We start from the raw sequence: 71,434 nt of genomic DNA, 5'->3' as shown, positions 1-71,434 counted from the left end.
GGTGGGATCATACTGTATACAATGATCTGCAATTGGCAATCCCTGCACAAATCAGTTTTGTACATATATCCTTAGATACTTTAATCCTTTAATCCCTATAGGATAGATTCCCAAAGTGGGGTTGCTGACCGCAGTGGTATGTACGTGCTTTAAAAAGAGTAAATAAATGGCGCCAGATTATTTTCCAGAAACAGTTGTTAACAATTCATACTCCTGCCAACTGTGTCTGAGAATGCCTGTTTCCCCCCCACCCTTACTAGTACCAGATGTTATCAGTCTTTTTCATTTTTGCCCATCTGATTGGGGGAAAACGGTATCTTGTGTTGATTTCCATTTCCTTTATCACTTGTAAAGTTGAACATCTTTTCATATGTATAGTATTCGTTTGTATGTCCTCTTCTGTGATTGCCTTTACTTGTCCAGTCGTCTTTTGAGTTATGTATTTTTCTTATCAATTTATCGGTTGGGGATATGGACAGTGACTGCTAATAGGTATAAGTTTCTCTTTGGGGCGATGAAAATGTTCTAAAACTGGGTTACAGTGATAGTTCCACAACTCTGTAAATACACTAAAAAGCTTTGAATTTACACTTTAAACCAGTGAATTTTATGGTATATAAAGTATATCTCAGTAAAGCTGTTAAAAATGACAAAAATATTTGACAAGGTGACTTTAATAGCTGCATAAAATTCCCCTTTGTGGAATTATCATATTTTATTTAATCACTTCCAATTGCTTCTAATTATTTCCAAGATTTTACTCATAAAAAATTCTGATGAATATTTTTGTACATAAATATCTGCTTTTTCTTAGGATACATTCTTAGACAGGAATTACTGGGGAAAATATACGATTTTTAATACAAAAATAATTGACAGCGATTCCATGTCAATCTGAACACTTTAGAGTTTTCTTAGGTTCAGAACGCCATATACAGTACCTCAAAACTGTTGTTGGCAAGGTCCTTCCTGCTATGGTGACACCAAGTGCCACTATAATTGATGCTAGAAAACAATTTCAGGTTCAGTCACACAAAAATATACAGTGTACTTCTTGCTTTATCGCCAGTTGTTTACTTGTTACAAACTGATTGCTAGAAAAACAAAATGAGAAGCGAAATTGCTTTCCCTGGCCCAAATCCATGGGGAACAGAGGCTAATTCTAGCGTAATTTTTGGCAAAAGCAGGAAGCAGTGCCTATGTTGGTTTCATTTGATCTTGTTAACATATGCTGGAGAAAATGCAATAATAATAAGAGTAATAATAATAATAATAATTGATACTCTTGACTGATAACTCTAAGGTCCTTCTCTGGGCAGAAAAGAGCCTATCTTCTTGGTTAATTGTGCTACATAATAAGAAAGAAATTCACCCAGAAGGATCATGAAGGAAAGAGCTTATATTTCCTACCTGTTCTCTACACCCACCTCAACCCAAGCACTTCCTCCATCATCATATCTTTAGATTTAGCTGGACAAATTTATTGATGGTGGTTGATGTATTGATTTCCAGGACATTAGCAATACTTAAGAGAAGAGGCTCTGTGCTGTAATGGGAAGTTTATTGGGCTAGGAGCAAGAATCCTGGATTTTAGTCCTGACTCTGCCATTTACCTGTTATATGACTTTAGGCAAATCATGTGCCCTATGTGGATCTTAGTTTCCCATCTCTAGTTGATTTCTAAGGGCCCTTCCAATTCTGACATGCTATGGTTTTAAGGAACAATAGAATTAGATCTCTTCCTTTAAGGAGTAGGGCAGGGAACAAATTTGGGAGTTGAGGCCAGAAGAAATAAATTGAGTCATGTCAGAAACCTAATATGATCTAGGATATTTTACGTTAGGTTCTTAAGATCATCATCAAAAAAATACATAAAAAATATATCATTAAAAAATACAACTCTATACATTTACTAGAAATCACAGAGCCATAAGCATACAATGCTGGATTTTGTAATATGTAAACTATACCTAGATAAAGTCTTAAAGATATACATTTGATAGTAATTTTATCTCCAGATAATCATGGGTAGGGTGTATCAAATCATGTGACTTGAGATTCTGCTCATTTACTTGCATGCATGAAAATGAGTGAGAGTCGAGGGACATGTTAATAATCTTGGGAGTTTTGTTGGCCCGGAGAAGCTGCTGGGCTCTGGGGAGATTGATGGAGCTAAAATGTCATTGTCGCAAGGGAGGCAACTATTGATTTCACTGACAAACCATGTAATTATGGAACACAATGCCTAGTTACATTAATTAGAAGGGAGTGAGAGAGTGGAGCTGGAGGCCCTGCTGGCAGGAGAGAGGAAGAGTGTAGATCAGTCTTCTCTAAGGTGTGGCTGGAGTGAGCAGGGGCTGGAGAGGGGGAAGCTGGAAAGTAGGTTGAAGGCAGACACCAGTTTGAAGGTCTCTATGAAAAAGGTGTAAGATTTACTACCTTGAATTCCATGTATTTTAAATAAAATCATATATTTAAAAATACTCTAAAAATTGTAAAGCACGATATAACTAAAAATATTTTTAACAGGTAATACAGGCATATGGTAAAATTCAGATGGTATAAAGAAATGGAATAAAGAGATAGTGAAAAGTAAGTCTCCATCTACCCTTGTCGCCCATTTGTCCTTCCCAGGAACATTCAGTATTTCAATTTTTTTGTGTATCCTTCTGGAGTTATTCTATTCTATATATATATATATATATATATATTTGTTTTCACTTAACAGTATAGTTTGGAAATCACACCTTTATATTGATTTGCCTTATTCTTTTTTAACATCTATACACTGCAATTCATTTAACCAGTCCCCTTTGAAGGACATTTAATTTGTTTCAATGGCATCTGGTTTATTTTCTTAAATTAAAGTTCACCACTGAACAGCAAAACCAGTCCCCAACATGGTGTTATTGATGAACATTTTGAGGTTTTTTTTGTTTTTCTTTTTGGTTAATATACCAATTTCTTTTTTTAATTTTTAAAACATTATTATTGGAGTATAGTTGATTTACAGTATTGTGTTGGTTTCTGGTATACAGCAAAGTGAATCAGTTATACATATACATATATCCACTCTTTTTTAGGTTCTTTTCTCATATAGGTCATTACAGAGTATTGAGTAGAACCAATTTCTTTTTATTTGTATTTTTTCAATGAGTAATAATCTTAGTATCCCCCAGACATTTTTTAAAAGCTGTATTTTAATGATGCAATAAAGAGCTGCAGGTAAATCCTAGGACAAATCACTTCTAAAGAACTGATTTAGCCTGGCCAAATTGAGTCTGCCAGGCTGGGCAGAGGTTCCTACAGATTCAGGCTCCACTTTGGAAGGGGAGCTCAAGTCTTCAAGAACACTTCTTTGAAGGAGAAGAACCCAGAGAGGTAGCCCAATGTAGTAGAAAGATCTCAGGGTTTGGAGTCAGAAGACTTGAGTTCCAGCCCCAGTTTTGTCACTAACTAGCTGTGTGACCTTGGGTAAGTCACACCCTGAGAGTTTCAGTTTTTCCCCATGTGTTAAAGAGAGGCAGAAATTTCAAACCCATAGTGCTGTTGTAAGGATGTGATGAATTAACTGCATTTCATAAAGTGCTTTATAAATATTAATTATATGTATTACCTTAAGGGACAGAGGCATAAAACCAGAATAGCTAGAGCTCCAGTTAGAGAAAATGCACATACGTGCACAAATTGCAACCTGAAAGCTAAAAGATGCGCTGAGAAAGAAATAGCTCCTTCGTGGCTTGATATGTACTAATTCAGAACTTAACAAAGGGCAAGGTAACTCTTTTTGAAAAAGTTCCTGTAGGTCTACAATTTGAATGTGCATCCTTGTCACAAACTGTTGGAAAGCATACCGCTCTTCTTTATAAACAAATACTTTCTTCTTCCTCCTTTATATTTCTCTGCATTACAACCCACTGACCAAGGATGGAAGCCCATAACTGTCAGTGAGCGTGAAAGAGGATTTGCAGGAAAATGCTCTCTATTTAGACATGCCAGTACAGAGAAGCCTAGCAGGTGGTTTTAAGAAGAATTGAACCACTTGACATTTCATTGGGATGAGACCTAGAAACAGAACTAGGAAGGAAAAACCAACCAGCATCCTGTGAGACGAGAAAAGGACAGGGTGAGGGAGAGAGACTAGAGTGTAAATTTATTTATTTACTTATTTGGTTGCACTGGGTCTTGTTTGCAGTGGGTGAGCTCCTTAGTTGTGGCATGTGAACTCTTAGTTGCAGCATGCATGTGGGATCTAGTTCTCTGACCGAGGATCAAACCCTGGCCCCCTGCACTGGGAGCATGGAGTTTTAACCACTGCACCACCAGGGAAGTCCCTTTTTTTTAGAGTGTAAATTGATGTAAGATTTTTGGAGGATAACTTGACAGTATATATATTAAAAATCAAAATGCACATACACTATCCTTTTGACTCATCTTCCTGAAAAATCCAGTCCTAAAGCCATTGGGTGAGGCAGAGCAAGGTAGGCATCCATGGTGGGGAGTATGGGGGTGCATACTGTGGTGTCAGAGACCCAGCAGGGTGAGGAGGTGTCCCTGTGGAGGGCAGATCAGAGTCCAAACAGGTGGATGGATGTGTCGTCATGGAAGAGAGGCCTTGTGTGGGGAGTCAGAGCCTGCGAAGGATGAGGAGGAAATCTATGTAGGGGAGCAGCTGGTGATGGAGAATGAGAGGCCCCAAGCAAGAGCAGACATAGTGTCAGGGAGGGTGACAATGGAAATGGGAGAGTGGTTACTGTACTAGTTATCTATTTCTGTGTAACGGTTTACCTGAAACTCAGTGGCTTAGAACAACAAACATTTAGTTTTTATTTTTATTAAAAAAATGTTTTTATTTAGTTCTTGGCTGCATGCGGGGGATCTTAGTTCCCTGACCAGGGTTCAAACCCGTGCCCTCTGCAGTGGAAGCACAGGACCTTAACCACTGGACCACTAGGGAATTCCCAACAAACATTTATTATTTCAGTTTTTTGTGTTAGGAATCTGGGCACAGCCTAGCTCGGTACCCCTGGTTCAGAGTCTCTCACAAAGCTACCACCTGAAGGGTCAACTGAGGGAGGATTTGCTTCCAAGCACATTCATGTGGTTGTTAGCAGGATTTAGTTCTTCACAGGCTGTTGACTGAGGGCCTCAGTTCCTCCATGGCTCTTGGCCAGAAACCTCCCTCAGTTCCTTGCCATGTGGGCCTCTCCATGGGGCAGCTAGCTTCCCTGAGAGGAAGAGAGAGAGAGAGAGAGGAAGCACATGAGGGATGGAGGGAGAAAGAGAGAGAGAGAGAGAAAGAGAGAGAGAGAATTAGACAGAAGTCTAACCTAATCTTGGAAGTGACATCCCATAATTTTTGCCATAGTCTATCATTAGAAGTGATTAACTAGATCCAGCTCACACTCAAGGGGAGGTGATTACACAAGTGGATGAATACTACCAGGCAGGGATTGTTGAGGGCCATCTTAGAGAAAAATATCCATACTACCCAAAGTGATCTATAGATTCAACGCAGTCCCTATGAACATCCCAATGGCATTTTGTACAGAAATAGAAAAACAATCCTGAAATTCATATGGAACCACAAAGGACCGTGAATAGCCAAGCAATCTTGAGAAAGAAGGAAAAAGCTGGAGGCATCACATATCCTGATTTCAAAACACATTACAAGGCAACAGTAATTAAAACAGTATGGTTGGGCTTCCCTGGTGGCGCAGTGGTTGAGAAGTCCGCCTGCCAACGCAGAGGACACGGGTTCGTGCCCCAGTCGGGGAGGATCCCACATGCCGTGGAGCGGCTGGGCCCGTGAGCCATGGCCGCTGAGCCTGCACGTCCGGAGCCTATGCTCCGCAATGGGAGAGGCCACAATAGTGAGAGGCCCGCATACCACAAAGAAAAACACAAACAAACAAAATAACAGTATGGTACTGGCATAAAAATAGACATATAGACCTGTGGAACAGAATTGAGAGCCCAGAAACAAACCCACACATGTATAGTCAACAAGAGTGCTAAGAGTACACAGTGAGGAAAGGATAGCTTCTTCAACAAATGGTGGGGCTTCCCTGGTGGTGCAGTGGTTGAGAGTCCGCCTGCCGATGCAGGGGACATGGGTTTGTGCCCTGGTCCAGGAGGATCCCACGTGCCGCGGAGCAGCTGGGCCCGTGGGCCGTGGCCGCTGGGCCTGCGCGTCCGGAGCCTGTGCTCCACAGCGGGAGAGGCCACAAGAATGAGAGGCCCGCATACCGCAAAACAACAACAACAACAAAAACAAATGGTGTCGGGACACAGGGAATATAGCCAATATTTTGTAATAACTTAAGGGAAAAAAGAAAAACCTTTATAAACATCAAAAAATAAAATAAAGCAGTAAAAAATAAAAAATTTAAAACAACAACAACAAACCCAAATGGTGTTGGGAAAACTAGACATACACATACAAAAGAATGAAATTGGACTCTTATCTTACAACACACACAGAATCAACTGAAAATGGATTAAAGATTTAAATGTAAAACCAGATACAGTAACTCTTAAAAGAAAACATAGGGGAAAAGCTTCATGACATGGGTCTTGGCAATCATTTCATGGCTATGACACCAAAAGCACAAGCACGAAAAGCAAAAATAGACAAATGAGACTACATCAAACTAAAAAGATTCACCACAGCAAAGGAAACAATTAGCAGAGTGAAAAGGCAACGAATGGAATGGGAGAAAATATTTGCAAACCATATATCTGATAAGGGGTTAATATCCAAAAAATATAAGAAACTCCTACAACTTAACAGCAAAAAAAATCAAATAATCAGATTATAAAGTGGGCAAAGGACTTAAGTCGACATTTCTTCAAAGAAGATATACAATGGCCAGCAAGTGTATAAAAAACTGTCAACATAACTAATCATGATGGAAACGCAAATCAAGATCACCTCACATCTGTTAGGATGGTTATTATCAAAAAAGACAACAGATAAGAAGCGTTGGCCAGGATGTGGAGAAATTGGAACCCTTGTGCACTGTTGATGGGAACGTAAAATGGTGCAGTCACTATGGAAAACAGTATGAAGTTCCCTCAAAAAATTAAAAATAGAAGTTCCGTATGATCCTGCAATGCCACTTCTGGGTATGTATCCCAAAGAATTGAAATCGGGATCTCAAAGAGAGATATGTATTCCCATGTTCATTGCAGCATTATTTATAATAGCCAAGATATAGAAACAACGTAAGTGCCCATTGACAAATGAAGGGATAAAGAAAATCTGGCATATATCTGTATATACATACACGTACAATGGAATATTATTCAGCCTTAAAAAATAATGAAATCTGCCATATGCAATAGCATGGATAAACCTTGAGGACGTTATGCTAAGTGAAATAAGCCAGTCACAGAAGGACAAATACTGCATGTGTCCGCTTAGATGAGGTGTCTCAAGTAGTCAGCTTTGTGGAAAAATAGAGTAGAATGGTGGTTGCCAGGGGTTTGGGGGAACAGGGCATATGGAGTTGCTGTTTAAGGGTATATAGTTTCCAGTATGTAAGATGACTAAGTTCTAGCGATCTGCTGTACAACATTGTGCTTACAGATTACTGTAACCGTAAAAACGTGTTAAGAGGGTAGATCTCATGTGAGGTGTTTTTACCACAATAAAAAAAAGGAGAGAAAAAGAATAGTATGGTGCTTAGGAGGTAATCTACATCTTTGTTTGAACCAGGCTTCATTTTAACTAGCTATCCTACCTTGAGCAAATTACCCTTGCTATGCCTAAGTTTCCTTTCTAAAATGGGGATAATCATGCTTGTCTCGCAAGGTATACTGAGAATTAAATAAAATTTTGTCTGTAAAGCAGGTAGAACAGTGCTTGGCACATGATAGGCAGTCAATAAATAGTAGTTATTATTAAAAATGAAAAAGAAACCTCCCAGCACAATTACCTAAGGGGGATTGATAAAATGAGAAAATATGTTAAGAATATGGAAAGGGAGAAAACTAGAATGAACCCTGTGGTGTTGGCTGGGATATAGCAGAGTGAACTCATGGCCAAATAGATAGATAGATAGATAATTAGATAGATAGATAGATAGATAGATATGGATATAGACATAGATATATTATGTGTGAGTGTTGTGTGTGTATAAGCATGTGAGTAAAAGAGTATAAAAGAAGCCTCTAGAGGGCCAGGGAGCAGCAACACACCGATAGCAATATCCACACCTAGCGCCCAGATTTGGCTTCTAAATACTATTATCCATGAAAGAGAACCAAGGCTTCTCAGGAAAATGGCTGATTTCAGGACTGGATAACTGAAAGTCTGAGATGAACCTGGACCATCTTGTGTCAGAAAGTAAGGAAGTGCACAAAAAATGATGGGGACACATTAAAGGGATACAGAAGCCAGGTTGAAGGAGTCCCCACTGGTCAGATCTAGGACAACTTGAGCATCAAAGTAAACAATGATAGTAATGGATTATAACCCATTGAATAAAAGAGGAAGCCATAAGTCTATACTGATATAAATAAACAGGTGAACAAATTGAAAGTTTGATGGGAAATGGAAGCTTTACATAGTCTCAAAGGACTTCCCCACAAAATATTTATTAATTACGAAGAATAATTTCACAGTGGAGAAGCCTGGCACATACCACTTTAGTCAAGTGATCAGAGTGAACTCATCAGTAATAGGACACACTGAAATCGAGCTCCACCTGACAGAATGAAGAGTACAGTGTCACTTCTGTCATAGGCCTGCCAAAGGTATGTAACCTGAATCTAATCATGAGCAAACATCAGGCAAACCCAAGTTGAGGGACATTCTCCAAAATAACTGGCTCATAGTCTTCAAAAGTGTTGAGGTCTTGAAAGTCAACAAAAGACCAAGGAACTCTTCCAGACTGAAGGAGATGGAGGAGACGTGACAACTAAAAGCACCATATGGGTCTGAACTAGATCCTTTTGCCATAATAGAGCCTTTGAGGACAACTGGTAAAACTTGAATGGGACCTGAGGATTCGATGTTAGTAATCTATTAATGTGAATTTCCTGATGTTGATGGTGGTGTCATAGCTAGATAGGAAAATATCCTTGTTGGGCAAAAAAATACACACGAAATCATTCAGAGATGATGGGGCATCAGGTTGGTGACTTACTCTCAAATGGTTCAGGAAGAAAAATCCAGGACATTCTGTATTGTACTTCCAACTTTTCTGTAAGTTTGTGATTGCTTCCAAAAAATAATAATAAATAATGAAAAGAATGTCATGGTCATGAAAGGCAAGGACAGCCTCAGGAACTGTTTCAGATTAAAGGAGGCCAGATAGAAATGACAAATGCAATGTCTGATCCTGAATTACATCCTGGAACCACCCCCCCGCAACCAGTTCTTTTTGCTACAAAAAATATTTTTTGTACAAGAGGAGAACTATGAATATTTTCTGTAGGTTAGATAATAGTATTTTATCAATATTAATTTCCTGATTTTATTAGTTGCACTGTGCTTATGTAAGAGAAACATTTTGTTCTGAGAGATACATGCTCAAGTATTTAGGGTTAAAGGAACATCATGGGTAAAATTCACTCTCAAGTGGTTCAGAAAAAAAAGAGAAATATGCATATATATTGAAAGGAAATGATAAAGCAAATTAATAAACTATTAACAATTGGGGAAGCTGAGTGAAAGGAACATGGATGTTCCTGCAACTTTTCTGTTAAGTCTGAACTTATTTTATCATCAAAAAAGCACATACACTTTATCCTGGCAATTCCTTTGCTAAAAAAGTACCCCACATGTATATAAAGATACATGGGTATTCATTACAGTATTATTTGAAATAGCTGAAGACCAGGCTCAAACAAACTGTCCATTGATAGAGGTTTTCCCACATCACAAAACACTGTGTAGCTGTTAGAAATAAGGAGAAAATCCCCTCACACTCATTAGAAGAGCTACTATTTAATTAAAAAAAAAACCCAGAAAATAACAACTGTTGGCCAGGACGTGGAGAAACTGGGAACCCCTGTACAGTGTTGGTGGGAATGTAAAGTGGCCCAGCTGCTATGGGAAACAGTATAGATGTTCCTCAAGAAAATTAAAAATAGAATTACTATATGCTCCAGCAATCCCACTGCTGGGTATTTATCCAGAAGAATTGAAAGCAGGGTCTTGAAGAGTTATTTGTACACACATGTTCATAGCAGCACTATTCACAATAGCCAGGAGGTGGAAGCAACCCAAATGCCCACTGACAGATGAATGGATAAACTAAAATGTGGTATATACACACAGTGGAGTATTATTCAGCCTTAAAAAGGAAGGAAATCCTGTCACATGCTACAACATGGATGAAGCTTGAGGGCATTATGCTAAGGGAAATAAGCCATTCACAAAAAGACAAGTACTGTATGATTCTACTTCTATGAGGTATCTAACTTCATAAAAACAGAAAGTAGAATGGTTGTTACCAGGGTCTGGGGGAGAGGGGAAAAGAAGAGTTGTTGTTTAGTGGTTATAAAGTTTCAGATTTGCAAGTTGAAAAAGTTCTAGAGATCTGTTTCACAAACAATGTCAATATACTTAAACACTATTGAACTGTACACTGAAAAATGGTTAAGACGGTAAATTTTATGTGTCTTTTATCACAATAAAAAAGGAGTAAATCTAGATGTTCTGCTATGGAAAGATCTCCAAAAGAGATAATTAAGTGAAAAACCAAGGTGAGAAATAGCATGTATGCTATGATTCTGCGTGTGCCTGCCTGTGTGTGTGAAAAAGAGGATATATGTTTGCCTTTGCCCTTAAAAATTCTGGATGGATACATAAGAAGCTGTAAACAGTGGTTACTTCTAGGAGTGAGGCTGGGGGTTAAAGAAGGGAAAAGTATTTCTACTTTTTCATTTTACTTTTTATTTTAAAGTCTTCTGCACTTTTTTTTTTACCATATGCACATATTATATTTCCAGTAAATGTTTAACATTTTAAATAATGGCTAATAATGGTGCCAGGCATCGCTCTAAGAATGTGCATGGAGTAGCTTATTTAATCTGGAAAGTAACTCTATGAAGCAGGTCCTTTATTAGTATTATTGCCATTTTATAGAAGGGAAACGGAGTCTCACAGGGGTTGAAGAACTTAGACTCTAAATCCCACCATTTTAACCACTACTATATGTCTCTATGCTTCTTATATAAAGGAGTCACTCTTCTTCCTTTTGTCAAAGACAAACTATACATATATACATACATATATGTAATATATATTATATAATCTTTAAGCACAATACATGCTCATTAAATGTAAAAAAAAAAATGTAAAAAAAAAAAAGCTAAAGTGCAGGGGAAAATCTAACTCTGGATCCTGCCAGCTAAAGACCAGCCTGTTAACCTTATGGTGTATGGCCATACAGTCCTCAACATATGCACTATTTTCTAGCCTAGTTGAGATTATATTGTACATACAATTTTGTATTCTGCTTTTCTTCCTCTCCATATAATGTCATTTTCCTTTTAAAACATCTCTTCTCAAGTCCTCTTATAAATAGTCATAGTGTTTTTAGAGCTGGTAATGAGGGCCCCAGATTCATTTTAGGGAAGAGGAAGAGTAATAAAATCCTTGGAAAAGAAAAGCATGGAAAAAAGTTGGGAAGAAAAAAGTGTGGGTCTGCAGTCACTAAGAAATGGCTTCTGTTTACTTGTTCATGACTGTGAAAGTCTAGATTCTATTTTCCCTTCTTTCTTTATTTTTATTATATTTTTGCTCTATTCATATTTGGACAGTTTTGTTGGGGTCAGTATGCCTAAGTGACTGTGTCTGGGGAACAGGCAGACATTTTGGAAAATTTTCCAGGAATCCAATTTTAGGAAAACTGGAAAACCAAAAGTAGATTATTGCTGTTTTAAGCTACTAAAAAAAAAAAAGGATATAATGATGGTGAGTCCTAGAGTATTACAATGTTAGACCCAAAGTACAGAGATTATCTAGCCCAATTCCCCCTCATTTTACAGATGGAGAAACCAAGCCCCAGAGAAGTAAAATCAATCACTCTACTCACGAGCGACAACTACTGAGCCCGCGAGCCACAACTACTGAAGCCCGCACGCCTAGAGCCTGTGCTCCACAAGAGAAGCCACCGCAATGAGAATCCCCTGCACCGCAATGAAGAATAGCCCCCGCTCACCGCAACTAGAGAAAGCCTGCATGCAGCAACAAGACTCAACACAGTCAAAAATAAATAAATAAATTTATTAAAAAAGTAAAAATTAAAAAATACTTAGGAGTTAACCAAAGATTAACTTATACAATTATAAGTTACATAATTAACTTATACAATGAAAACCACAAAACATTGCTGAAAGAAATTAGAGAAGACACAAATAAATGGAAATACAAACCAAGTTCATGAATTGGAAGACTTAATATTGTTATGGTATCAATACTTACCAAAGTGACCCACAGATTAAATATAATCCCTATGAAAATCCAAATGACATTTTTTGGCAGAAAGAGAAAAACAGTTCCTAAAATTCATGTGGAATCTCAAGGGCCTCTGAATAGCTAAAACCATCTTGAAAAATAACAGAGCTGAAGGACTCACACTTGTTGATTTCAAAACGTACTGCAAAGCTACAGTAATCAGAACAGTGTAGTACTGACATAAAGACAGACATAGACCCATTAAACCGAATAGAGAACCCAGAAGTAAACCCTCACATGTATGGTCAAATGATTTTTGACAAGAGTGACAAGACCATTCCATGGGGAAAGAACAATCTTCTCAAGAAATGGTGCTGGGAAAACTGGATATCTACATGTAAAAGAATGAAGTTGGACCCTTACCTAACACTGTGTACAAAAATTAACTAAAAATGGATCAAAGACCTAAATATATGACCTAAAACTATAAAATTCTTGGTGCAGAAGTTTGAATTAAACTCCTTAGTTCGTGTCTCATCATTTGAGCCTCAAAAGGTATATCTGTTGTTTCATTTGTTTACTCTTTTTTGCTTTATTCCCTGCACCCATAATCAGTTGAATGTATTTAATGACTAACCTTTTATTTATGTGTTTTTTTAAAACAGCTCCATTCAGTTTTAATTTACATGTCATAATATTCACTCATTTGAAAATATATAATTCAGTGATTTTTAGCAAATTTATGGAGCTGTGCAAACACCACCACAATCTAGTTTTAGAACATTTCCATCACCCCCAAAGGATCCCTTTTGCCCATCTGCAGTCAGTGCCCCTCCTATTACTAGTGCCAGGCAATCACTAATCTGCTTTCTGTCTATAGATTTGCCTTTTCTGAACATTTTATAGAAATAAATGACTGCAATATGTAAAAAAAAATCAGTCACTCTAGGCCACACAGCTATTAAAGGCAGAGTCTGCACTAAATTTAGGTCTCCTGATTGCCAGGCCACTGTTTTATAAAACTTCTGAAACCCTTTAAAATCAATTAATTAATCCTTGTAAGAACTCAGTGAAGTAGGTTAGTGTTATTTATTCTGACTTTAGAGCCATTTACTGAAAAAGTGATTAGATGTCTGGAAGCCAAAACTGATTCTCCTGTAATTAAACATGTTTTTAATCACTCCAAAAAGAACAGACTATTAAGTAGGCTTATCATCTTAGGAATTAACTCTCAGTTTCTTGCACAACCAGTTTAAAGATCACCACTCTCACCCGGCATCTTAAATTCCTTTTATATTAGGCATAAAGCTCGTATTTTCGTGGTAATATTAAGCAAATGCATAGCCCTTAGATTAGCTGTGTCTCAGTGTTCCTCTAGTCCTCAGCAAATGAGTGAGTGGGGGTGGGGAGTGTGTCACCACTGGACTTGCATAAATTATTAGAACGCATCCATTTGCCTCTTGGTTTTCCTTCCAAATGACTTCCTTCGGCTGCAATTTCCTTTGGGCCCTTTTGCTATGTGGAATAAGGAGGGGACACACGATAGATTTCTTTATGTAATTTACTGTGGTAATTATGTCTGAATATGATAAAATAGTTTGCCAAAGCAGACTTTAATTAAGATTTGCATAGAAGATTCTTTAATCACTAAAGCAAATAAGTTGGAATGTTGAGTTCACAGTTGGAATGGCAGTGGTTGTATTATAGAGCTAGGGAGTAGGTGGGTTTGGAGTTCAGGGCCCCTTGTCTTTCCTTTCTCAGATTGCCTTGCTTCTAGTGTTCACTGCTCTCATGCTGTCAGCTTTGGCATTCCACCAGAGCTTGTCCTTTCCAAAATGTATCTCTAGTGCCAAAATTATTTCCTGCCACCATGAAAATGCCCAGGCCCCCAGTTCCCTGATCTCAGCCAGCAGGAGACAAGGGATTAGAGACAGAGCTGAAAGAAACCTTGGAAAGCATCTCATTTGATTTTATAGATGGGGAAACCGAGGCCTAGAGTGGCATTGTCATGTGTCCAAGGTTAATAGCAGAGCTGGAATTCAAATACCCTGAGAAATGATTTAACCTAGGTGAGTCTTAGCTTCCTCCCCTGTAAAATGGAAATCAAGATATTTACTCAGGTTACTATGAGGATCAAATACAACAAAATAAATGAAAACACTTTGAAAACTGCTGTTTGTACATGTACCTTAAAATTTATTTTTCCTATTAAACTATGCTGCTTACCTTATGCTAAGGGTTGATAACTAATAAACGTTAGCATGTGGATCTTCCAAGTGTGATCTGCATTTTGAAAGAGGAGGTCCTGAGGACACATCTAACACTAGAGGGAAAAAATGGACAGAGAAGCATTCCAGGTGCCCCTCAAAGCACTTAGCTGGGCAAAGCCATATATTTTAGCGGTAAGAACAAAGCCTGCTTTCAGAGGCCAGGGAGCTAAGAACTTTGTAAAGAACCTGAAAAACTGCCCACACAGTCATTCTAGCATCTAGGGTGGGGTTTGATTACATTAGCTTAAAAGCCCCCTTTAACACTGGAGTTCTGTAATTGTGTGATTCCAGTTGATTCATTTTTACAGCATACAGTCCTGTTCATGTGCTTTCTCTTCAGACCCAGAAACATGAACACCTATAATATGTCACAAATTGCTGTCCTGATCTTATTGTATATACTTTTTTTTTTTTTTTTTTGCGGTACACGGGCCTCTCACTGTTGTGGCCTCTCCTGCTGCGGAGCACAGGCTCCGGACGCGCAGGCTCAGCGGCTCACGGGCCCAGCCGCTCCGTGGCACGTGGGATCTTCCCAGACCGGGGCACAAACCCGTGTCCCCTGCATTGGCAGGCGGACTCTCAACCACTGCGCCACCAGGGAAGCCCTGTATATACATTTTTTATTGAGATATAATTAACATATACACATATTGTGTAAGTTGGAGGCGTACAATGTGGTTTAATTTATCCTGATCTTAAAAAAAAAGAGAAAGCAAAAGAAAAAAGGACCCAACACATTCACACGATAAGCACATACACACACGCAGAACACTTTAACAAGCTGGGTTTTTGTAAGTTAATGTAAACATGAAGGAAAAGGGCCACAACCTCTGGCCTTCAAACTGCCAACCTTAATGGAATAAGTTTGAGTATTACTTAATGATACTTGGCAAGAAAGAAAATCCCAGTCTCAGTCTCCCCCAACCCTTCAGTTAGTTGGATGGGATGAAGTCCAAACCAATCATTGCAATCGGTGGCCTGATGTCTGTGTAGCAATGTGAATGGAAGCAGAATTGTTACATTCTACTTGGAAGCACCTGATGGAGGGATCAAATAAAATTTTTTAAAATCACATGTTGGGCTTCCCTGGTGGCGCAGTGGTTGAGGGTCCGCCTGCCGATGCAGGGGACGTGGGTTCGTGCCCCGGTCTGGGAAGATCCCACATGCCGTGGAGCGGCTGGGCCCGTGAGCCATGGCCTCTGAGCCTGCGCATCCGGAGCCTGTGCTCCGCAGTGGGAGAGGCCACAGCAGTGAGAGGCCCACGTACTGCAAAAAAAAAAAAAAAAAATCACATGTTTATGCCCCCCCATATAAACATGTGATTCAATGAATGAATAAAATACACCAGTGTGATTTACAACAGCGAAGACATAGAAGCAACCTAAGTGTCCATCAACAGATGAATGGATAAAGAAAATCTGGTGTATATATACGATGGAATATTACTCAGCCATAAAAAGAATGAAATATTACCATTTGCAGCAACATGGATGGACCTAGAGATTACTATATTAAGTGAAGTAAGTCAGACGGAGAAAGACAAATATTATATGATATCACTTATATGTGGAATCTAAAGAAATAATACAAATGAACTTATTTATAAAACAGAAACAGACTCACAGACATACAAAACAAACTTATGGTTACCAAAGGGGAAAGGGGGGGGAGGGATAAATTATGAGTTTGAGATTAACAGATACATACTATTGTATATAAAATAGATAAACAACAAGGACTTACCATATAGCACAGGGAACTATATTCAATATCTTATAATGACCTATAATGGAAAAGAATCTGAAAAAGAATATATACATATATATATATATATAAATCACTTTACTGTACACCTGAAACTAATACAATATTGTAAGTCAACTATACTTCAATTAAAAAAAAAATACATCAGTGTGTTGTAGGTCAGGATTAGGAGGGTAGGAAGCAGGTTATTCCAGAGCTCTGTGGTGGAGGTGGAACCACTGGAAATGAGGCTGCAAGGCCAGATCACCAAGGATTTTATATGCTTTGCCATGGGGTTTGGATCTTATCCTGAAAGCAAAGGAGGGCAGAAAGGAGGTAGAAAAGGATTCGAAGCTGGGATGGACTTTGAAGTTGGAGTGTGGTGGCATGATTATATTTGTGTTTTAGCGACAACTCTGGCTTCTGGTGTAAAATGGATGAGGAGAGGATATTTGGAAGGCCAGCCAGGAGGGTGCAAGGCTAGAGGCAAGCGGCCCGGTTAGGAGGCTCTTTGGCAGTTGTGCAAACAGGATGGGGGCTGGAGCAAGGCAGTGGTAGCAAGCAGAGATGGAGAGAGATTTAGGACAGAAGGAGCAGGCAAAGAGGTCTCAGTAGAAGAGAGTGAAATTAGTACCCCCGCCCCCAAGCAAAACCCAATGACATTTACCAGCTAGTCAAGTAGAAAACAGACCCTTGTGGTAGCAGCAGCAGTGAGAAGTAGCCCCGGGGTGAGTTAATCTAATATGCATCAGCCATGTGATATGGCAGTCAGGAAAGCAAATGCCATCCTTAAGAAGCTAGAGTAGAAGAGTCTAGTGGCTGGACAAGGGACACGATCAGGCAGAAGCGTCTGTGCCCTGGGGTTGGGGCAATGGCGGGGAGGTTAGACTCAGTTCCTGCTTTCTACTTTTGAAAGATGTAAGGGAATTGGCTTCAACTCGAAGCAGAGCCTTGAACCCAGGTCTTTGGAGCAGACTCTAGTCTGGAAGAATTGTGGGGCCGGAAGACTTGTCTTCAAATTGTTGGACCACCATGGGGAAGAGGGGCAAAGCTGGCTTTGCGTGAAGTTACCAGAGGGCCGGTTTCACTCAGCCTCAAGCCACGAGGCAGAGACCCAAGCGGTGGTCTGTGGAGCCAGTGAGTCCTTGTCATTGGAAGTTGTTCAGACTAGAGGGCAGGGACCCTGTACGTGGGAGAACAAAACCAAAAGCCCAAAGCAAAAACAACCAGTTCGAGGATACAGTCAGTCGATGACCTTCGAGGTTCTTGCTGACCCTGTGATGTGTAAGTGCTGGCCAAGCGCGTGTACATTTCTCAGCAGTCCTGCCTCAGGGATGAGGTGGATAACGGTACCTCTCTCGTTCGCTTTCTTATACTACTTTATTCAAAGCAAATAGGTCATGTGGAGGTCGGCAGACCAGGTGAGTTGCAGCCTCTAAATCACTGTAATTCCGGCCAGGGGTGGGGTGTGGGGGGAGCCTGGCAAAGCCTTGCAACCGTCAAGAGCAACCGCGCAGTGGGATAAACTTTGGCTGGGGCTTTGCTGCGCGAGAGGGGCGGGGTTACTTGAATGGGTCCTCAGGAGAAGGCGATTGGTCCCGGGGGAATCGAAGGGGCGGGACTAGTCTATTGTTGCCATTGGTCCTGCGGGCAAGTTGAGGGATGGCAGCGAGGGGGGCGGAGCCCGCGAGGGGAGGCAATTGACTTGGCGAGAGCCCACCGAGGGGAGCTAGAGGGCCGGCCGGCGGGCGAGCCCGCAGCCAGGAACCGGGAGCTGGGAGTCGGCAGCCTGGAGCCGGGAGTCAGCTGCGCGAGCTCGCCAGGGCCGCAGCGGGGCGAGGGGCGCACGGGGCGTTGGCACCCGGACGCGCGCCTGCGTCGCCGACTTGGATGCGGCGGGGACGATTCTGCGCCCCGTGCGCTCGACGCGAGCCATTCAACAGCTGGCTTCGCGGGCTACAGTCGCAGGGAGCGACTGGGAGGTTTGCAGGTTGAGACTGCGGCGACTGGAAAGAGGCGGCGGCAGCGGCAGTCCGGGTACCCCAGCGGAGACCCGAGTGGAGACAGCGGCTTCCCAGGCTCCCGGTAAATGCCCTCCGCTCTGCTTGCAGAGCAGCAGCCACGTCCCGCTGCGTCTCAGCCGCCTGGCCGGCCTGGCCTATGGGAGCTGGGTGCCTGCAGACAGGGCTACTCCGGACACTTGGCGGAGATTGGGGAGGGGATGCTCAGGAGACCCGGGTCGCTCCACCAGCCCCTTCAGAGTCAGAGTTTCCAGAGATGCACCTGGGCTTTTCCCCTGGTCCTCTCTCTTCACCCTAGACCTTGCCGCAAGTCCCCCGGTCCTGGCGCCGCACTAGGGGGCGCTCTGGCACCCATTCAAGGGCTCGCTTCGGCCGCTGCTCCCGCCGAGGTCACTCGAGGCATTCCCCTGGGGTACCGCCATTCCCCTGGCGGTGGCATCCTGCTAACGGGAACTGAAGGTGCCCTCCTGTTTGGTCCACACGCCACGGGCCGGGCGCTCCGCTTCCCCGCCTGCTCCTGTGCACTCATCCAATTAATCAGCAGCAGGGCCCCGCCGCCCCCGCCGCCCTGTGACCTGGTCCTTGGCTTCAGGGATTTGTCGAGAGTCTCGCTTGAGGTTTCCAGCGCGGGTGGAATAAAACTGTTCCCAATCTGACTGGGGTAGCAGGGCTCACCCACGGTCACGGGGTCCTGAGCTTGCTTCCAGGGAGGAAGCAAGTTGGAGAGGCCCATGCTGTGGGAGAAACTGCCATCCCCGAATGCGGGGCAATCAGGTAGTCTTGGTCCTTGGGACTCGCATCTTCTTTACATTTGGTCTCCTGCATTTTGCGCTTTTTTTAAAAGCCAGCCACTACCGGAGAACTTTTGAATGCTGCTAACTCCGAGGAGTGAGATTTATTGGAACACCGGGTTCCAGCATGAGGACTGGTTACCCTTTGGACTTTTTCACTTTCTCTGTGTCTTTTCTAGATTGAGAATAAGGTCTCAAAGATCAGGCCCATATTTCCCTGTTCTTCTACCTGCCTCTGATCTAACTTTGGAACTTCATGCTGTTCCAAAGAGTAAACTTGTGCAGGGATAGGGCTCACTCTTCATGCTGAGAAAACCACTCTTGGGGATAATATAGTTGGGATCTCTCCAGTTCTGAATTTTTTATTTGCTTTTTAAAGAATGTGGCATTCCAGTAGTAACATTGTTCTGTGCCCTGTTTCTTTGTTTGGGAGGGAGTCCCTCAAAGCATGACTTGAAGCATGGAGTAATGGTACATGAAGATATTTTTACTTTGGCTCTTGTTAAGCACAGAGAAAGTGGCAAGTGGAATAGGCCCGCTGGCACGGGTGCCCAGGGGATGCCAGCTATCATGTATATCAGAGGATGGGTAGGGCTGACTGGAGGTGGAGTAACATGGTGGGGAGGGGCAGAGCCAGCAGAGACCATCTTGGCTCCTGTGATGGGGCATGAGATTTCCATGTAGTCCCAGCCAAAGAGCACACCTGCAGTGTGGCCCATTTGTCTGGGTTCCCTGTCATACACGCATGCAAAGAGAGTGGGCTTTGACTGGCTTCATGTGTCATCTTCAGCATCAGAAGGAAAGGCGAGGCGCAGAGAGTTGGGAATGTGAAGGTAATGGTGGTGGCAGTGGTGGTATGTGTGTGAGGGAGAGAGATTTGTTTCAGATGCTGAAGCAGCTCTCTGCCTCGGAGACTGGCTACGTGTTTGTCTTCCCAGCATACATTCCTGCCTTTGCTAGAGAGAGGGACTTTGGCTGAGTTGTTCCAGAGCCAGTGTGGTGTTACTTGTGCAACTCTCTCAGTGTCCCCTTTGGGCCTGTGTCAGTTCGATGTTATATCCAACATGCTCCTGGAACTTTAAGATGCTTTAAAGCAAGCTGGAGGCTGAGGTAGACTAATGCCTGGGGCACAGTCTGAGCAGACGTGAACCACATGGAATCCAGTGGTGTTTTGCTCAGAAGAGACAGCGTAAGGGCTGGACCACTTACAGAGAAGGTGGTCAGCCATAATAATAATAAGCTCACCTTAACTGAGCACTTATGAGCGTTAAATACTTTCTTGCATCATTTTCCTTAAACCTTCAAACATTCTGTAAGGTAGGCACTATAATCACCTTCTGAAGCTCAAAGAGGTTAGGTAAATCACCCAGCTGGTCAATGGCAGAGGTGGGATTTGAACCTGGGTCTGGTTGACACCAGCCCTTGAGCTCGAAAGCATTTTACTGTTTCATGTCACAGAGGAGGTTTCATAAATGAGGTGGGATGTGAGCAAGGCTTTAAAGGGTGGGTGGGACTTACATAGGGAGAGAGGACATTTGGAGAGAGGGGGTGGACATGTCTGAAGGAACTCAAGGGAGACTGGCCCAACTAGAATGGGGGGTAGACACAGGGCATGATGAAATATAAGGCTGGTGAGGTGGGGTGGAGTCGTGTTCTGGAGAGCCTTGAAAGGAACTTGTGACTTGATGCAGTAAGAATGAGGGAGAGGTTGAGAATTTTTGAGCAAAGACCAAGGCAAAGCCAGTCCCAGTCCCTTGGTGTGCCCTGCCTGGGTCCCTGAGCCCATCCCTGCCTGGGTCCCTGAGCCCATCCCTGCCTGGGTCCCTGAGCCCATCCCTGCCTTGCTCTTTCTTGAGAACCTTGCCCAGTTTTTTTGTTTTTGTTTTTGTTTTTGTTTTGTTTTGTTTCTTTGGCTGTATTGGGTCTTCGCTGCTGTGCGTGGGCTTTCTCTAGTTGCCTAGTTGCGGCGAGCGGGGGCTACTCTTCATTGCAGCGTGCAGGCTTCTCACTGCGGTGGCTTCTCTTGTTGCGGAGCACGGGCTCTAGGCTTGCGGGCTTCAGTAGTTGCAGCATATGGGCTCAGTAGTTGTGGCACACGGGCCCTAGAGCGGGCAGGCTTCAGTAGTTGCGGCACGTGGGCTCAGTTGTTGTGGTGCGTGGGCTCTAGGGCACGTGGGCTTCAGTAGTTGTGGCACTTGGGCTCAGTAGTTGTGGCTCGTGGGCTATAGAGCACAGGCTCAGTAGTTGTGGTACACGAGCTTAGTTGCTCCACAGCATGTGGGATCTTCCTGGACCAGGGATTGAACCCTTGTCCCCTGCATTGGCAGGCGAATTCTCAACCACTGCGCCACCAGGGAAGTCCAGCATATTTAACTCTTGTTTAAAATTTCCCGAACCTCTGGGGAGCACTGGGTACATGTAACCAAGAAGAAGGAGCAAGCTAGGGGTCCAGGGTCAAGTTCAGCCCTAGATGGGTGTGCTTCAGCCTGTACAATATTTTATAAAGCAATTGAATTAGGGACCAACATTGAAAAACCAAAGAGCCCAATAAAAATCAGGATTTTCAGCTTCTCTTGAAATGGCAGAAGACTTGGTCAGAGTTTTGCTAGGCAGGGCTGTGCAGTGCTGACTTCTTAGCTAGGGGCACGTCCCCCACGTCCTGGGACGCATCTGACCCCGTGGGTTCCAGACCCCTACTCTAGGGAAACAAGCCCCCACTCAGGAAGATGCTAATCCAGGATTGGCTTCTTTTCTTACTGTGTAATTAGGGAATTGTCAGACCTGCAGAAGAACTGACTCTGAAATGCAAATAGTCTTAACACACAGGAATGCTGTGGCCATGGCTGGGAAGGGCTACTGGCCAGGAACTGAGCATCATCCTTACGTGGTACCTTTCCTCTGGGCTGGGGTTTCGAAGCCCACTCTGCTAGGGTCCCCAAGAGATAGACTGGCGGGCCTTGCTTGGACTCAGGTTTTCTTTCCACTGAATACTTCGTGTGAATAGGATCTGGGTCAAAATGATGAAAAGAGTTCAGGGGCAAAAACCAACTCAGAAATGATGACCTAAGAAGCAGTGTGTTAAAAAGGTTAATCTAGGGCTTCCCTGGTGGCGCAGTGGTTGGGAGTCCGCCTGCCGATGCAGGGGACACGGGTTCGTGCCCCGGTCTGGGAGGATCCCACATGCCGCGGAGCAGCTGGGCCCGTGAGCCATGGCCGCTGAGCCTGCGCGTCTGGAGCCTGTGCTCTGCAGCGGGAGAGGCCACAGCAGTGAGAGGCCTGCGTACCGCAAAAAAAAAGGTTAATCTGGACTTCGCTGAAGGCACGTCGTATGTTCTAGAGGGACAGGTACGAGCCATTTCTGTGCTGGCATTTGTGGTGAGAAGTCTTCACTGTGCAGATCTGTCCAGGTCCTGCAGGACATTAAGCAAGTCTGGCCCCCTGCTTACCCAGTGACAGCGGTGCCTGTCCCTGTGCCAGTTGTTGTGACAACTACAATCAACTGTAACTATGCACATCCCACCGCTTTTGCAGGGCACGGTGCTAACACATTTGAAAACCACTGAAGTCTAGTCCCAGGAATTCTAACACTCATTTCTTGAGGAAGAGTGTTAAAGCCATTATCACTTTTTTGTGGCCCACAGTATCCTGTGCTTCCCATGGCGCTCACTATTTTCTTCCTCAGATTGCAGTTGTCTTACTTTCTTTCAGTTTCTAGACACAGTTCTTTGAGGGTAGCTCATCACTGTAGCCCCCAAAGTGTCTTAAAGGAGTAGCTGCTTGGTAGGTGCACTTGACTGATCTCCACGTTCACTGATTAACGTTAGTGGCTTTGGGAGCCTTGAAAGAAAAAGCAGCTCTGTATTAGCATTTCACTATTCGTCTCCACGTGCTATTATTAGTATTTTCAATATGGGAGCAACACCTTTTTTTTAAAAAAAAATTGAAGTATAGTTGATTTACAATGTTTTGTTAGTGTCTGCTATATAGCAAAGTGATTCAGTTATACAAATATGTGTGTGTATTATTTTTCAGATTCTTTTTCATTAAAGGTCATTACAAGGTATTGAACACAGTTCCCTGTACTGTACAATAAATCCTTGTTGTTTATCTATTTTAAATATAGTGGTGTGTATCTGTTAATCCCAAGCTCCTAATTTATCTCTCCCCCTGCCTTTCCCCTTTGGTAACCATAAGTTTGTTTTCTACGTCTGTGAGTCTGTTTCATATGTAGTTGATGAGCAAATTCTTTGTTTCAGGTAAGACTTAGTATTGTTAAGTCCCTACCATGTGCCAGGCTCTGTTCTAGGCTCTGAAGAGAAAATGGTGAAGCAGACAAATACAGTCCCTACCTGCTCTCCTGGAACTTACAGACTGGGGGGTGGTGTGGGTTTGGTTTTATTTAAGCCAAACATGTCTGCTTTTGATTTTTTTAGGATAAGTGGTATATATATATATATATATATATATATATATATATGTTCGCCTTTTAAATGTAAATGTTTAAAAGTAGGCAATTTATGTGTTTCCACAATTGACATCTGATGCAGACCTCATTCTCTCCCCCTCTTCCACTCTCCTCTTTTCCCTCTTTTCATACTCTTGTATTGGTTCTAATAAATGTTGCTTTTCAAAAAAAAAAAAAAGCAGTAAGCAAGGCCAATGTGACTGGGACTGAGAGGACAAGGGCAGTAGGGGGAGAGCATACAGGATGGGCTGAAAGAGGTAGGCAGGGGTTGTATTTGAGGAGAAGCAGTTTGGATTTGGTTCAAAGCATGCTGGGGAGCCACTGAAGGGTTTGTGGTTTTTTTTAAATTTATTTATATATTTATTTTTGGCTGCGTTGGGTCTTTGTTGCTGTGCGCAGGCTTTCTCTAGTTGCAGCGAGCGGGGGCTACTCTTTGTTGCGGTGCGCGGGCTTCTCATTGTGGTGGCTTCTCTTGTTGTGGAGAACGGGCTCTAGGCACACAGGCTTCACTAGTTGCAGCACGTGGGCTCAGTAGTTGTGGCTCGCGGGCTCTAGAGCGCCGGCTCAGTAGTTGTGGTGTACGGGCTTAGTTGCTCTGCGGCACGTGGGATCTTCCCGGACCAGGCCTCGAACCCGTGTCCCCTGCATTGGCAGGTGGATTCTTAACCACTGCGCCTCCAAGGGAAGCCTGGCTGTTGCAGTCATCCAGGTTAGAGATGATGGTGGTGCGGACCCAGGGGGTAGCCGCAAAGACGGAGATGGATTTGGAATGTACAGTCAAAGTGGAGTCGAATGGGCTTGCTGAAGGACTGAATCCGAGAGGAGGCGAGGAAGAACGCCTGGTTCTGAGCCTGAGCACCTGAGTGAAGGGTGGCTCTATTTAGGGAGATGGGAGTCACTGGGTGGGGGAAGTAAGTCTGAGGTGGGGGACAGGTTTGCAGGGGAGGGAAATTAAGGTTGAGATGCAAATGGAACATTCAGCTTGGAGACATTGAATAGGCGGTTGAATGTCAGTGTCAGGCTTGGCTGGAGCTTCAGCCTACAGAAAAATTAAATGCAAATTAGAGCCACTTTAAGTCACCACTATATACTAACAAAGGTAGCAGAAATCAAAACGATAAGGATCCAGTGTGAACAGGGCTGCCAGGAATTCAGGCATGTTAACACTGCTGATGGCATGATAAACTGACTTTATCTTCCAGGAGAACAACTTGACAATATGTAATGAGCCATATACACGTATTCCTAGCCTTTGACATGGGAACATATTTTGAGGAAACAGTTTTTGAAAAGATCGTACAAAGATTTTCATTAGGGTTGCTTGTTCTCATACTAGCAGTACAGAGTGGTAGTGGTACTCTTTTGGAGAGAGTAGTGCTCTTTCAAAAGAAAAATGTTGGAAAACACAAATCCCCAGGAAGGGGGACTATCTAACCAAATATATAGTAACCCTATAGCGTTTCTATAGACTGTATCTCTATATAGAATTTCTACAGAAATTTCCTGTAGGCACGAAAAATGAGAAATGTGTTGATCACGTGAATATCTGGAATTGTTATTCAGCAGGTGCAAAACCCAGATTGTGATGGTCCATAAGTACAACCGTGTAAACCTCACACGCTGTTCGTGCTGAAAATCATAAATATACAGTTGTTTTTTAAAACCACCTCATCTGCTTTTGACTTTGTCCCTCTTTCTCTCTGGCAGCGTTCCGTGGTCAGGATGCCACGACACAGTGGTCCACCATGAAGAGTTCACATGAATTGTGGCTTCTCCAATCTTTCTTCCCTTGATCACATTTTCGCCAGAAGGTATTAGGTAATATCCTCTTCTGCAGGCCTTATATTCAAATAAATTTACCTTGGGATTTTAAAAAGGTTGCGAAATACCGCAGTTCTCACAAACTGCTTAGAAGTGCAAAGTACGGTCCCATGTAAAGGTTGCTTTTCCCCTGTAGGTGGCGACTTGTGGGCAGGAATTTTGCTGGTAATCTTCAGAGAAGCAAAACACTGGTGACTTGATGACATGCATTTCCCACAAATAATACTCCGACCCTTCAGTGAGTGAGGCAAAAGTACAGAAGATAGCCACATTCCCTTAAATCCCTGATAGCTTTTTTTTAAAATGTGAAGAAGAGAAAGCAATGAGTCTACTTTAGTAGCATCAAAGTAAATCAATCCAAGGTTTAAAGTGGTATTCCTAGCTGAAAGTGACTAGAGAGAGGTGTTCTATAACAAAAATGTTCCTGGTGCTAAAAAAAGGGGCAAAAGACCAAAAGATTGGTGACATGGGTCTGCCGACTGCCCTGTGCGTATTTTAAAAAATAGCTCCCTCTCTTGCAACCATGGAGTGACTCCTGTACTCACTAACAGAGTTACGTAAATGCAATATGCACAGAAAGGCCTAACACAAACCTTTCTTTAGGCTAATTTATTTTTAAATTGAAGTATAGTTGAGTTATAATATTGTGTTAGTTTCAGGTGACAGCATAGCGATTCAGTATTTTTGCAGATTAGATTCCATTATAGGTTATTACAAGATACTGGGTATAATTCCCTGTGCTACACAGTATATCCTTGTTGCTTATCTATTTTATGTATAGTAGTTTGTATCTGTTAATCCCATGCCTCTAATTTGTCCCTCTCCACCTCCCTCTCCCCTTGGGTAACCATAAGTTTATTCTCTATGTCTGTGAGGCTGTCTGTTTTGTATATATATTCATTTGTATTATTTTTTAGATTCCACATATAAGTGATATCATATAGTATTAGTATTTCTCTGTCTGACTTACTTCACTAAGCATAATATTCTCTAGGTCTATCCACATTGCTGCAAATGTCAACATTTCGTTCTTTTTTATGGCTAATTGGGTTAATTTATTTTTATTAGTCTCAGAAACACTTTGCTTTGACCAACATTATCGCATAAAGGAAACATTCGTATGATCTTTTTTTTTTTACATCTTTATTGGAGTATAATTGCTTTACAATGGTGTGTTAGTTTCTGCCTTATAACCAAGTGACTCAGTTATACATACACATATGTTCCCATATCTCTTCCCTCTTGCGTCTCCCTTCCTCCCACCCTCCCTATCCCACCCCTCTAGGTGGTCACAAAGCACCGAGCTGATCTCCCTGTGCTATGCGGCTGCTTCCCACGAGCTATCTACCTTACGTTTGGCAGTGTATATATGTCCATGCCTCTCTCTCGCTTTGTCACAGCTTACCCTTTCCCCTCCCCATATCCTCAAGTCCATTCTCTAGTAGGTCTGTGTCTTTATTCCTGTCTTACCCCTATGTTCTTCATGACATTTTTTTCCTTAAATTCCATATATATGTGTTAACATACGGTATTTGTCTTTCTCTTTCTGACTTACTTCACTCTGTATGACAGACTCTAGGTCTATCCACCTCATTACAAATAGCTCAATTTCGTTTCTTTTTATGGCTGAGTAATATTCCATTGTATATACGTGCCACATCTTCTTTATCCATTCATCCAATGATGGACACTTAGGTTGTTTCAATCTCTGGGCTATTGTAAATAGAGCTGCAATGAACATTTTGGTACATGACTCTTTTTGAATTTTGGTTTTCTCAGGGTATATGCCCAGTAGTGGGATTGCTGGGTCATATGGTAGTTCTAGTTGTAGTTTTTTAAGGAACCTTGATACTGTTCTCCACAGTGGCTGTATCAATTTACATTCCCACCAACAGTGCAAGAGGGTTCCCTTTTCTCCACACCCCCTCCAGCATTTGTTGTTTCTAGATTTTTTGATGATGGCCATTCTGACTGGTGTGAGATGATATCTCATTGTAGTTTTGATTTGCATTTCTCTAATGATTAATGATGTTGAGCATTCTTTCATCTGTTTGTTGGCAGACTGTATATCTTCTTTGGAGAAATGTCTATTTAGGTCTTCTGCCCATTTTTGGATTGGATTGTTTGTTTTTTTGATACTGAGCTGCATGAGCTGCTTGTAAATTTTGGAGATTAATCCTTTGTCAGTTGCTTCATTTGCAAATATTTTCTCCCATTCTGAGGGTTGTCTTTTGGTCTTGTTTATGGTTTCCTTTGCTGTGCAAAAGCTTTGAAGTTTCACTAGGTCCCATTTGTTTATTTTTGTTTTATTTCCATTTCCCTAGGAGGTGGGTCAAAAAGGATCTTGCTGTGATTTATGTCATAGAGTGTTCTGCCTGTGTTTTCCTCTAAGAGTTTGATAGTTTCTGGCCTTACATTTCAGTCTTTAATCCATTTTGAGCTTATTTTTGTGTATGGTGTTAGAGAGTGATCTAATCTCATACTTTGACATGTACCTGTCCAGTTTTCCCAGCACCACTTATTGAAGAGGCTGTCCTTTCTCCACTGTACATTCCTGCCTCTTTTATCAAAGATAAGGTGACCATATGTGTGTGGGTTTATCTCTGGGCTTTCTATCCTATTCCATTGATCTATCTTTCTGTTTTTGTGCCAGTACCATACTGTCTTGATTACTGTAGCTTTATAGTATACTCTGAAGTCAGGGAGCCTGATTCCTCCAGCTCTTATTTTCGTTCTCAAGATTGCTTTGGCTATTCGGGGTCTTTTGTGTTTCCATACAAATTGTGAAATTTTTTGTTCTAGTTCTGTAAAAAATGCCAGTGGTAGTTTGATAGGGATTGCACTGAATCTGTAGATTGCTTTGGGTAGTAGAGTCATTTTCACAATGTTGGTTCTTCCAATCCAAGAACATGGTATATCTCTCCATCTATTTGTATCATCTTTAATTTCTTTCATCAGTGTCTTATAATTTTCTGCCTACAAGTCTTTTGTCTCCTTAGGTAGGTTTATGCCTAGATATTTTATTCTTTTTGTTGCAGTGGTAAATGGGAGTGTTTTCTTGATTTCACTTTCGGATTTTTCATCATTAGTGTATAGGAATGCCAGAGATTTCTGTGCATTAATTTTGTATCCTGCTACTTTACCAAATTCATTGATTAGCTCTAGTAGTTTTCTGGTAGCATCTTTAGGATTCTCTATGTATAGTATCATGTCATCTGCAAACAGTGACAGCTTTACTCTTCTTTTCCGATTTGGATTCCTTTTATTTCCTTTTCTTCTCTGATTGCTGTGGCTAAAACTTCCAAAACTGTGTTGAATAAGAGTGGTGAGAGTGGGCAACCTTGTCTTGTTCCTGATCTTAGTGGAAATGCTTTCAGTTTTTCACCATTGAGGACGATGTTGGCTGTGGGTTTGTCATACATGGCCTTTATTATGTTGAGGAAGGTTCCCTCTATGCCTACTTTCTGCAGGGTTTTTATCATAAATGGGTGTTGAATTTTATCAAAAGCTTTCTCTGCATCTGTTGAGATGATCATATGGTTTTTCTCCTTCAATTTGTTAATATGGTGTCTCACGTTGACTGATTTGCGTATATTGAAGAATCCTTGCATTCCTGGAATAAACCCCACTTGATCATGATGTATGATCCTTTTAATGTGCTGTCGGATTCTGTTTGCTAGTATTTTGTTGAGGATTTTTGCATCTATGTTCATCAGTGATGTTGGCCTGTAGGTTTCTTTGTGACATCCTTGTCTGGATTTGGTATCAGGGTGATGGTGGCCTCGTAGAATGAGTTTGGGAGTGTTCCTTCCTCTGCTATATTCTGGAAGAGTTTGAGAAGGATAGGTGTTAGCTCTTCTCTAAATGTTTGATAGAATTCGCCTGTGAAGCCATCTGGGCCTGGGCTTTTGTTTGTTGGGAGATTTTTAATCACAGTTTCAATTTCAGTGCTTGTGATTGGTCTGTTCATATTTTCTATTTCTTCCTGATTCAGTCTTAGCAGGTTGTGCATTTCTAAGAATTTGTCCATTTCTTCCAGGTTGTCCATTTCATTGGCATAGAGTTGCTTGTAGTAATCTCTCATGATCTTTTGTATTTCTGCAGTGTCAGTTGTTACTTCCTCCATTTTCATTTCTAATTCTATTGATTTGAGTCTTCTCCCTTTTTTTCTTGATGAGTCTGGCTAATGGTTTATCTATTTTGTTTATCTTCTCAAAGAACCAGCTTTTAGTTTTATTGATCTTTGCTATCGTTTCCTTCATTTCTTTTCCATTTATTTCTGATCTGATTTTTATGATTTCTATCCTTCTGCTAACTTTGGGGGTTTTTTGTTCTTCTTTCTCTAAGTGCTTTAGGTGCAAGGTTAGGTTGTTTATTTGAGATGTTTCCTGTTTCTTAAGGTAGGATTGTATTGCTATAAACTTCCCTCTTAGAACTGCTTTTGCTGCATCCCATAGATTTTGGGTCGTCGTGTCTCCATTGTCATTTGTTTCTAGGTATTTTTTTATTTCCTCTTTGATTTCTTCAGTGATCACTTCGTTATTAAGTAGTGTATTGTTTAGCCTCCATGTGTTTGTATATTTTACAGATCTTTTACTGTAATTGATATCTAGTCTCATAGCGTTGTGGTCGGGAAAGATACTTCATACAATTTCAATTTTCTTAAATTTACCAAGGCTTGATTTGTGACCCAAGATATGATATCCTGGAGAATGTTCCATGAGCACTTGAGAAGAATGTGTATTCTGTTGTTTTTGGATGGAATGTCCTATAAATATCAGTTAAGTCCATCTTGTTTAATGTATCATTTAAAGCTTGTGTTTCCTTAGTTATTTTAATTTTGGATGATCTGTCCATTGGTGAAAGTGGGGTGTTAAAGTCCCCTACTATGAATGTGTTACTGTCAATTTCCCCTTTTATGTCTGTTAGTATTTGCCTCATGTATTGAGGTGCTCCTATGTTGGGTGCATAAATATTTACAATTGTTATATCTTCTTCTTGGATCGATCCCTTGATCATTATGTAGTGTCCGTCTTTGTCTCTTCTAATAGTTTTTATTTTAAAGTCTATTTTGTCTGATATGAGAATTGCTACTCCAGCTTTCTTTTGGTTTCCATTTGCATGAAATATCTTTTTCCATCCCCTTACTTTCAGTCTGTATGTGTCTCTAGGTCTGAAATGGGTCTCTTGTAGACAGCAAATATATGGGTCCTGTTTTTGTATCCATTCAGCCAATCTGTGTCTTTTAGTGGGAGCATTTAGTCCATTTACATTTAAGGGAATTATCGATATGTTTTTCCTATTCCCATTTTCTTAATTGTTTTGGGTTCGTTATTGTAGGCCTTTTCCTTCTCTTGTGTTTCTTGCCTAGAGAAGTTCCTTTAGCAGTTGTTGCAAAGCTGATTTGGTGGTGCTGAACTCTCTCAGCTTTTGCTTGTCTGTAAAGGTTTTAATTTCTCCATCAAATCTGAATGAGATCCTTGCTCGGTAGAGTAATCTTGGTTGCAGGTTTTTCTCTTTCATCACTTTAAATATGTCCTGCCACTCCCTTCTGGCTTGCAGAGTTTCTGCTGAAAGATCAGCTGTTAACCTTATGGGGATTCCCTTTTGTGTTATTTGTTGTTTTTCCCTTGCTGCTTTTAATATGTGTTCTTTGTATTTAATTTTTGACAGTTTGATTAATATGTGTCTTGGCGTATTTCTCCTTGGATTTATCCTGTATGGGACTCTCTGTGCTTCCTGGACTTGATTAACTAATTCCTTTCCCATATTAGGGAAATTTTCAACTATAATCTCTTCAAATATTTTCTCAGTCCCTTTCTTTTTCTCTTCTTCTTCTGGAACCCCTATAATTCAAATGTTGGTGCGTTTAATGTTGACCCAGAGGTCTCTGAGACTGTCCTCAGTTCTTTTCATTCTTTTTTCTTTGTTCTGCTCTGCAGTAGTTATTTCCACTATTTTATCTTCCAGGTCACTTATCCGTTCTTCTCCCTCAGTTATTCTGCTATTGATCCCATCTAGAGTATTTTTAATGTCATTTATTGTGTTGTTCATCATTGCTTGTTTCCTCTTTAGTTCTTCTAGGTCCTTGTTAAATGTTTCTTGCATTTTGTCTATTCTGTTTCCAATATTTTGGATTATCTTTACTATCATTATTCTGAATTCTTTTTCAGGTAGACTGCCTATTTCCTCTTCATTTGTTAGGTCTGGTGGGTTTTTATCTTGCTCCTTCATCTGCTGTGTGTTTTTCTGTCTTCTCATTTTGCTTATCTTACTGTGTTTGGGGTCTCCTTTTTGCAGGCTGCAGGTTCGTAGTTCCCATTGTTTTTGGTGTCTGTCCCCAGTGGCTAAGGTTGCTTCAGTGGGTTGTGTAGGCTTCCTGGTGGAGGGAACTAGTGCCTGTGTTCAGGTGGATGAGGCTGGATCTTGTCTTTCTGGTGGGCAGGTTCACGTCTGGTGGTGTGTTTTGGGGTGTCTGTGGACTTATTGTGATTTTAGGCAGCCTGTCTGCTAATGGATGGGGTTGTGCTCCTGTCTTGCTAGTTGTTTGGCATAGGGTGTCCAGCACTGTAGCTTGCTGGTCGTTGAGTGAAGCTGGGTGCTGGTGTTGAGATGGAGATCTCTGGGAGATTTTTGCCATTTGATATTATGTGGAGCTGGGCGGTCGCTTGTGGACCAGTGTCCTGAAGTTGGCTCTCCCATCTTAGAGGCACAGCACTGACTCTTGCCTTTCATCCACACAGCTCAGAATAAAAGGGACAAAAAGTAGAAAGAAAGAATTAGTAGAAGTAGAAAGAAAGAAAGAAAGGAGGGAGGGGGAGGGAGGGAGGAAGGAAGGAAGGAGGGAAGGAAAAATAGAAAGAAAGAAAGAAGATAAAGTGAAATAAAATAAAGTAAGATAAAATATAATAATGTTATTAAAATTAAAAATATTTATTAAGAGAAAAAAAATTAAAAAAAAAAACGGACGGATAGAACCCTAGGACAAATGGTGGAAGCAAAGCTATACAGACAAAATCTCACACAGAAGCATACACATACACACTCACAAAAAGAGGAAAAGGGGAAAAAATCATAAATTTTGCTCTCAAAGGACACCTCCTCAATTTGGGATGATTCACTGTCTAAAGGAGGGAAGGAGGGAAAGAAAGAAAGAAAGAAAAAGGTAAAATATAAAATAAAGTTATTAAAATAAAATATAATTATTAAGAAAAAAATTTTAAAAAACAAAAACAAAACAAAAAAAAAACAGACAGATAGAACCCTAGGACAAATGGTGGAAGCAAAGCTATACAGACAAAATCTCGCACAGAAGCATACACATACACGCTCACAAAAAGAGAAAATGGGGAAAAAATCATAAATCTTCCTCTCAAAGTCCACTTCCTTAATTTGGGATGATTCGTTGTCTATTCATGTATTCCACAGATGCAGGTACATCAAGTTGATTGTGGAGCTTTAATCCGCTGCTTCTGAGGCTGCTGGGAGAGATTTCCCTTTCTCTTCTTTGTTCTCACAGCTCCCAGGGGCTCAGCTTTGGATTTGGCCCCGCCTCTACTTGTAGGTCGCCAGAGGGCGTCTGTTCTTCGCTCAGACAGGACGGGGTTAAAGGAGCCGCTGCTTCGGGGGCTCTGGCTCACTCAGGCTGGGGGGAGGGAGGGGCACGGATGCGGGGCGAGCCTGCGGTGGCAGAGGCTGGCGTGACGGCGTGACGTTGCACCAGCCTGAGGCGCGCCGTGCGTTCTTCCAGGGGAGTTGTCCCTGGATCCCAGGACCCTGGCAGTGGCGGGCTGCACAGGCTCCCCGGAAGAGGAAGTATGGATAGTGACCTGTGCTCGCACGGAGGACCGTTGGTGGCGGCAGCGGCAGCCTTAGCGTCTCATGCCCGTCTCTGGGGTCCGCGCTGTTAGCCGCGGCTCGCGCCCGTCTTTGGAGCTCCTTTAAGCAGCGCTCTTAACCCCCTCTCCTCGCGCACCAGGAAACAAAAAGGGAAGAAAAAGGTCTCTTGCCTCTTCAGCAGGTCCAGACTTTTCCCTGGACTCCCTCCCGGCTCGCCGCGGCGCACCTCACGCTGCCAACCCCAGTTCTCTCCCTGCGCTCCAACCGAAGCCCGAGCCTCAGCTCCCAGCCCGGCCCGCCCCGGCGGGTGAGCAGACAAGCCTCTCGGGCTGGTGAGTGCCGGGCGGCACCGATCCTCTGTGCGGGAATATCCCCACTTTGCCCTCCGCACCCCTGTTGCTGTGCTCTCCTCCGCGGCTCCTAAGCTTCCCCCCTCCGCCACCCCCCTTCTCTCCCCGTGACGGGGCTTCCTAGTGTGTGGCAACCTTTCCTCCTTCATGGCTCCCTCCCACTGGTGCAGGTCCCGTCCCTATCTTTTTGTCTCTGTTTATTCTTTTTTCTTTTTCCCTACCCAGGTACGTGGGGAGTTTCTTGCCTTTTGGGAGGTCTGAGGTCTTCTGTCAGCGTTCAGTAGGTGTTCTGTAAGAGTTGTTCCACGTGTAGATGTATTTCTGGTGTATCTGTGGGGAGGAAGGTGATCTCCGCATCTTACTCTTCCGCCATCTTCCCGGAGGCTCCCCATACAGGTAACTCTTGATTGTTCCAATTTCTCAAAAATTTGGACACATTTACTGTCTCTATAACATCTCTTTCGCGCCGCCCTAGTCTCGAAGCTCCCGCCACTGCTCCTCAGGCCGGGTCCCCGTGGGCTCGTATGATCTTTTAAAATAGGGAAACAAAAACAGGAAATTAAATTGCCCAAAGAGGTGAATTAACACAAATCCAGTTTTCTTCATTTCAAGATCAGAATTCCCCATGCTAAACTCTACCTTAGAGCAGATTTTTTTTGAGTGCTGGTAGAAGAGATTCTCTCTCAGTAAGACTCCAGTATTTCATGGTCACAAATTTATCATTCCTGCAGGTCTCCAAGTCACTGCCTTTCTGCCCTGAAAGCCCCCAGTGCCACAATAAGCCCTTTAGGACCATCTTAATTTGGGAATTTCATCATTTAGGGGGTCCTATATTGGTTGTATTCCACTTGTTGCAACACTGCGTGCTGCTCATTTTAATGATGTGATTTAAAGATTTTTCAAGATCAGAGCATATGGTCAGCCTCAGTTTTAAAATTGTTGTTTGCGCTAATGATGTACCAAAACACATGCAAGTTTATCCATGACCTCTTGACTGAAAAAGCAGGGAAGACTTCTGTTTGGTCAAGACTTACGGGGATTCTGTACTAGTTGGGAGGTTTGGAAATTGGCTATGTTGATTTGACCCAAATACATTTTGGCTGTCCCGCTGACAATAAATATGTCGATATATCTTTATACATCTTAAATGCTTTCAAAATGACTTAACTTAGAGGTTCAAAAGCCTGAAAAAAGAAAGGCAGCAAAGGACTACTTCGAAAGAGGATACGGAGTTGTGCAGATGGTCCTGTTTTTTTCCCACTGTTTTTAAAAAACGTGACTCAAATGCCCTTGCTAGCACTCTGACAGCAAATATTTGAGAGTGAGAAAAAGGGAAAGAAAATGGATGAGGGATACTTTGCTCATGACTCAAGTGCTTCTAGAGTTTTAAGGTCATAGTTCTGATCTAAAACACTTGAAGGTGTAGCAGAGGAATCTCTCTAGTATCTTCTGAAGTGAGATAAGGTATTGGAGGAAGTTTGGATGCAGAGCCCGTAGAATTTATTGAATTTTCACTGCAGGTTCAAACAACTGTTTTAGGCCTGTGGAAATATCTCAAAACTGTTTCCTTTTCTCTAATCTTATTCTACTGCTATTCAGTCAGCTTTGCTATTAGGTATAGAGGCAGGAAGATGAGGCAGACCCATGACTAGAGAAAGCAGCCACGTTTCTCTGAGAAGCTGCTAGAAATGTTCTGGCATTGAGAGCTGGTTGAGTGAAATGCTTTGGTAGAGCTATGTACACAAGATACTGCTGGAATGTGCACTGTGTAAACATTATTGAATAACTCTAATTTTTGAAGGTTAGAGGAGCTCTCATTTGCCTCTGCAAAGGCGTTAAAGAATAAGTGATCTCAGTGGTGTTGCTTTTAATCACAAGACTAGAAGAAAGATGTGTGTATATGTGAGGGGGCTGGGGAGGTCATGATGGAACATACTAGAACATGGGACTAATTGAAAATCTTTATTAAAATTCAACTTTTTGATAATTTATGGTGGCTGTACTTATGACACTCCTTGCCATCAGGGCTCAGTTTATATTAGGCTCTTAAACCTTTGCATATGATAGTGATTGGTAAAAATGATGGGAAAATTGTTAATGAATTCTACCATTACTGTCAGTTGAACCACAGACATATTAAAAGGGAATTTAGCATAATACTCTCAAGGTCCATCCATGTTGTCACAAATGGCAAGATTTCATCTTTTTTTCTAATAGGGTTTTATGCTATATAAAATAAGTCAGGCAGAGAAAGATAGATACTATATGATTTCACTCACATGTGGAATATAAAAAACAAGCAAACAGAAACCCCCCAAATAAATTAGCAAACTAAACAAAACAAACACGTAGATACAGAGAACAGAGTAGTGGTTACCAGAGGGGAAGGCGCAGCCAGGAGGGTGAGATGGGTAAAGGGGGTCAACTGTATGGTGATAGATAGAAACTAAATTTTTGGTGGTGAGCACACTGTAGTGTATACAGAAGTGGGAATATAAGGGAGTTCCCCGGTGGTCCAATGGTTAGGATGCAGCACTTTCAGGGCTGGGGTTCAATCCCTGGTTGGGGAACTAAGATGCTGCAAGGTGCGTGCTGCGGCCAAAAAAAAAAAAAGTAGAAACATGATGTTATACGCATGGAATTTATATAATGTTATAAACCAATTTACCTCAATTTTTTATAAAGGGTATTTAGAGGGCAAATTAGGTCACTCTAAAGAATCAATTTTAGGGCTTCCCTGATGGTGCAGTGGTTAAGAATCCTCCTGCCAATGCAGGGGACACGGGTTCAAGCCCTGGTCTGGGAAGATCCCACATGCCACGGAGCAACTAAGCCCACGCACCACAACTACCGAGCCTGCGCTCTAGAGCCCACGAGCCACAACTAGAGAAAGCCCGCACGCAGCAACGAAAACCCAACACAGCCAAAAATAAATTTTAAAAAAAGAATCAATTTTAAATCATATCCTAATAACTTGATCTCAGTGATTCCACCTATTTGGGTAGATATATTTTTATTAATATGTATAAATATACATAAAATATATAGCTATATCTACTAACTAATATATCTAATTTAAGTAGATTACCTTTTTAAATTGAAGTATAGTTGGTTTACAATGTTGTATTAGTTTCAGGTGTACAGCAAAGTGATTCAGTTATATATATATATACATATACATATATATACATACATATATATACATATATATATATAACTGATTCTTTTCCATTATAGGTTATTATAAGATAATGAGTATAGTTCCCTGTGCTATACAGTAGGTCCTTGTTGTTTATCTATTTTATATATAGTAGTATGTATCTGTTAATCCCAAACTCCTAATTTATCACCCCCCCCTTCCCCTTTGGTAACCATAAGTTTGTTTTCTATGTCCCTGAGTCTGTTTCTGTCTTGTAAATAAGTTCACTTGTATCATTTTTTCTTAGATTCCACATATAAGTGATATATAATATTTGTTTTTGTCTGACTTCACTTTGTATGATAATCTCTAGGTCCATCCATGTTGCTGCAGATGACATTACTTCATTCTTTTTTATGGCTGAGTCATATATATATATATACACATATATAATATATACGTATATTATATATATATAAATATATACCACAGCTCCTTTATCCATTCAGCTGTTGATGGACACTTAGGTTGCTTCCATGTCTTGGCTATTATAAATGGTGCTGCTGTGAACATTGGGGTACATGTGTCTTTTCGAATTAGAATTTTTGTCTTTTCCGGATATATGCCCAGTAGTGGGATTTCTGGGTGATACAGTAGTTCTATTTTTAGTTTTTTAAGGAACCTCCATACTGTTCTCCATAGTAGCTGTACCAATTTACATTCCCACCAACAGTGCCATAGAGTTCCCTTTTCTCCACACCCTCTCCAGCGTTTATTGTTTGTAGATTCTTTGATGATGGCCATTCTGACTGGTGTGAGGTGATACTTCATTGTAGTTTTGATGTGCATTTCTCTAATAATTAGCAATGGTGAGCAACAGATTACTTCCTGAACATGTTTAAACAGGGTTAAAAACAGGGATTGTATGGGGAGAAAAGCACAAACCTTTTTCAACCTGTTTTTCAGGAGCAAGGTAGGGCCTCGTACAGCTTTAACTAGATTCAAGGATTGGCACATTTAAGCTTAGAGTTGAGAAACTATCCTGATTTAGAAGAAAGCACCTGTGAAAGTTGAGTATTGGATTGTAACTATGAGTATATTCCAGAAACACCTGTCTGCTTTTGCTATAAAATAAATCAGTTAAGACTTAAACATTCTGCAGGCAAATCAGTGGTCACTGGAGGTGGGGGGAGGATTACAAAGGGGCACGAGGAAACTGAAGGGGATGATGGGCATTTTCACTCTCTTGATTGTGGTGATGTGTTCATAAGTGTGTAAAGATATGTCAAAACTCATCAAAATGTACACTTTTGATACGAAATGTGGTTTATCATATATCAATTATGCTTCAATAAGGCAGTTTTTAAAAATAACTTCTGCAGCCTGTGGTACAGCTAGTATTGAAGTGGCCAAGTGCTCTGTCATCACCCAAAGTCCTAGTCTGATCTCCCAGGCTTCAGTCAGGACTCACACAAACTTGGGTCATGGGTCCAGATGCCTGTGGGCATTTACAGTGATGGCAGACAGAGGGGTGTCTTTGATGGGAAAAGGGAGTTGCTTCTGTATTACTCTGTTTTGATTCTTTTCTGGGCCAGTTTGTATCAGCAACTGTGAACTGCTTCCTTTCGATAGTTTGTTATTATCATGTGAGTTTCCTCTTTTTTTTTTTTTTTGCGGTTCGCGGGCCTCTCCCTGTTGTGGCCTCCCGCTATTGTGGCCTCTCGCGTTGCGGAGCACAGGCTCCGGATGCGCAGGCTCAGCGGCCATGGCCCACGGGCCCACGGGCCCAGCCGCTCCGCGGCATGTGGGATCTTCCCAGACCAGGGCACGAACCCATGTCCCCTGCATCGGCAGGCGGACTCTCAACCACTGCGCCACCAGGGAAGCCCCGAGTTTCCTCTTTTTAATAAAAAATTTTAATACAAAATTAGCACATTTATTATAAACATTCAAAAATTGAAGCAAGAATACTCCTAATCCATTTCCCAGATGAAATGTTGACAATTTGATGTACATCCTTCCAGACTTTATAGAGAGGTCTGTATGTGGGCGCGTGCACGTGCGCCCACCATGCATGTGTGTTTATATTACTTTTATTACTTTATATTACGTTTACAAAAACAAGATCACATTGCACATTATTATCCTGCAACTTGCTTTTTATTTTTTCCTCTAAAAAGTATCATGGGCGTCCTTCCATGTCAATAAGTACACACCTATGCCTCCCTCCCTCCCTTCCTCCCTTTCTTCCTTCTTTCTCTCCCCCTGCCCCTCCTCCCTCTCCCCCTCCTCCCTCTCCCCCTCCCCCCTCTCCCCCTTCTACCTGTCTTCCTGGTAGGAAGTCTCCTCCCCCTCCCCCTCCTCTTCCTCCTTCATTTTTTGTTAGTTTTGGCTTGAGGCCTCTTTAAGGAAAAAGCATCGCAATAGGAATTCATAATTATCACGCACCTATGCGCCAGGCACCATCTGGTTCATTTTCAGCGATCTGGCAGAAATTGCCAATGACATTGCTGTAGCATTGAAGCCATGGCATATGTAAAAAGCTTACTTCTTGGTACACAGTAGGTCCTCAATATTTAAAAAAAAAAATAAGATTGGAAGGTTAGCTCCCTATTCTGGGAGAGTATTCAAAGATGAAATATTCACAAACATTTCATTTTAAAGCCTGTGACCAGCAGGGGAAGAGAGGAGAAGCAATGTCTAATTTGCTGCTGTTGCTGAAGTTGGGAAAGAGGAATTGGAATTGAGGTTTTTAAAGGAGGCCAGTTTTTTTTTTGTTTTTTTTTTTTTTTTTTTGAAAACCAATTGGGTCCTCTTGAGAAAGTCAGAAAATAACTTAAATGCTTCCGAATTGAGGTGTAGAGTCCTGTCACTGGAGGGCCGGGTGAGCAAACATCGACCCTAGAGCAGAGGCTGTGGGCAGGCAAGGCAGCAAGGCCTGCAGGTCTGTTTATTTGCACTTCGCAGTGCTTGTAAATTGTTTTCCTTGATTGCCAGCGTCTGAAAAAGCAGATTTCGCATAAGAACCTCAGTTTCTGACCTCTCTGGATTAATAGGAGGATGCGGCCACCCCAGGCCCTCCTTCCCTCACTGGGGGTTCAGATGAGGCACTGGTCTCCGCCTCTGTTCAGTGTTTTTTGCTCGCTGAGACCGTCTTGCTGTCCACTGTGATCATCTGAGTTGTACCCTCTGCTGTAGAATTTACTGCTTATTTTTGCTTCGGTGTGAGATGGAAGTGATAGCCAGTTTTGTTTTGTTTTTTCATGTGAAAAATACAGCACATCAAGCACTATAAAATACCATCTGACTGTTTTCCCTCCAAATTTGAGGAGAACCTTTATTATACTTCAGGAAAGTGGAGAGATCTGGCTAAAATATAGAAACTGTTTCACTGTGTGGAAATCACCCTTGTGAAGGATATGAGGCATATATTTAACCTCAAGAAGTTGATGATTTTTAGTGGGCTTTGTGAGGTTAATCTGAAGTAGAAGGAAAAACTGAAGTTTTTAATAAAATCCATTTATATTGACCATAATTTTAAATGAATGACTACAGGTGCATCTGTTAACACTGTAAGTCAGCAAAAAGTTTTATTAAAACCACTTTGCAAAAAATCATGCAATTCTGAACTTCATTCCTGTGTATACATAGTTGTGACAAAATTGTATCTAAAATGACACTGCAATAAGCAGCTTTGAACATGTTCTTTTCTTATTTTTAATTCTTTCCTTAGCATGAGTTTCTAGAGCAGGTTACTGGACCAAAGGGGATGAACATATGTTATGGTTCTTGGTTTGTTTTGCCAAGTTATTCTAAAAAAAGATGTAATTAATTTTCACTATCTCTAGCAAGATACGAAGGTGCCTAGTTTTTCTTTCTTCCCAAAACTCTCCCAGGAATGGGTTTTTGTAATTTTTATTTATTTGTGTAAAAACTATTAAATGGGATTGTGTATCTTGAAACTAATTAAAATTTAGATGTTTGTATCAGTTAGCTGTTGTCGTATAATAAACCATCCCCAAACTTAGTGGCTTAACCAAAAACCATTTATTATTTCTCACAAGTCTATAGGTTCTCAGGACTGTTCTGCTGATCTGTGGTGGCTGCATCTGATCTTGACAGGGTTTGCTCAGGTGTCAGCCATCAGTTGGTGGGTTGGCTGGGGGCTGGCTGGTCTAGGACAGCTCATCTGTCACAAGAGGGCTTTTTCATGTGGCCTTTCATCCTCAAGCAGGCTAGCCCAGGATTGTCCTCATGGTATGGCAGGATTCCAGGAGAGTGAGGGCCACTTGACACCTCGTCTTAGAACTAGCACTTGGACACTTCTGCCACATTCTGTTAGGGAAAAAAAAAGGCCGTCTCAAATTCAAGGGCTGGGGAAAAATAGACTCTATCTCTTGATAGCAACAACTCAAAGTCACATTACAAAGGGTGTGGATACAGGGAGGGGTGGAATATTAGGATCATTTTTGCAACTGTTATACTACAACAGTCAATATTGTCCTTCAAACTTGCCATCTTTCAAAGCTTTATACCTGTTCCAGCAATGTACGCACTAATTAAAAAAAAATAATTAGAGCCTTTCTCAGAATCTCCTTGTAAGGGGACTTAGGAACCAATTAAAAAGTCAGTTTGTTCTTTATAGTCGTTCATTTTATCCAGCATTCTTTTTTTTTTTTTTTTTTTTTTCTTTTTTGGTACGCGGGCCTCCCACTGTTGTGGCCTCTCCCGTTGCGGAGCACAGGCTCTGGACGCGCAGGCTCAGCGGCCATGGCTCACGGGCCCAGCCACTCCGCGGTATGTGGGGTCTTCCGGGACACGGACCGGGACACGAGCCCGCGTCCCCTGCACCAGCAGGCGAACTCTCAACCACTGCGCCACCAGGGAAGCCCCCTATCCAGCATTCTTGATTCTAGATAATTTTTGATGATTTTGAAATATCAAATACACAATAAAAGAATTTCAAAATTGGCCTCCATCAAGGCTATTTAAAAGAATGTAGCTCAGACTTTGAAATCAATCCAAGCGAAGCATTCCAAAGTGTTTAAAACAAAAGCAGTATCACTGGAATAAATGGAGAGCATGACAAACTGGTTACTTTGAAGTGATTAACTATTTTGTGAATATTTTTTCTGGAATATTTTTTAAAGCCTTGCTTTAAATTAGGTTGTATAAATAAATACCTCTTGATTACAGATAAATTTGGGGGTTCAGTATATCTTAATTGAATATCAAATTAATTTTTCTCCTAAAGGAGTTTAGTGTTGACTCTTATTTATGTTGCAAATTGCAGCAAATGGACTGGATTTTGTCTTCATTATGCTCTTTAGATAATGTTTTTGGAGAAGGAGCACATGTTTATTCTCATATCATCCCAGTTCAGTGTTGCTAACGTAAGGATTTCTAGAACCTAATATAAGATACTGCTTTTGGTGGCCTTTTTTTTTTTTGCAGTACTCCAGTCCCGAAGTAGAGAGCAGATTCTCTTTGTCACTCACTAGGAGAGGCTGTCTTCTCTTCCCTTGATCTTAGAGTTCAATTTAGTGAAAGTCGACAGACTGGAGGAATGAGAGTAGATATGTCCGTGTGAGACTTGGAAAGCAGCCTGGACGAAGGATGCTAGATCAGGTACCTGGGTTAGAACTGTCGGCCGGGTGTGTGTTCATGAATGTGCTACGTGTATTTTACCCCGGCCCTGTTTCTGTGCCATCCCCAGCAGGTTTTTCTGGGACTTTACATTTGAGCTCAGTTGTACAATAGACTGGAGATTTGGAATCTTGGAGTGTCAATATATGGGCAAGTCGTTTAATTTTCCTGAATCCATCTGAATTTCCCCATCTCTAAAACAGGCATGAAAATACCTACTCACAGGTTGCTTCAGGAACCAAATGAGACAAAGTAGTATAAGTAATAGCCATAGGGCTTCCCTGGTGGCGCAGTGGTTAAGAGTCTGCCTGCCGATGCAGGGGACACGAGTTCGTGCCCCGGTGCGGGAGGATCCCACATGCCGCGGAGCAGCTGGGCCCGTGAGCCATGGCCGCTGAGCCTGCGCGTCCGGAGCCTGTGTTCCGCAACGGGAGAGGCCACAACAGTGAGAGGCCCGCGTACCACAAAAAAAATAAAATAAAATAAAAAAATAATAGCCATAGCTTATGTTGATTGAGAACTTCCTGTGTGCTGGGCACTATTCTAAGGATTTCCTGTACTCACTCATTTACTCCTTCCTGAAATCCTATTATTTCTATTTTACAGTTAGGGGAACTGAGACACAGTCTTTGGGAACTCTCTGAAACCTCTAAAACACATTAAACAAATGTAAGCTATTGTCTTAATTCTCCCGATAGTATACGTTCCCCTATCAATTTGACCTAAGACCAGCAAATGGCAGCATTCAAAGTCTAAATCTGCGTTTTGCTCCATTTGTATCAAAATGTTCCCTTTCGCCCTCTAAGGTTTCCCGCAGATACCATGACGGTCACGATGGTGTATGATAATTCAGAGGCAACGGAGCTCTGTGCGGCTCAGCACCTCTACCTCAAGCCCATAGCAAAGTTGATGATCAACGTATTGCTCCCTGAGAGCACGGAACCCATGAGGCCCTTCTCTAACTGGGAAGTTCTTGACCAGCTGAAGAGCCTGATTTGTCCTGACCAGTTCACCACAGTGCGGCTCTCCAAGAGCACTAAGGACTTCATCCGATTTGAGGGGGAGGCTGAAACTCGAAGTTTGGTTCAGATCCTGAAGGCCAAGTTACATGGGAAGATCATCAAGCTAAGCGGTTTGAAAACAGACTTAAGAGTAGTGGCCACAGATGCCCAGGGGGAGTGGGAACACTTCCCCAAAGAAAAGGGGGCACCGTTGGCTGACGGGTCTGAAGAGCAGGACCACGATAAGAGCCCAGATTCCATATACTTCGAAGGCCTGCCCTGCAAGTGGTTTGCACCTAAAGGTTCCAGCGGGGAGAAGCCATGTGAAGAGATCCTTCGGGTGGTCTTTGAAAGTTTTGGGAAGATCAAGAATGTGGATATTCCGATGCTCGACCCCTACCGAGAAGTCATGACTGGTGGGAGCTTTGGGGGGTTCAGCTTCGGCTTGCAGACGTTCGAGGCCTTTATACAGTACCAGGAGTCAACTGACTTTGTAAAGGCCATGGAGTCCCTCCGCGGGATGAAGCTGATGCTTAAAGGAGATGATGGGAAAGCTCTGGCATGTAACATTAAGGTAAGGAACAGCCAGGGGTTTTTAAACAAAATTTCCCACTGTTCGGGTGGTCCTGAGTAAAAGCTAGGAGGAAGCATCTGCAACAAATTTCCTTAGACCCCAGTAGGCTCTGATCAATAGCTAATGTAAAGATTTGTGTTATCGTTAATCAATGGATGATTAGGGGAAAAAATATCATCCTGATTTGAACATTCTTCTGCTATCAGCCATGCTGCCAGCTGTGGTTTGAAAACAATGGTTGTTATAGTCTGGGGCTCTGCCCCAGCTTCTTGGGGGCATCAAAGGATTCTTCATGGTCCTTATGGAAGCATCTCAGATACTTATTCCATTTGACAAGTTGCCAGGAGAGAGGGCAACATGCAGCTTGAATCCACGAGGAGAGCAGTTTACTCCCTCTTTGCTACTGGGGTCACAATTTATTATATATTCCTGTTGTCTGTCAGGTAAATTGCTGAAACAAAATCCCAACAAACCTGGATCCTTTCCTTTCAGAGTCAGCCTGTCTATGCAGGCATGTCACTTCATCACTGTCTGAATGCCTGGTCACCTCCTTCTTGAAGCCTTAATTCAGCAGAAGAAAAGATGCAGCTAAACCCTCCTTTTTCTCTAAATCAGTCTTTAGTGTGAATTTGGACTTTCAGCTTCGGTAGCTTCGTGTGTGTGTGTGTGTGTGTGTGTGTGTGTGTGTGTGTGTGTGTGTATGTGGGTTAAAATATATATTTGAAAATTATGAGCTATTCAGTCCAACAAAAGATACAGCAAATACTATAATGACCGCCCATGTACCACTGCCCAGCTTAAAAAATAAAGCATTACCAGTGGTATGAGAACATGCTCCCCTCTGTGTACCATCCTCAGTCTCAGGCCCCTCCCTCCCCTCAAAGGTAACCATGATGGTGAATTTGGTGTTTATCACTCATGCATATTTAAATAGCTACTTCTGCCTCCATTTATTTTTTAGGCAAGTTTATTTGTAGCACCTCAATCTGACTTCCACTTTATTTAGAGATTTGCAAAGTTGTTTAATAATCACTGTAGTCAGATCTTGTATCTCATTTGGTCAATTTTCTTACATCTTTGCTCTCCCACCCTCCTCTCACCCATTTTTGGACTCTTTTTGTCTCTGGTGATTAAAAAATACGTTAACTCAGTTAATCACTATAACAAACCAGAGGCAATATACTCACATCCCTTAGAACTTGCATCCATCATGGCACTGTGATGCCGCCTATGGCTGTCAAGTGAGCTCCTCAAGGGTTCTGCCAAAGAAAATTCTAGAGCCCCACAAGGACTGTTTGGCAGGTAACTGAGAAGCAGTGGAACAGTCTGGGTGCTGGGATGCAGAGAAGGCATTTTTAATTCATTTGGTTTGGCACTGCCACATACAAATTAGTTTTATCTCTCTGGCCTTCGACACACCCAGCCAGCGGGCAAACTTTTCTAATGAAACTTTGAATTGTTTGGGGGCAGGTTATGTTTGATACAACCAAACACTTCAGTGAAGGAGCTATAAGGAGGAGAAATCAAGAAAGGCTGAAATTACAAGAGCTGGAGGAAGAAAGGAAAAAAAAGAAGAGAGAAGAGGAAGAGGCTGAAAGGTGAGGAGACCAACTTCAATGAAGAGGGTTTTTTTAAACTTTTGATTTATGGATTAATCCCTTCAGGTGAATGGCTGCGGGGAGGAGAAATTGGTACAGTCTTTCCACTGTGCTGTTACAAAACCAAAAGAGAAAGCAGTTGAAAGCAAGAGACTTAAAAAGTATGCTTGTCAGGAAGAACAAGTAATGAAGAATTGTGGGACCAGCCAGATTAAGATGTCTGGGAGGAAATGGTCATTAAAAAAAAAAAAAAAGACCAGGAAATTTTAGAGTGAAAATTCTAGCAGTTTACCTAAATTTACCAAATTTTACCTTACCTATCAATTGAAATTTTGGGGAAAAATTCTTTTTAGGTCTGGAAAAGATTTTCTTCCATAAAATGATCAATAATCAATCTAACCCACAGGCCAGAAGGCATGGATTTGTTGAGACTGTTTTTCTCGTGGGCCCAAGTTCTTTCTGTGAATCTGAGGAGCCTCTCTATTTACTTCTTTGAGTTTATCATCGTTCCCCAGTTTAGGAGCTTGAGACTAGAAAGGGCTATTGGATCGCCAAAGGTTTGCTAAGAAGGGACAAATGGTCCAGAACCACAGGGCTCCCCAAACCAGTTTTACCTCCCGGCTCCTCCCCTTGCATGTTTATTCTTCCAGTCTTTTATGCAAATTATAGCCATTCAAAAGAGGAGTTTAAGAGTACCCTTCCATCTTCCTCTCACTTTTTTTGGCTGGCGGAGTGCCAGGAGTTACTTGAGGTCACGTCTGTGAAACCTGGCCAGAAGCTGAGCCCAGTCAAGGTAACGATTCCCCCCAAATTTCCAGATTGACCATGCAGCTTAGCTAATCCTCCAGTTTTTGGCTAAGCCCTCCCTCAGGCCACTGTCCTTTTTTTCCCCCCTTTTCCATGTTTCCATGAGGCCTACCCGAAACAGCTGAAATTTTCAGAAAATGGCAGAACAATAAGGCCGTGTGCTTCTACGCCAGTCTCTTTTTATGGTGGTGCACTCTGTTAAGTAGTATGCACCGAAGACCAGTTCTCACCTTTATTTTCTGAGTGCCTTGACTTACTGTCATTTGCCACTGTGGCACCAACTCACGGAAGGTTTTGATCTCAAGAGAAAAGGAATCTTCGCTGTGAAAGCTGGGTCCAGTAGCCCCTGCTGATGGTTTGAGAAGGTGGAGGCTAGAGGCCTCTCCTTTGAATTCAGTTGCTTTCTTCTTCTTTTTTTAATACTCTCTGCATGAGGTCTCCTATACATGTTTCTAACTCATCAACTTAGTTATGCGTTGTCGGGCCCTGGCAGGGGGACGGGAGTGGGAAGGGCGGCAAATGACTGATAAATATCTTCTGAAGGGTTGACTCTGTTAATCATTATCCAGAAAGAGAAAAGAGGAGGAGAGGAAAGCCCAGGAAAAGAGGAGAAAGGCCAGAGTCAGGAGGCACGCCCTGAAGGAAAGAGACAGACACCGGCAAAGGAGACAGAAGGACAGTGCCAAAGCGGAGCCCCGTCAGGGGCCCAGCTCTTCCGAGGACTGGGAAGAGAGGAAGGGCCTGCTGGCCAGGAGGCGGCTGGAGGCCCTCCGCCTGCTGCGGGCGCTCCTGAGGAAAATCGCAATAAGGCCCTTGCCCCATTGTTCCTCGCTTTGGGTAGGTACTGACCTTTCTGAGACACGACCTTTACTTTTTTTTTTTTTTTTTTTTTTTTGTGGTACGCAGGCCTCTCACTGTTGTGGCCTCTCCCGTTGCGGAGCACAGGCTCCAGACGCGCAGGCTCAGCGGCCACAGCTCACGGGCCCAGCCGCTCCGCGGCATGTGGGATCCTCCTGGGCCAGGGCACGAACCCGTGTCCCCTGCATCCGTAGGCGGACTCCCAACCACTGCACCACCAGGGAAGCCCACGACCTTTACTTTTAAACAATGGCCTATCCTTTAAACAGCACACGTGGAAGGCTCACTGTATTCATTGGGGTTTATTTTCAATAGGCTGTTCTCTAATAACCCCAATTGTGCATTTACCAAAGGGATACCCAGATTTTCTGAAGGCGTTGGGTCTCACACCCCCTTCCCCACCCCCACCCCCAACCATCTGGCACACACACACTTTGTGTTTCTAAACTTTAGGATGGTTTCACCCGGGGCGATATAGCTCATGCATCTACTTTTGTAAGTTCCTAATTGAGGTAACAAAAAATGCATGGGGGAAGAAATGGGTGGTGGGGGTGTTGGGTTTGTAGTCCTCCATTAATTTTCATTGGCGATTCATCTGTGACAGGTTTGGATGCGAAGGGAGAACCTTGAACAGAGACCTTGGTGGAGCAAGCTCCTGTTAGTCTAGTCCTTTTTAAAACTATTTATTTATTTATTTTTGGCTGTGTTGGGTCTTTGTTGCTGTGCGCGGGCTTTCTCTAGTTGTCGCAAGCGGGGATGACTGTGTTGTGGCGTGCGGGCTTCTCATCGTGGTGGCTTCTCTTGTTGCAGAGCACGGGCTCCATGCATGTGAGCTTCAGTAGTTGTGTCACGCAGGCTCAGTAGTTGTGGCTTGTGGGCTCTAGAGCTCAGGCTCAGTAGTTGTGGCACGTAGGCTCAGTAGTTGTGGCTCGCAGGCTCTAGAGTGCAGGCTCAGTTGTTGTGGCACATGAGCTTAGTTGCTCTGTGGCATGTGGGATCTTTCCGGACCAGGGCTCGAATCCGTGTCTCCTGCATTGGCAGGTGTATTCTTAACCACTGCACCACCAGGGAAGTCCCTTAGTCTAGTCTTATACTATTTGCTAAGGAATGTCTCACATCACAGGCCAATTGTTTTGCTTGGAGAGTTTCAGTTTCGGAAGTTTTTTGTTCTCCCACTTACTGGCCTCCTAAAGATAACCAGACTCAGCAGATGTCCCAGAGTAAAGGCCAGAAAGGCCTCCCAAAGTGTTAATTTAAAAAGCCATATTCAGTGTTCTTAAATATGAAAAGTGAATGGCATTCGTTTTATTTTTTTTTAATTTATTTATTTTATTTCTTTATTTTTGGCTGAGTTGGGTCTTTGTTGCTGCACACGGGCTTTCTCTAGTTGCGGCGAGCGGGGGCTGCTCTTCGTTGTGGTGCGTGTGCTTCTCATTGCAGTGGCTTCTCGTTGCGGAGCACGGGCTCTAGGCGTGCGGGCTTCAGTAGTTGTGGCACGCAGGCTCAGTAGTTGTGGCTCTCGGGCTCTAGAGCACAGGCTCAGTAGTTGTGGCACGTGGGCTTAGTTGCTCCGTGGCATGTGGGATCTTCCCAGACCAGGACTCGAACCCGTGTCCCCTGCATTGTCAGGTGGATTCTTAACCACTGCACCACCAGGGAGGTCCCGTGGCATTCATTTTAGATAGAGCTAATTTTATGTGTATTTGCCATCTCAGCTTTTTGTTCTCATTGGTGTGGCCAATCAAACTGCATGAAATCAGGATCAGAAAAACCTCACATTTCCCTTTACAATAAGGTGAGCTTGATCTTTTTTAGTTTACCTTAATGACTGCCAAGGGTGACTCCTCTTGAAGAATTTCTCTCTTTAAATATGTGTGGTGCCTAATTCTTGGCCTCATCAATACCTTACACTGATTATGCAGTCCGCAGGTTCTAATTCCAAGTCCTGGGTAAGCTCTGTGCCCTGATTTGTGCCAGGTGTCAGTGGGAGCTCAGTACAAGCTCTCCCAGCGAGATAGGGCCCATGTGTAGGACCTTTCACCTGCCCTGCAGTCGTGCAGAGCAGAGAGCACCACAGAGAGAACCACTGTCACAGCCATATTTTCTACTTGCTGTCTTGTTTCCAACTGGGGCGGGTGAGGTGGGCAGCTCAGGGTCACGCCCCTCTGCAATCCATGGGAAGAAGCTGGACTATAGCCCAGAAAGCCCTTTGTTTATCTTTTTCAAAGGCAGCTGACCCTTTTAGACACACATTTCACCCATCAGTCTTTTCTTGTTCTAGGACTGTAGCCCCAGGGAGGGCTCTAGAGCATTTCTTATGCCTCTTCATGTCCCCAGCCCCTAGCACAATACCTGGAACAGTAAGTAGACTCATCCATTTGTGAACAAAGGAAAAAGGGTCATGTGCTTTTAAAAAAATTTTTAAAAATTGAAGTATAGCTGATTTACAATGTTGTGGTAATCTCTGCTGTGCAGCAAAGGGACTCAGTTATATACATACAGACGTTCTTTTTTTAAATATTCTTTTCTATTATGGTTTATCACATGATATTGAATCTAGTTCCCTGTGCTATACAGTGGGACCTTGTTGTTTATCCATCCTATATATAATATTTCATATCTGCTAAGCCCACATTCCCAGTCCTTCCCTCCTCCACCCCCCGCCCCCTTGGCAACCACAAGTCTGTCCTCTATGTCTGTGAGTCTCTTTCTGTTTTGTAGATGGTTTGTTTGTGCTGTATTTTAGATTCCACATATGAGTGATATCATATGGTATTTGTCTCTCTTTCTGACTGACTTCACTTGGTATGAAAATCTCTAGTTGCATCCACGTTGCTGCAAATGGCATTATTTTGTTCTTTTTTGTGGCCGAGTAGTAGTCCATTGTATATATGTACCGCATCTTCTTTATCCATTCATCTGTCGATGGACATTTAGGTTGTTTCCATGATTTGGCTTTGTAAATAGTGCTGCTATGAACATAGGGGTGCATGTACCTTTTTTTTTTAAACATCTTTATTGGGGTATAATTGCTTTACAAAGGTGTGTTAGTTTCTGCTTTATAACAAAGTGAATCAGTTATACATATACATATGTTCCCATATCTCTTCCCTCTTGCATCTCCCTCCCTCCCACCCTCCCTATCCCACCCCTCCAGGCGGTCACAAAGCACCGAGACGATATCCTTGTGCCATGCGGCTGCTTCCCACTAGCTATCTACCTTACGTTTTTTAGTGTGTATATGCCCATGACTCTCTCTCGCCCTGTCACAGCTCACCCTTCCCCCTCCCCATATCCTCAAGTCCATTCTCCAGTAGGTCTGTGTCTTTATTCCTGTCTTACCCCTAGGTTCTTCATGACATTTTTTTTTCTTCTTAAATTCCATATATATGTGTTAGCATACAGTATTTGTCTTTCTCTTTCTGACTTACTTCACTCTGTATGACAGACTCTAGGTCCATCCACCTCATTACAAATAGCTCAATTTCGTTCTTTTTATGGCTGAGTAATATTCCATTGTATATATGTGCCACATCTTCTTTATCCATTCATCCGATGATGGGCACTTAGGTTGTTTCCATGTCCTGGCTATTGTAAATAGAGCTGCAATGAACATTTTGGTACATGACTCTTTGAATTTTGGTTTTCTCAGGGTATATGCCCAGTAGTGGGATTGCTGGGTCATATGGTAGTTCTATTTGTAGTTTTTTTAAGGAACCTCCATACTGTTCTCCAGAGTGGCTGAACCAATTCACATTCCCACCAGCAGTGCAAGAGTGTTCCCTTTTCTCCACACCCTCTCCAGCATTTATTGTTTGTAGATTTTTTGATGATGGCCATTCTGACTGGTGTGAGATGATATCTCATTGTAGTTTTGATTTGCATTTATAGTTTTGTCTGGCTATACGAAGGGTCATGTGCTTTTGAAGGTATGTAAACCGGGGTGCCTTCTAACATAAAGACGGGCACAGACCTAATGAAAGCAGCTCCTGTTAGACCGAGACATTTAATTTAGCACCTCCTGTTTCTTCAGTGTGATATTGTTCCTAATTTCAATCTATCCTAGGTGTAGTTAGAAACCTCTTCAGAACAATGCTAGAAAGCCCAATTTTCTTTGAAAATTTTAGTCTGTTTAGTTTTTCATATGAGATTTTTAACCTTTTTCTTTGAAGGGGTCTATACAATTTAACCCACGGGAGGTAGATGTTGCAGTCTCCAAAGCTAATCGTGCTCCGGGGACCACACTGGGAGCTCTGAAGAAAGAAGAGTTAAACACTCAGTATCTTCAAAATCAGGAGGAAATGCCAAGATATCAGGTTTCCAAGTCAGATAACAAGCGAAAACAAAAAATGAAGGAAAGAGCTACGGCTCACTTACGTAAATCTTCCCACTACCTTGGGGAAAAAAAATTAAGATATTCAGCTAGAAAAGAGAGAACTGGAAAATTATTAACCAGTGAATACAATCACAGTTTGCTCCCTGATGGGAATTCTTTGCAAATTGCCATGATTCAAGGTCAATCTCTTGCGAAAGAAGACTACCATGGTTCTAATAAATCCTATTCTTCCAGATTAGTTGAGAGAGACCATGGCAGGAAACAGAAGATCTATGAAACAGATGAATTTATTGACTATCTTCTTAACTATTATCACACTCCAAAATATGCCCGTATCTGCCTAGAACCAAGTCACATAACAAGCACATGTCAGTGGCACAGGGCCGTCCATGCGAAAGGAAGTGGATTTCAAATCAATTTGAGAAAACATAAGCGTCATTTAACCAGTTTGAGCCAAATGCAAAACCTAGATAGGAGAGAACAGGTGCAAGAAGACGATTCCTGCACAAAGATTTGTACTCAGGATCCTGAGCATAAAGCACAAAAGAGGGGAAAAGTGGATTATGCCAAAGAGTGTAGAATGTTTAAGGGGTTTAAACATCATTGCAAGGACACAGTATGTGAAGCTGGTGATCGGCCATCCCCAGCTTTTGGAAAGAGCCATCTGTTGGAACAGACTCATGCTTACCAGGTCCAAGATTCCATATCCACAAGTCAAAGCCAAGTTTCCTCGCCCAGCAGGTCAGCAGACTTTGATTTGAGGTTGACAGATTTCTTAGAGGAAATTAGCAGTGATTCTGAATGTTTCAGTGAAATCCTTAGTATAAACAAAGAGGAGAAAGAGAAATCTGTGGCCACATATGATAGCTCCCCAGAAAAGGGATCTCTTGACACTGATGAAATCATCACTTGCGATCCAGAAATTAGGTCAAGTCAGCAAACCTTGTACTCAGAGTGGAAACATGAGGAGGAAAAATACTCTAAATACGAGCTTAGGAAACCAGGCAAGAGGTCCAATTATGAACTGAGATGTTCATGGCTTGAGGGTGAAAACAGTTCTATTAGAGATGAGAAGAGCAACAGCAAAAAGAGTGAAATATTGGCCCCCAAATACTTATTTGATAAAAGCTACCACCACGAATCCAGTGCCAGTGATCAATTAGACACTGTCACAAGAAAGAGGATGCAGTTTAGTGATAGTACATTTAACCAGAAAGTGAACTATAGGCCCTTTCATGTGCCAATAACATCATCAAAAAGTGCTAATGCTTCCTATTTGGGGGATTTTCCCAAAAGAAGAGAGGCTCCACGGAAGTCAGAATATAATCAGGATGCAAGGAGGTTTAAAAGATATGAGAATTCTGAAGATTTCATGCTGAATTCTGATAATTACTATACCAGACATAACAGTCAGGAGCACATTGACTACGGAAGCTATTTAGGAAACAACCACGCTAGTTCTTTATATTTTCAAATGTTTTGAAGGTCTCTTAGATCAGGAAACTCTTACTCACAATAAAAATGTGCAAGAAGAAGATTTCAGACCAAATGTAGCTATGTAGTTAGCAACTACAGAGCAAGAGAGCAACACTTCGGAGCACGAGCAAGGTCAAATGCAAAACCTTGTTTCTCTTGCCAAAGGATAAAGCATAGATCTAAGTGTGTGTGTGTGTTGCAGGTGTGTTGGCAAACTTTGGAAACACAAAACATCCAGATTCTGAAGGTTGGTAAAACAATGTGCTTGCAAAACTTCCTTATCCAAGGACAGACATTTCTACAGTTCGATTGCAACTTCAATTCGGTGCCGTCAAAGGAGCAAATTAACGCCGAGAGGAGTGAAGGTAGCCCTCGATGGCTCTTCAGCGGTCATAACATTATCATTTAGCATCATTTATCTTCAGAGGGAATGGCAGTGAATGAATAATGATCTTTTTACTTGTTCTTTAATTTGGTCAGAACACCATGTGCAGCAACAAACTTTCCTGACTTTTATCTAGAAATACCTATAGATAAGAGGAGAGATGACACCTAGAACATATGATAGACTTCTTCATGACATTAGACAGTTCCATGAGCATCTACTAGAAAGAAATTAATCTTATTAATATGTTCATAGGACTTAAAGAGTTGTCCTTTTAGAAACAAAGCCTTGGAAGAAGAATCTGAAAGGGGCTCAGATCGTCCTTTGAGGTTTACACAGATAGTGGACCATTAGCAGAGTTGTTTTTTTGGAAGAACTCCATGTCATTCCCTCCTAGAAAAGCAACAGGATTGAAGCGATATAACGTGGGATTTGCCAAAGGAAATATTGAACGATCATGGGGCACCAGTAATGGCACTTGGGAAGAGAGGACATGACAGTATTCCATTTCAGGTTATGTAATCCTTTCACTCAGGGTTGGGTGACATCAGTTTGTAAAAAGCCACTGAATATCCCAAAACTGACTTTTATAAAACAGTAACAAGTGCCTCCTCAATCCTCAATAATGCCATGGAGTTAGGAAGAGTCATGGGTAAAGCCCATAGTTTTCTAGCGGGGGAAAAATTGTATGTGTGCCGGATTTGTAAACTCTTAACATAAGCAATTTATCTTTTTACCTACTGGTTTTGGACTCCTTGAATATGTTTTTAAATTGAGATATTTTATAGATTCGTAAAGACATACATCTTAATGCAGTGCATGTTCTATTGAAAGCTCGGCTGATTCATTCTGCCTTATATTGGATTTAGGACCTCAGGGGGCAGTAGATGACTTTTTTTCTTCCAGGAAAGCTATAGCTGACATGGCAATTGAAGACCTCAATGAGATTAGATTGCCTGCAGTGGGGAAAAGGTGATTTTAATCCACTGAAGTAGTGGAAGGCAACATTTTCATATGACATGATTCATTTCAAATAGTCCTAACTTGACAGTCCATAGAAAAGTACCAGGCTGGTAAAGCCAAGGTAGGATGCCAGTCCTTGTGGTTGCCCAGAATGACGAGGCACGATGTGTGCTCATAACCACCCTCTTGAGCAACCTGATATCTGAAATGGCTATAAAATCTTCTAATTGATCTAAAGTAAGAGCCACAAGTTGTTTCATTGATCTCCTCTAATAGCATTTAATAGAGGTATGCCAGTACAAGCAAAAGTTCAGAAAAGAATGTAACATAGCAGATTGATTATACTTATTATCAATGAATGATTTGTTGGCTCCCTTATATTCAATTCCACTTGCAAGCCAGTGACTCTGCCATCAAAACCAGGCTTGTCTTGTCTAATCTGAAACATTGCTCCTAGGGCGAGTGCCTTTTCTCCTCTGAGGGCTAGCAGTGATTATTAACGTTCAGAGGACTGTTGTCCGGAGTAGGCTTTTAAACTACTAACAGCTTGTATTTTGTCAGACAACTTCTGGTAACCAGGTATTATTCTCCTCCAATGAGACCCCCACCTCCTTATTTTTTCATGTTTCGTGCCCTTGAAACAAAGAGCATTATGGGTTTGTAATGGAAAGCAGCTATGCTTGTTTTGAAAAAGAAAAAACACCAACTCAATCTCTTCTGTCATTTGATAATTTTTCTTTGCAGAGATTTTAGGCGTGAAAACAATTTGCTGCTCAGTAACCAGACATAAAAAAATAAATTGCAGAATACAGCATGTGCAATTAAAAATTTTTTTTGTATAATAGAACTGGTGCTAAGTCACTTCTATATAATATTTTGGTCTTGTTTTGTTTGCTAAATACCATCCTGGGACCTAGAAGAAAGTAAAATTACTGGTTTTATGTTTACTTTCCGTACAACCTTGGATTTTTATGTCTCGTGGTAATGCATTCTAGATTTGAGTAAACCTCTTTTTTGGGGGGTGTGTAGGCCTTAAACAAGGAAGAGAACAATTTATCCTGAACTTTTCAAATGAATTGGCTTAGTAAGGAATGAAACAGAGCCGAAAATGTTGTAATCACTTTCTGTTAACATTGTTATTCTTTGTTGTGCTGTTGTTTAAGTGGTGCAGAAGTATTTTCTCATATCGTTTTCCTATGTCCCATTAAGTGAGGGCCTGAAGTTTAAGCTGTGTCTTTTAAAATAGATGTTTTTCCTTGTACGTGCTAATAGTGCTTTAAGAAAGCTAAAAATCTGTCAGTGCGTTTTTGTTCAATTTGTTTGAATTTCTCAGGGTAGAAAGCCATGTAACCTGGTAATTTGGAAAATAAGAACCAAATAAATGTATTTTCACTTGTCACAAGACTGTTCAAAATGTTAACTTCTAAATGCTGATAATTCCACTTTGAGGGGTTGGGATTTCTACCCGTGGTATGCTGCTTTGCACTAACGTTGTTGATCCTTTTTGTCATTTGCATTGGTAGAGAAATAATACATATTTGATTTTCAGATATATTAAAAATAAAGTCATAGAGTCTTTGTTCATTGACCGCATGTACTGGCTAGAAGGTTGCACACCTGCAGTAACATTCTCTATGAAAATATGTCTGGTTTCAGTGGTTTCGAGGCAACTTCCCCAGTTTATGGTAATTGCCTGTCAGAGCTCATGAAACCACAGTTGTGTTTTCATCTTGGATAAATTAAAATCATGGTATTTGGACTCAAGACTATTCTCCCTTCAGCAAAGGTTGTAGTTCTTTAAAGGTAGCAAAACGGACTCCACAGAATTTCATCTCATCCCTTCAGGCCTTGCCTTGGTAGAAGTGTTGAAGTTACTCAACATCCAGAAACAAGTCAGAGACATGGGGGGCTTCAGTGATCAGTCTTTGACCTTGCAAGCTTTAGCTGTATTTTCACATGAAATGTACAGCAAACCGCCTCTAAGCATCCCTAACAAAGGCGGACTGTACCTTAGAGAACAACTGGGCACTTTAGAGCTGAAAGGGTTCTTGTTGGGTTCAAAGAGCTCTTTCTGAGACAGCAAGGGCTGTTCTTGCTTGTTCTAGATTGAGGATTTGCATGAAGTTTGGCCCTCTGAGGTAAGGTGAACAGGACATTGTGTAGAGAGGCCACAGATACCACAAACGCATAGTGAATGCTGCTTCTGACCCACAGATGCTGGGACTGAGAACAGTGTATCTGGGCAGGGGCCAGAAGCAAGCAGGTGGGGAGCAAACAGCGGACCCTTCCCCCGCTGAAACCACCACTCCCTCATCTTCTTAAATGGCGCCTTTTACATAGTATGGCTTACCCGACTATGCGAACTGGATTTGAGTTTTTAGATCAAAGTCCTGCCTGATGGTAATATCACTTTACCTGTAATCAATACAATGTTGATTTAGTTCTGAATGGAGGGGAATCCGGCTATTTGGGATTGAAGCTTTTAACCAGGCTCTGGATGTTTTCCTCCTGGCATCAGACAACTGTTTAACTTAGTAAAAGGAATAGCCTAATCTTCACATCTAAATGAGATTTCAGGCTGCAAAGGTGGCCCAATTTCTCTCTCCCTCCCCTTCCCCCATAGCATATGGCCTAACAGGTTGCTTGGCACAAAACGGGCAACTCGAATATTTGTTGAATGAAAACTAGTTGGGGAAAAGGACACATTTAAAAACAACAAAAACAGGCAATATGGTTTGAGAACGTAAAAGCTGGAAAGCTTTTGAGCCCTCTTTGATTCAGGGAGTACTTCCTTTGTAAGAAAAGTCTGCCAATTTTAACACTAAAATGGCAGAACACTAATACTCAGGGTGATAGGTTGTCTGTGTTTATACAACCAACTGCACGTGCAAATCTGATATCCTTCTTTCGGCACAAAGTGAATCAACTTTACTACTATAAGGATTCCTGAACACTTTACTAATCCGATGATACATTACAGCAAAAACAAAACCTGCCTTGGCACTCGGTAACAGTCTTCACTAGAGTTACTCCTTAGTGACCTTGCCGTAGACCTCAAGGTGGAAGTCTGCCTCTGAGTTTATTAAGTTCTGACTTAAAGAGGCAGAATTTGACAAGTCACAAAAAATAAATTCAATTCACTATTTTTTTAACAGGACAAGCTGGTATTTGGTTTGTAGTGTGAGGCCTCTGTAAAGTTCTGCCCCTTTACTTGTCTCTTTTGGAATACAAAAAAAGTCACTCAAAAGTGAAACTCTTGAAGCTGGTTACTCAGATTAAGGTTTAAAAAAACAGGGCAACCCACCACACTATACTGGGTAAAACCATTTTATTAACTGACCAAAGCACTTCGTTTTGTTTTCTGATTTGAGGTAAAACCATTAAACACAGTTCACAAGAAAATACAATGACTATTCAACTACAAGAAACCTCACTAATTGTTCATATAATACTTTTACAAACTCTTACAACTGTACAGTCTACTTAAGCTAAGTTTATTGTTAACCAAAAGACCAATATCAAAGACCAAGACACTTGACTACTACTCTTGCAGTGGCTATAGTTTTGTAACAACAGAAGAATAACTGTTACTTTATGAATACACTTTAAAAACCACTTGGCTAGTGATGTATTCGGTTTCCTTATTCTTCAGGGGTGTGAAGGCTCTTAGGAGAGCAATCACCTGTTCCTGTTCTGCATGCCCCTCTCTCACGTCCAACCATGTAAAATAACCATGAACGTGGGGACTGGGAAGATAGTCCTACAATCTTATTCATGTGTTTTAGGTTTTTAGGCAAGCCAGCTGATTTTTTCCAAAGCTTGCTTTTGAATGTTCACATCCTGTTTTAATCCTCACTGCAGATTACTATGTCAGTGAGGGCATCTGAGGGTCCCAAGGAGGACAAGGACAGTGATGCAGACTGGAAACAAAGAAAGTAGATTTCTTGCAATTGAGCCCAGCTTTGAGATTTCGTTTTGTTACTGGACACCTCTCTTTAATCAATACCAAAGCCTGTGGAACACTGCAGATTTGCTTTAGAGGTAGATAAAACAGAAATCATGCAGTTACGTCAATTGAGAAGTAAGGGATTTGGTGTCTTCAGAGAACATCATGACTAAAAGTTAATCCTTTTGTTCCTTGATGCTTGAAGGACTTTGCACATTTAACATTTTTACCTGTTTGGGGGCAAATACCCATGTCTTACCTGTCTCTCAGGAAAAAACAAATTCAAATGCAGCCTGTACTGACTACAGATAGAAGAAAAACAGTAATAACATTTGTATTACAGCACTGCAGTTCACTTTCTGAATTTGTGACACACGAACATATCATGCATTCTAAGACAGAAGTTAGCTTTATCAGTGTCACTAGTGATGTTAATTAAAAAAATGTACAGCAAGTTCAAAACTTTTCTAAATATTGAAATCACCGTGTTTTAAAGACAGACTGGAATGTTACAAATGATTCTGCAAAATACAAAAATAGATATGCGTCCACTGCAGGCTTTAATCACTTTTCCGCGCACTCTCATCCTTTGGCTCCTCCTCATCTGAGTACACAGTGGGCTCCTCCCCCTCCTTCAGCAGTTTGCCCACGTGATGATACTTGACTGGAAGGAGAGAGGAAGACACAATGGTCACTCTCACGCTTTCGAGAAAATCATGACATTTCATTTGAAAGCACTTGTGAGAGGCCTGCGAACGACACAATAGCACGTTGGGCTTCCTGAAGGTGGTTTATACCACAGTCCCAGCCAAGTCCCAGGGAGTTAGAGTTTTGTGCAGCAGACAGAAATATAGAACAGGTAGCGATGCCTGACAACGAGTGTGCAAGGTAATGTCAGAATGAGTTGTGTTAGTGCATAGGAGGTTTAGCAGAGCAAGGGCTTGTTATGAGTTAGGTGGAAGGGTTGCAGAACACTTTGTGGGAGAAGGATATGCTTTGGAAAATGTGTAGAAGGACTCGGGGAGGGAGGGGGTTCCAGAAAATGCAAATACCACACACAAAGGCATGCAGGTGTGACCGAATGTATCTGGGGGAGCAATAAAGAGACCAAGTTGACCAAGTTGGTAGACTGGGAGTAGCGCTAGCCAAACAGGGTGGGGAAATCCTAAGACAGATGTGGAAAGCCAGCCTGAGGAGTCCGGACTTGTCCCATGGGTGTGGCAAAGGGCGTTGAAAGTTTACGACAAAGGAATGACAGGGTAAAACAGTGCTGTGGCCACTACGGTATCACTGTGTATAGAGGGCACGGCAGATTACGGTTAGGGGAGCCCAGGAGCAGGGTGACCAGGAGGCCAGCGGGTGGATCCACATGCAGAGGAACAAGAGCCAGGAGGAGGGGGTGTCCGTGGGGATGGGAAGGGAAGGCTATGAGACACGTAAAGGAAGCTGGAAACATGAGTAAATGAAGTGAAAACTGGAGATTCCGTGGACCGAAACGGGGACTCTGGAGAGGGAGCCACTCTGGAGGGGCACGTGACTGGAGACTGACAACAGGGACTGGAGAAGTGAAATTAGCATTGGCAAGAAGCAGGTCCCTGGAAACGTTTGAGAAAGAAGGTTCAACGGAATCGTGGGGCTAGAAACCATACTGCAGGGAGCTAGGAGGGATGGAGCAATGGTTAGGGACAACCGCGGATTACTAGATGGCTGTCTGACAGTGAAGGGAAGGAGTGATAACAGTCTAGTGGGTGAAGGGGAGAGCAGGAGACGGAATTCTCCCCCAACACGGGGCAACAGCTATACGTGGTTAAAGGGAAGTGCTAACAGAGACCAGAGAGCACTGGAGACTTTGGAGAAAATAGATTTAGGAGGGCAACCAGAACGTAAGGGACCTGAGAAGGGATGGAGTCAGCAGACAACCACCATATTGCCTGTATTATTAGGGCCAAGCTAACGTAGGGTTCATCATCTCAGTGTCAAAGGCCAAAAGAACTCCTCTTTCTGAGTATCGGTAGGAATTAGAGGGGTAACCGATCTGTTTAACCAGGCAACCGGAGCTACTTTGGTGTGAAATAATCGTCAGGAACAATTGGAACTTCCCTATTTGAACATTTTATAAAAGTCCCTAGATGCCTGGGGCTGTGCAAGACAAATAAAAGCCGCGTGGCGCCTCAGAGACCTGCCTTAAGGGGAATCCACGCCAGCTCTGAGTGTAGCTGAAGTGTCACAACAGTATTTGGGGCTAGCCTTAGTTTAAGGGGTTGGGGGAACCACACTTTTTACCCCACTGATGAAGGCAAGCCCTAGAAAATGGAGCTCTGTAAGTTATGAATTACGACTCATTGGTTTCATATAGAAGAATCTATTGTTACAAAGGCATCCTGAAGATGCAAAAAATGAGGGACTGTTAGATAGCTGAATTATGTTTTCAGAGTAAAAAGACTTGCTCTGGACTTGAAAGCTATTAGTCTGCTCGGGATCCAGACTCTAAAGGTAGAGCCATACCTGGCTAATTATTAATCCAGAACTCTCTGAAGTCAGCATTGTTTTCAAAGAAAATGGTTGGATTTAGCCCAAAAAGCCAATAATATTTAACAGATTATAGAGAATGGCAAATAGAAAATGACATTTACAATGAAAAATCCCCCTCAAGGAAGTGGTCACTGTCTTTATATACTGTTTCAAAGCTGGGAAAAATTATTATTCAAATTCTTAGCAGTGAAATATTGCTAAAGTGATCATCAAACACTTGGGTTGGACAAAAGCCACTTCCCCAAATCTCAAAATACGAACTTAACCCCCATCCTTACTTCCCCGCAAAGACCTCAGCCCATACCATAAGCCAGGAAACAAGTGTCTCCTTTTTGCTTTCTTCTTAAAAACGCAGACACCATTGTTGCCGGGCAGATTATAAGCATCATTTGTAGATGAGGCCTATAGTTGGGCTCAATTAGATTCAAAGAGAAGCTGTTTTGTAGAATACAAGTCTCTCTTTCTTTAACAGAAATGTGGGCTGCTTTTAAACGGCAAGTTCTACAAGTGAGGGCTTATGAAAATTCCCTCTTTCTGTAGCCAAGATGGCCACTCTCCTTTCCCCTGCACACCAAGCACCAAATCCTATTGTGAAATCTATGCAAACCTCTCAAAAATTTAAAAAAACAGAAACCCAGGTTTCCACAGAGAACTAGCTAGAAATTGGTATGCAATCACGGCAAGTGACTCAGCACTGCTGCAATTACTTCAAGCCATGAACTTGATCCGTCCAAGATTCAGGAGCCTATCAAAATGCTTCCCAGTTGTAGCCTGCTTAGTAATAACTATTGTACTGCCTTGAATCCCATTACTGGTAGAAATTTGATCCAGGCACAATTAAAAAAACAAAAAACAACCGCTTACAAGTGAACTGAGAGTCCCAGTCATTCAGGGTCTCCTGCTGGGCAGGAGTGAGGTCAGAAAGGTCATCGTACTCGTCCTTCAGTGCTTCCTTATCCAGGCAAAATGTGGCAAGGCCCCTGGATGCGTCTCTTCCGGCAAAGACCCCGTATGGCCCCTCTTTAAAAAAAAAACAACAAAACAAAACCAAAGTCGATTATTTATTAGGCAGTCAATTTCTCTGTGGTTCACACACAGAAAATGGCTTCCTTACCCATTAACATGGAGAGCCTGCTTTTTGAATGTCAGATTCCATTTGGAAACCATAAGTAATGTTGATCCTTTGATCATTACCTAGTGGATACTGAAAGACCTGTTGTCATTAAACTTTTAAACAACTAAAACTAAATCAAAATGCTATACATTAGCATTCATTTCTTGTGATTTTCAAACGGCTAATAAAAAAGCCATAAATGATTATCTCCTGGGGGGGAAGGTGTTAGTAGGGAATGATCCAAGATAATAGTGAATTCGTGGGTCAGAATTCAACTTCTGGATATTGAACCTGGAGCCTGGCTCTGTTCTAGGCACTTGGGCTGCATCAGTGAAAGTTACGGATTCTGAAGATAAGAAACACTAAAGTGTAAATGAAAACATCTTCTTATAAACATACTCTGATACAATTTAATGAGTCAAGAGCGTCTTATAGAGATCTTTGGTTGCACGACTAGACCGTGTTAAACATTAACATGTGGCATCTGCAGGAGAAATCATTTTATGAATATCAGTGGTTCAGAAATCTATCCACAGGTTACATAATCTTCAGTGTCAACAAAGGAGATGGCACGGGGCTCAGGTTTGTCACCCTGTTTTGGGTGGGCTTGAAGACTGTGAAAATTCTATAAGATATCTGAATGCTATTATACGTAGTATTATGCTATTATATATGATACTAAATTTTTGTCTAAGAGAGCAGTGAATCATTCTGTAGGTACTTAAAGTGGATTTTTAGACATATTTAAATATTGCACAAGTAAATGAAGAGAAGCCAGTGTACTTTAAACAATGTGTTGTTTCCCCAAAGGTGGACTGAGTAGCAAGTCTGACATGAAAAAGTTTGTAGGTAACCACCATGCCAAGTATGAGAACAGATCAAGTTTCATTACGACCTGGCCACCTGAAACCTCAATCCACTAGGATTCTTTTATTTTTACAAATTAGATGAAATGTATGATCAACTTTAAAATGCCAAAGAAAAATGGTTATTTTTAATCATCATTACATACTACCATTTCCACTAGAGAAGGTAAATAGGCCAAGTGTACGGGTTTGGACCTCACCATTTCAGAAATTATGGTCACAGAATACTTAAACAATCTGAGGGGAGCATTGAAAGTCTTTGAAGTATATATATTATTCACCAGAATGTAGAGTCACTAGAATGTAAGCTCCAGGAGCAGATTTGTGCCTGTTTTGTTCACTGCTATATTCCCAGCACCCACAAAAGTGCCAGGCATACAATAATATCATTAAAAATAATAATTAATTTTTAGGAATCCTTTATAACATCAAGTATAATTTCCAAATGATATTGTCACATATTCATGGCCTCACCGGACAATAGTGCAGGTAGAGACTGAAAGTTCTCACAATGGGCCATCCTTATCATTTTAAAGAGGGGCAACTAAGGCCCAGAGAGAACAGTGTTTTGCTCCAGGTCACACAGCTGGTCAGTGATCCAACCAGGCGGAGAACCCAGGTTGCCTGACTCCCAGTTTGGGGCTCTGTACACAGGCCTACATTCCTCTCAATGACTTTGCAAACTACAATCATATGATGATGCTCCAGGCACACATTTCACTTGCTTTATGGTGTAGCTCAGTAAGAACAGATATTGACACGATTATGCTTACTGATAATGCCTTTAGGTGTGCCACTGTAAGTGACAAATAACGTAGGTGTGGTTTTCAAATTACCTTGACCATTACATGCCTACAGAAAGCAGGTCTTCTAAAATCCTCCACGAGGAAGAACTGCTAAGTGGGAGAGTTCCTTAAGAACCTTAGCACATCTGATTTTGATGAGCTGGACTGGGAAAGTAAAACAGACCAGGAGCGGGAATGAAGGCAGGTCACTGTCTGCTATCCTCTCCCTCATCTCCAGACCAGTGGCCATACTCCCTGAGCCCCCTTATTTTTAGAGGCATCCATATTGGAGGAGCTAAAATCTCTTCTTCCTCCTCTGATCCAAACATTCTATAAAGCAGAACTTTCCAAACCTGGATTCTTCTCGAATTTGCCTGGGGGTGGGTGTGTTAAAATGCAGATTCCTCGATCTTCCCCCCCTCCCGCGGTTATGGAGATTAGGCCAGGAATCTGTGTTGTACCTCAAGCGCATCAGGTGATTCTGATCCGCAACCAAGCTTGGAAAAGCCTCATCTCCAAGGCCCCGTCAAGCCTGTCCCCCTCCAACAGCTCAGCAGTCACCCACCCCTCATTTCCCCTCCGGTTGGCTTTTCCTGAAATCCCCACACCCAGCGGCCGTCATAGCCCTACCCTCTTGTTTCTCCGGATCCTCCCATTTCTCCCTCCCTCCATTTTAATTTTTTTTTTTTTTTTTTGGCTTCTAGTCCTTTCTCTCCTGCTACGGAGTATAATACTGTGCTACCTTCTCGTCTTGCCACATTCCTGTCGTCCGCTACATTCAGCCTTCCTCATCCAGCTCCCTTCCCCCATGGAGCCTCCCTTGTTCACCTCCCAGCCTTCCCCGTCTGCCACACACAGCACGCGCGCACACACATACCAAACACATGCCACACACATACCTGACACATGCCACATTCCTAGCGCACGCGCGCTCACGCACACACACTCATACGACAAGCCGCATACACCGAATACGCACACACACATCACTCAGCGCCACGCACAATGCTCCTACCTGCTGCTAATCCCATCTCCGATTCCCTTCTCCCAGAACCTCACATTCCACCATGGCTACTCCTGGCGTCATCGGCCTTCGCGTCCCCTCCAAGGCTGGACCTCCCTACCTCCTCCCGCCCTCCCCCCCGTCAGGTTTCCCTCGAGACACCCTCATTTCCTTTCTCCAGCTGGACACCATCCCCTCCTTCCAGGAACCCTCAAACCCGATACCTTCGAAACCCCCCAACACTGCGCTCTGCTGTACCACCACCCCCGGCCTCCACCTTCCAGCCTCGCGACCTCACCCACCCGCCCCCGGCTTAAGCGCTTCAGCCGTCTTCCTCCAGCCCACGCCGGGGCTGGCGGCGCGGACCGGGAATTCTGCGTCCCCCACTGGCCCGCAGCCCTTCTAGGACGCCTCTTGCCCCCTGCCCGCCCGGGGAGCCGCCCTGCCCCGCCCTCCCCGGCTTGCCGCCATTCCGCCCCCACCTCCCCGGGGGCGCCCCGCTCCCCCTCGCCTCTCCGGGACCCAGCCCCGTGCCGGGGCCCCTTCTTTTGTCTTTGGGGCCCCCGGCCGGCCGCCGTACCAGGCCCGTAGAACTTGCGGCCTTTGGTCACGTCGAACACCTTGCCGTTGATGGCCATGAGTATACGCGGGTCCTGGACGCCGTCGAAGCGCCGCAGCTCGGCAGGGGTGAAGTCGCGCCGCTTAAGGCGGGGCAGCGGGGGCGGCTCGTCGTCGTCGCTGTCGCTGGCCGTCGGCTGGTCCCCGCGCACGATCTTGTAAAGCAGGAAGATGCAGAGGCCGAGCAGCAGCAGGTTGAGCGGCGACGTGAAAATCTCGTGCAGCAGCCCGCCGCCCTCTAGCTCGCTCGGGTCGGCGCCGGTCCCCGCCACATCCTCGGCAGCCATTATCGCTAGAGCAAAGGTTGGGCCGGGATAGGGAGGGCTCCGGAACTGGCTTTCTCCTCCCTCTCCGCGAGCTAGTGGCGCGCGGGGCCCGGCGGACAGGGACTAGCCAGCGGAGGAGGCGGAGCCAGGCGGTGGCGGGGCCGGATGGGCGGAGCCTCTCAGCCCCGCCTCCCCGCGGCCTCCGAAGCTCCCGGCGCTGCTCAGTCGGGCCCCGCCTAGGTCAGGCCCCCCACCTTGCCTCGGGATAGTGGCTCCCCTCCCCCAGCCGGATCCTGCATACCCAGGCGCCGAGATTGCGGAGCACTCCCCTCAGCAATACCTGCGAGGCCTGGCCCCAGCCTCACGCCATCCCCACGCCATCCTCTAGCTAACCGCGACGCAGCACGCTGCCCTCCTCCGCACCCCCAGTTGCTCGTCGCACACCGACCCGCTCGGCCTTGCCAGGTTCTGTGTGAGGCCCCGTCCGCCACCTGATGCGAGCGAAACACTTCAACTCCATTTCCCCTGCTTTAAGCTTCTCCCCGCCTTCCAATCCGAAGACTCATCTTTCCCCGGCCAACCCTTGGGACCACGAGGCTCTCTTAGGAGACGGGAAACTCACTCCTTGAGCTCCTTTCCCACCCTAGAGACCCAGACTACCCATTTTCACCTTGGGAATCCCCATTCGCTGCCCTTGACGACCTTTCTCCAATCCTCCCCCCACCAGATGCTGTGGGGCAGACACCCCCGGGATAGCTAAAGTCAGTGCACAGGCCTCATCTGACAGCTCTCCCAATATCTGGGGAAAACAGATCGGATCGTCCGATTTGCTTTGGGTTCGTTTTTGGAACACTAAATCCTTTTGCAGTCACTGATTTGCTCAATCTCATTGCAATCACTGATTTGCTCTTGCATCAGCAAAAAACGTTCTGTTGCGTTTTTTTGTTTGTTTATTTTTGTTTGTTTTGCTCGGAATAATGACCAGAGTTTCTTTGTTTGGCAGCGTTCTTCTATTTGAAGTCGGTCGAGCTGTCCTTGGCAGTCACAATAGCCCTGTGCTGGAGCCCAGAGGAAGGTGGGAGTTTGGAAGGATCCTAGGTTTGGTCCCTTCGTTTCCTCGGTATTTCATCCGGCCTTTGATGTGCTAACCGGCTGCACAGGAGCGGCCTTACGGAGGAAGCAGAGTCTATACCCTTCAGAGTCCTAATCTGGCCGCCCTCTTTATGGTGGCAGGGGGAGGGGAGCGGAAGCAAGGATAGAGAGAAGGGGGAAAAATAATTAAAACCAAGCCATGTACACATCTGCAGCCCAGAGCAGTACTTTTCCATCAAGAGTTCTTGCACAAAATTTACTCCCCCTCCCAACAGGCAGGAGACTGGAGAGAATTGGCTTCTTACCTCAGAATTTGAAAAATTTCTGGCACAAACTGCTTCCATCCCTGCCCCCACCCCATCTTCTTAAATCGTTTAAAAAGTGCATATGAACTGAACAATCTTTAAATCGGGCCCACACACTTTTATTCAAAGATCTAAATTTAGGATTAGCTGAAATGGCCTTTCCAGATCTTCCGTCAAACCTCTTCAATTTAATCAAGGGGAAACAGGCTGAGACTGGGGGCACTCGGCTGTAGTTAGAACCTAATTATCTTAAAAAAAACTGTGTACGGCCAAGACATTTAAAAAACCAAAAAACTTGTGAAAAATATTTACATTTGCAGCAAATATGGCAAAGGGTTAATATCTTTTAAGAGCTCATTTCGATTGACAAGAAAAATCTAAGAGTCTAGTCAATGAATGGGCAAAAATTGAAATAGGGAGTTCACGGGAGAAGGGATACCAATGGTGAATAAGCATATGAAAAATGTTCAGTCTCAGCAATGAAAAATGGAGATGACACTGTCACCTACCACTTTCCTATAGAAATGATAAAAGACACACACAAAAAAGGTTGGGGTGATATACAATAAAAAAAAGGTTGGGGTGATATACAATGCTGGCCAGAGAGCTGTGCGCTAGACGCTTGTATACTGTTGGGGGGAGTAGACATTGGTATAACCTTTTGTTATCCATAAAAATATTTTCAATCCACTGATCCCACTTCTGGAAATCTACTCTTTGGTTCAGTAATTCCACCGCTAGGAATCTATCCCAAGGAAACATTTAGAAATGCAAATGAAGATTTCATTGCTAAGATGCTCATCAAAGAATCATTTGTAATATGGAAATACTGAAAACAACCTAAATGTTCAACTTCAAGAAATAGCTGACTAATCCACTTGGATTGTGACAAAACCATAAAATGGTGTATGATGCAGCCATCCAAATGTGATCATGCATGACGCAGGAAAATGCTTGTGTTTTAATCTTAAGAGAGAAAAACAGGATACAAAACTATACACAGCATGAACTCAACTATGTAAAAAAAAAAATGCATAAAAGGAAACCCGAAAGGAAACATGCTCAAATGTTAACTGTTGTGATTGTTAGCTGCTTCTTTATATTAGTCTACATTTTCCAGAATGAGCACATGTCCCTTTTAGCCTCAGGGGGAAAAATGGTTTATTATTTCTTCTCTGAAAAAGTGTAGAATGTATTATAATACATGTTCACTACAACAAACCTAAACAGTATGTAAGTGTATAAAGTAAAAAGTGAAACTCGTTTCTCCCCCTCCCAGCTCTCCAAACAATCTTTAAATCCGGCCCACACATTAGCAGTTTGGTCTATATGCCTGCAGACATATGAGACACACACACACAGATTTTGTTTTACAAAACTACGGAAATTTTTAAAATAATAAAGGATTCTTCAGGGGTTTTTTCCCCTGACAAACAGAGATACAAAGTAAAAAATAAGAACAAGCCATTAGCTCCCACCCAGATAAACCATGTTGGACAGTTTTGCAAGTTATATTTGTTTAAGTTTATAAAATTCAAACTATGGAAAGATGCAAAAGGTAAATTAAATCCCCTCTTCTCACCCCTGGTTCTCTCCTCAAAGGTAACCGCTATTAAAAGTGGGGAAAACGTCAGACAGAGAAAGACAAATACTGTGTGATATCACTGATATGTGGAATCTGAAAAAAAAAAAATAACAAAACTAAACTAAACTTTAAAAAACAGATTGTGGAATGATGGTTACCAGGGGCTGGGGGTGGGGGGATAGGAGAGATGTTTAAGGACACATATTTGCAACTAGTAGATAAATAAGTCCTGGAGATCTAATATGCAGTACAGTGATCATAGACAACAAAATCATATTATAAACATTAAACTTGCTAACAGACTAGATCTTAATTGTTCCCACCACTAGAAGAAATGATAATTATGTGAGGTGGCAGAGGTTTTAGCTAACACGACAGTGGCAGTCTATAACAATATGAATGTAACAAATCAATATGTCATGCACCTTAAACATACACAATGTTATATGTCACTTATATCTCAATAAAAAGCAGGGGGAAATGTTTTTATGGAGGGATGGGGGTTTAAAAATTTTCACTTATCACAGTCCAGTGTCCTTCCTGCTATACCTCTGTAGCAGGGTACACCCTCGGAGGGTTAAAGGATTAAAGTCCTACTTCATACAGAGGTTAGAAAATTTGTGCCATTGAAAACCTCAAGAAGTGATACAGCTTGAAAATATAAATGCTTTCAAAGCAGATTTGATGTTCAATAAAGCGGGCTATTAGGTAAACACTGAGATGTTGAGATTGTTGAAGGCAAGCCTCCTACCATTCCAGCTCATGTCACAGCGCTCAGTGGGAAGGTCTCGTACAGAGTGACAATTCTCAGGTTCTCTGGAAATAAGCCAGGTGCTCCTGACTAAAAAGCCCTCTCCAGAACATGAGAGTCGCATTATATATATTCTTTTCTTCAAATCAGTGTCTAAAGCCTATGTATTTGACCTGAGAACTACTTATTTCCCAAGATATATGTTAAATCTTTTAATGTTTCCAAACCTCTTGCCTCCTTTAAACTATTTTCAAAGGTTTTAAAGAACTCTTAAAGAAAAATAGGACAATTGACTGATTAGCTAGAAAAGGTGTAGGAAGGAATTCAACCTCACTCATAATCAAATAAACCCAAAGGAGTGTAATAGCAACATATCATTTCTCATCATTCAAATTATTGGAGCATTCTTTTCTACCTTTTGTTGCTTGAAGCTTTTTAAGAACTCAGTGTTGGCAAGCGCTCTGACACAATGCTGGCCAGAGTGAAATTGCTAGGATGAAAGAGTCATCTTGTTCACCAGTGTATTTCCTGTCTGCCATGTAGTAGGTGATCAATAAATATTTGTTGAATTCGATTATATTGTAATAAAATAGATAACTAATGAGAACCTACTGTATAGCACAGGGGCCTCTACTTGGTGTTCTGTGGTGACCTAAATGGGAAGGAAATCCAAAAAGGAGGGGATATATGTATACGTATGACTGATTCACTTTGCTGTACAGCAGAAACTAGCACAGCAGTGTAAAGCAACTCTACTCCAATTAAAAAAACTGATTTTAAAGATCAAAAAAATAAATTACATCGTAAGTGGATGCAGACTTTCTAGAAAGCAGTCTTGGCAATATGCAACAAGAGCCTCAAAGTATTTGTACCCTGTGACCAAAGAATTTATCTTCTAGAAATTTTTTCTAGGGAAGTACTCAGAGATATGAGTAGTGATTTGTACAGAAAAATCACAAAGCCCAATACATGGTAGCAAAGAACTGGAAACCATGTTAAGTATCCAGAGATGCTCTCCATCTCACTCAGAATAAAAGCCCAAAGTTCTTACAGCCGCCTAAAGGCCCTACAGGGTTTGCACCGCCCCACCCTGCCTTTACCTTTAAGGCTTTAGGACCTCATTCCCACTTCCTTCCCTGGTCACTGTGCTCCAGCCACAGTGGCCACCTCGCTGGCCCTTGAACAATCAGGCATATTCCAATTCCTCCGTACTTATGAGACCTTTTGCTGGACTGTTCTTCCCCAGATAGCCTCATGGATCATTCCCTCACTGCTTTCAAATCTCGAAACACCCTCCCCCAACTCTCCTTCCTTCCTTCTCAAATTTATTTTTCTCCATCGCAGTATCGTTTACTCACTTTTTTGGTCATCTCCTCCAACGTGACTGTGAGTTATATGAGAACAGAGATTTTGTTTATTTCCTTCGCTGCTGTATCCCCTGTGCTTAGACTAGTGGCTGGCATATAGTAGGAGCTCAATAAATATTTGTGGACTTGATATGTCTTTTTTAAATTTCTTTTCATTGAAGTATAGTTGATTTACAATGTTGTGCTAATTTCTGCTGTACAGCAAAGTGGCTCAGGTATACACTTATATACATTACTTTTAAATATTCTTTTCCATTATGGTTTATCCCAAGAGATTGGGTATAGTTCCCTGTGCTGTACAGTAGGACCTTGTTGTTTATCCATTTTAAATGTAATAGTTTGCATCTACTAACCCCAAACTCTCAGTCCATCCCTTTCCCTCCTCCCTCCCCCCTTGGCAACTACAAGTCTTGTATATGTCTATGAGTCTGTTTCTCTTTTGTAGATAGGTTCATTTGTGTCATATTTTAGATTCCACATATGAGTGATATCATATGGTATTTGTCTTTCTCTTTGACTTATTTCACTTAGTATGATAATCTCTAGTTGCATCCAGGTTGCTGCAAATGGCATTACTTTGTCCTTTTTTATGGCTGAGTAGTATTCCATTGTATATATGTACCACATCTTCTTTATCCATTCATCTGTCAATGGACATTTAGGTTGTTTCCATGTCTTGGCTATTGTGAATAGTGCTGCTATGAACATA

The 71,434-nt window shown here is 42.4% G+C and overlaps 2 protein-coding genes across 8 annotated transcripts; one reads left to right on the top strand and one right to left on the bottom strand.

Annotated features, from left to right (window-relative positions):
• The first annotated feature begins 18,428 nt into the window (after positions 1-18,428).
• LOC307180113 (A-kinase anchor protein 17B-like) lies at positions 18,429-56,069 on the top strand. 7 transcript variants are annotated; one of them, XM_079910245.1, is made up of 7 exons: positions 18,474-18,510; positions 33,541-33,694; positions 33,938-34,108; positions 43,304-44,072; positions 45,543-45,670; positions 47,047-47,314; positions 51,508-56,069. In XM_079910245.1, exons 3-7 carry the CDS (start codon positions 34,026-34,028, stop codon positions 53,152-53,154), a joined length of 2,895 nt encoding a protein of 964 aa, XP_079766371.1. In that variant the 5' UTR covers positions 18,474-18,510; positions 33,541-33,694; positions 33,938-34,025; the 3' UTR covers positions 53,155-56,069. The 7 variants fall into 7 exon arrangements, with proteins under 7 accessions (XP_079766375.1, XP_079766371.1, XP_079766376.1 ...); XM_079910247.1 differs by lacking the exons at positions 18,474-18,510; positions 33,541-33,694 and adding an exon at positions 25,432-25,520; XM_079910244.1 differs by lacking the exon at positions 18,474-18,510 and having other exon boundaries at positions 33,425-33,694.
• A 1,718-nt stretch (positions 56,070-57,787) lies between these two features.
• PGRMC1 (progesterone receptor membrane component 1) lies at positions 57,788-65,752 on the bottom strand. The gene is made up of 3 exons (XM_079911436.1): positions 65,322-65,752; positions 61,838-61,993; positions 57,788-59,105 (listed from the first exon to the last, which is right to left on the bottom strand). Exons 1-3 carry the CDS (start codon positions 65,644-65,646, stop codon positions 59,002-59,004), a joined length of 585 nt encoding a protein of 194 aa, XP_079767562.1. The 5' UTR covers positions 65,647-65,752; the 3' UTR covers positions 57,788-59,001.
• Positions 65,753-71,434: the final 5,682 nt, after the last annotated feature.

This window comes from Stenella coeruleoalba, assembly GCF_951394435.1.
Source record: "Stenella coeruleoalba genome assembly, chromosome: X".
Taxonomy (NCBI): Eukaryota; Metazoa; Chordata; class Mammalia; order Artiodactyla; family Delphinidae; genus Stenella; species Stenella coeruleoalba.
Note: the sequence above shows the minus strand (reverse complement) of the source record. Positions and strands in the feature narration are given on the sequence as shown.

What these genes read in the sequence shown, in the direction of transcription:
- PGRMC1 (XM_079911436.1), bottom strand. Translation starts at nt 65,646, where the DNA reads ATGGCTGCCGAGGATGTGGCGGGGACCGGCGCCGACCCGAGCGAGCTA. An exon ending in CCGCAAGTTCTACGGGCCTG is followed by an intron (nt 61,994 to 65,321) that starts GTACGGCGGCCG and finishes TTTTTTTTAAAG; the next exon opens with AGGGGCCATACGGGGTCTTT. An exon ending in CTGGGACTCTCAGTTCACTT is followed by an intron (nt 59,106 to 61,837) that starts GTAAGCGGTTGT and finishes CTCTCCTTCCAG; the next exon opens with TCAAGTATCATCACGTGGGC.
- LOC307180113 (XM_079910245.1), top strand. Translation starts at nt 34,026, where the DNA reads ATGTATTTCTGGTGTATCTGTGGGGAGGAAGGTGATCTCCGCATCTTA. An exon ending in CCCGGAGGCTCCCCATACAG is followed by an intron (nt 34,109 to 43,303) that starts GTAACTCTTGAT and finishes TCGCCCTCTAAG; the next exon opens with GTTTCCCGCAGATACCATGA. An exon ending in CCCATTGTTCCTCGCTTTGG is followed by an intron (nt 47,315 to 51,507) that starts GTAGGTACTGAC and finishes TTTTCTTTGAAG; the next exon opens with GGGTCTATACAATTTAACCC.